Below are 72,089 nucleotides of genomic sequence, written 5' to 3'. Positions count from 1 at the left end.
GTTAGCACTTGTTTCTAATTTAGTTTTGACCAAAACAGGCGAAGATAAACGCAGCGATTATTGGAATATGGGCCATCAGTATCTTTCTGTCTAGGGAAACCTGGAGACCCTTGTACTCCGGAACAATCGTTAAAGACGCTTCTTCAATGAACTGGGCTCCATGTTCATGGACACTGCAAGAGACCAAGGTGCTGCCACATTCTTGTTGCAGCCTCTCAGCTTGGACATCTTGTGGAAGAATACACTTTACATTCTTGATTCCTTTCTGGCCTCTGTGGTGCAAGAGAAGATTCATAAATTGATAAAAATGTCAGGATCTAATTCAGCAAGCGAATAGAATACCATCCTGTTGCAAGCTATTCCTTATCCTGACACAACAGTGCTCTTACCATTGTACCACTCTGGTGTCTAAGATATTTTCAAACGAGTATGTATCTAGATTGGCATATTTACCACGGGTCATTGTAAAGAAGTATACCTGGGTTCAATTCCCGGTTGGTCACTGAGAATCGGTGGGTATCCTACCTACACATACAATTGTCCAAAATTTTTATATAAAATTCAGGGCAGATTGTGAAAAATATTTTTACCCTTATGATTAGGAAAAAATATTGTTCTATAAAATTGTCAAGTTTATAGATACAAGAACTAAAATTGGTAATATTTTTTTTGAGGTAGCATTTTGGAGTCTCATTTGTGGAGTGGGCCATTGAGCCTATTACTGTGCTACTATATTCTTAAGGTTTATTTTGAACTTAAAACCTGATATGTTTAATTTTAATTACCTTCAGACCTAATTCTTTCTTATTGATTTAATATATTTTTTTATCTCCTTAGTGGGTTGACTTATTTGTAATTTACTATCTTATTGGAAAAGTTTTACTATTATTTATTAAAATTGTGGAGCAATAGGCCTCCTATTTTTCTCTACATATATTCTTTGATAAATTTCCCCAGCCTCTCTGTTGTATTAATTATATTTCTTCTTTACTGAAATTACATAAAACTAAGTTACGATTATAGATTCTAAAAAACTAGAATGAGCAGGAACTTCCGAAGTTTATGTTACAAAGAGACTCATTGAAATAGCTAATGCCTCATTTGACGATTTCCAGCAGCTTATGATCACAAAAAAATTATAGATATCTGGAATGCTAAGAAAGGCTACATTTCCGGCGCATTAAAACCGCAAGTACAGTTTTAAAAAAACTGTTTCTGGAATTTGAATTAACCGTTTGATTTAATATATTCTAGGTATCCTTCACACTTTTTTGTGTAAGGTTTAGCAGTAATAACTAGCCTAAGTTATCCTCTTTAATTGCTAATAGTAAATGGACAAGTCATGCAAATATTTTTGTTGTTACCTGACTCACGAAATCGTAATGACACGATTGCAAACAATCCACACCACGGGTTCTATCCTCACCCGTGGGATGGCTTATTTTTGTTGTTAATTTGTTTACTGAACAATTGGATGAAAACACTAAATGTGCATTAGGATTTGAAATGAGTTGTGCATCTAATGATACTACTAACCATGTTGAGATAACCAGTGCATTTTGAAATTTAGAGAAAATGTTCAGTATCTCACAAGAAGAGATTAGCTTTTATTAATGTATGGCTCTGCCTAATTACCCTTTAAGATTCACTAAAACTTTCACGGAATTGAAGACAAAAATTTGCTAGTTTCGAAGACTGATAAATCTGATTTAATTATCATTTTAAACAAATCTTTACTAACAGATCTTTACTAAGCGACTCACATACTTATTTATTGTGGACTAAGTGTCTCTGAAAGGGAATTATATACATAATTTAATCAAGCATATTTTTATCCTGAAATGCATCTCTTCTTTATTTATATGGTTTAATTAAAACACACAAGTTGGTAATCCTGTAAGACCAGTCATAAGTTCTGCAGGTTCTAACACACAAGTTGGTAATCCTGTAAGTCCGATCATAAGTTCTGCAGGTTCTAACACACAAGTTGGTAATCCTGTAAGACCGATCATAAGTTCAGCAGGTTCTAACACACTAGTTGGTAATCCTGTAAGACCAGTCATAAGTTCAGCAGGTTCTAACACACAAGTTGGTAATCCTGTAAGACCAGTCATAAGTTCAGCAGGTTCTAACACACAAGTTGGTAATCCTGTAAGACAAGTCATAAGTTCAGCAGGTTCTAACACACAAGTTGGTAATCCTGTAAGACCAGTCATAAGTTCAGCAGGTTCTAACACACTAGTTGGTAATCCTGTAAGACCAGTCATAAGTTCAGCAGGTTCTAACACACAAGTTGGTAATCCTGTAAGACCAGTCATAAGTTCAGCAGGTTCTAACACACTAGTTGGTAATCCTGTAAGACCAGTCATAAGTTCAGTAGGTTCTAACACACAAGTTGGTAATCCTGTAATACCAGTCATAAGTTCAGTAGGTTCTAACACACAAGTTGGTAATCCTGTAAGACCGATCATAAGTTCAGCAGGTTCTAACACACAAGTTGGTAATCCTGTAAGACCAGTCATAAGTTCAGTAGGTTCTAACACACAAGTTGGTAATCCTGTAAGACCGATCATAAGTTCAGCAGGTTCTAACACACAAGTTGGTAATCCTGTAAGACCGATCATAAGTTCAGCAGGTTCTAACACACAAGTTGGTAATCCTGTAAGACCAGTCATAAGTTCTGCAGGTTCTAACACACAAGTTGGTAATCCTGTAAGTCCGATCATAAGTTCTGCAGGTTCTAACACACAAGTTGGTAATCCTGTAAGACCGATCATAAGTTCAGCAGGTTCTAACACACAAGTTGGTAATCCTGTAAGACCAATCATAAGTTCAGCAGGTTCTAACACACAAGTTGGTAATCCTGTAAGACCAATCATAAGTTCAGTAGGTTCTAACACACAAGTCGGTAATCCTGTAAGACCAATCATAAGTTCAGTAGGTTCTAACGCACAAGTTGGTAATCCTGTAAGACCAATCATAAGTTCAGTAGGTTCTAACACACAAGTCGGTAATCCTGTAAGACCAATCATAAGTTCAGCAGGTTCTAACACACAAGTTGGTAATCCTGTAAGACCAGTCATAAGTTCAGTAGGTTCTAACACACAGGTTGGTAATCCTGTAAGACCAGTCATAAGTTCTGCAGGTTCTACAACCTATACGTTATGTTAATGGTTAGTGAAAATATTAACCTGAGGGTACTATGTCTTCGTATGTTAAATTACTGATTTCTAACCTTCCAAAATATGATCATTCGTTAAGTAGTAATCAGATTACTGATTTGATTAAATCGTGCGTTTTGAATTGTAAATTTGTGCTAAAGGAAAAAATACTGAGCTCTTTCATGTGCTCACATATTTTGAGATGAACGGCAAGAAGACGTCAGAGAAGAACATTTTATATGTTAAACAAAGAGGTGATACTTGACTCAGAGAAGCTGAGAAGTCACCGAGTGAGGTACTACCTACCTCAGTGAGGCAACACTCCTCACAAAGTGAGGTGATACCTACCTCAGTGAGGCAACATCCGTCACAAAGTCAGGTGATACCTAACTCAGTGAGGCAACACCCCTCACAAAGTGAGGTGATACCTACCTCAGTGAGGCAACACCCCTCACAAAGTGAGGTGATACCTAACTCAGTGAGACAACACCCCTCACAAAGTGAGGTGATACCTAACTCAGTGAGGTAACACCCCTCACAAAGTGAGGTGATACCTAACTCAGTGGGACAACACCCCTCACAAATTGAGGTGATACCTACCTCAGTGAGGCAACACCCCTCACAAAGTGAGGTGATACCTAACTCAGTGAGACAACACCCCTCACAAAGTGAGGTGATACCTAACTCAGTGAGGTAACACCCCTCACAAAGTGAGGTGATACCTAGCTCAGTGAGGCAACACCCCTCACAAAGTGAGGTGATACCTAACTCAGTGAGACAACACCCCTCACAAAGTGAGGTGATACCTAACTCAGTGAGGTAACACCCCTCACAAAGTGAGGTGATACCTAACTCAGTGAGGCAACACCCCTCACAAAGTGAGGTGATACCTAACTCAGTGAGACAACACCCCTCACAAAGTGAGGTGATACCTAACTCAGTGAGGTAACACCCCTCACAAAGTGAGGTGATACCTAACTCAGTGAGGCAACACCCCTCACAAAGTGAGGTGATACCTAACTCAGTGAGGCAACACCCCTCACAAAGTCAGGTGATACCTACCTCAGTGAGGCAACGCCCCTCACAAAGTGAGGTGATACCTACCTCAGTGAGGCAACACCCCTCACAAAGTCAGGTGATACCTACCTCAGTGAGGCAACACCCCTCACAAAGTGAGGTGATACCTACCTCAGTGAGGCAACACCTCTCACAAAGTCAGGTGATACCTACCTCAGTGAGGCAACACCCCTCACAAAGTGAGGTGATACCTACCTCAGTGAGGCAACACCCCTTACAAAGTCAGGTGATACCTACCTCAGTGAGGCAACACCCCTCACAAAGTGAGGTGATACCTACCTCAGTGAGGCAACACCCCTCACAAAGTGAGGTGATACCTACCTCAGTGAGGCAACACCCCTCACAAAGTGAGGTGATACCTACCTCAGTGAGGCAACACCCCTCACAAAGTGAGGTGATACCTACCTCAGTGAGGCAACACCTCTCACAAAGTGAGGTGATACCTACCTCAGTGAGGCAACACCTCTCACAAAGTGAGGTGATACCTCAAAATACAATGTAAAAGGTCTACTGTTAAATAATTTTAATAATAAATATTAGTAAAACTTTATGCTTTAGGAGATCGACTGTTGCACAATTTCAGTTATAAGTAACGGTAAAGCTTTTTTGATAAAACGGTAAAATGCAAATAAATAAAACACCTGAAGATATTTAAATTATATCCTACCAATACGAGGGAAAAATGCGCAGATAATTCAAATTAAACGTTGGAGGCCATTAGCTAAAAAAAAAATGACAGTCCACTGTAAAACGTTTATTGACTCACTTCCTCAATGTGACTCCATAATCTTACCACCAACACATACATTTACCCAGCATTTGTATAAAATTCACAACTTGTTCGTTTGACAAAGAACACACACTATGTTTGTGAAAAATGTTTTTACCTTTAAGATTATGATCAATATTTTGGGCAATAAAATTTTCAACATTATAGATATCAGGACTCAATTTGAAAAATGTTGTCTATTATGAGTATTCTCGTTTCTTATTCAGCATGATGCACAACATATTGATTGAGAAGTTTTGCAAATCCTGAGTGTGAATAAAATGGATTTGATTCGATGAATATCAAAAAAGGCACAATACTGTGACAGGAACAATATAGAGTGTGACTTTATAAATGGTCTAAGTCGGATCGAAACGTCGTCGGAAGCTCCTCTCTCCTGTGTGCGGGTTATTTGTGTATTGATTCGATGAGCTGCCCCACTGATTAAAGGAGACGCTGACTTAATCCTTTTACGAAAAGTGCTTTATGTTCATTCTCCAAAACTGATTAATCCTCATCTACAATTTTTAAATCCGCTGTTAAACTCGATACATCAGAGCTTGCTCGTGTGCCTGGCAGCGTTACTCCATTCTATGATGATAAAGCCACTTTTATTTTTAACAATCAGTGTAAATGTAAGTGTAAGTGAAAATAAGAGTGTTGAGTCCTCTTTGTAAAACGTAGAATATACCTGCAGACACATAAGTGGAATGAACGTTTACTTCAGACTAAAGAAATTTACAAGACCCTTTCTTTTTTTTATGAAGAGGTAGACGCCATTTCAGACCGATTTTGTCTCTTTCACTTCCAGCGAATAATTTTTTGGAGATACTTTTCTAAACTTTTACACCTCGCGAGTTTTTGCCAAATCCTTTTTTTCCATTTCCCTGTTAACATCACTTAGCTTATTTTGACCATACTGCAATGCACTCCTGGCAGAAGTAATCAACAGAAAGGGATGGTCTTCCAGGGCGATTCCATTAACAAATGAGAATATTCCTCCATCTCTCCCACTCGCTTTATATAATGTAATATCTTCCTTTCACTCTCGAATGATTAAAAAGCCATAAAAACAACGCGACATAGAATGGGTGAACACTGTTCTCATGTTGACAACTTTAAACTGCTAACAAATTCAAGTCTTCCTGATCCTTTATATATTGATTTAGGTTTCAAATACAGTACGCATACTGTCGAGCTCTTGTTATAAAGAATCAATCTTACTTTCTGATTGGCTAGTCTGATTACTACTTTTCTTTATTAATCTCTGTTTTAATTGGTGTATACAATGTTGGATCAGATTTTACTTCTTAATGTATTTATTTATTTCTGCTGAACGCAAGCGAATGACTGACTGATCACAAAATTAACAGCTTCTAGGAGGTTACTGCATATGTGAATGTAATTTATCCAGGATTTTGTTTTTTGGAGGATTTTCGGCACTGATCACATCTGTTTTAATAACCTTTCCATAGTTTTTTTTTTCTTAAAAATGTACAAATTGTAATATTTGCTGTGCTCAAACCTCAACATGTCAGCTCATTATGGATCAAAAGACATGAGCCGGCGCTGATAACACTTCTGCTTTGCTTTACAGAGAATTTACCCTATTTGTTGCTAGTCATGCAAAATTGCAAATCTCCTGACAATGCATGGGTCTGCAAAAAATCTTCATCAAAAAATTTCCATTTCCATATGACTTATTCTACACACACACACACATACACACACACACACACACACACACACACACACACACACACACACACACACACACACACACACACACACACACACACACTCACACGCAGGAGCTAAGATTCGACCCCTGCAACCACAAATAGGTGAGTACAAATAGGTGAGTACACACACACACACACACATACACACACACACACACACACACACACACACACACACACACACACACACACACACACACACACGCACGCACGCACACACACAGGAGCTAAGACTCGACCCCTGCAACCACAAATAGGTGAGTACACACACACACACACACGCACAAACAGGTTTAGTGTCCAATCGACATATATATATATACATATATAAATATATATATACACATAAATATATATATATATATATATATATATATATATATATATATATATATATATATATATATATATATATATATATATATATATATATATATATGCAATAAGATCACAGTAAACAGGTGATTTTAAAATATGCAATACAACCACTGTGAAAGAGTAGTGAAATTCCAAGAGCTTTCGTGACTACTCACATTGTCAATGAACTATGAAAGTAATACGTCAAAGGAAGGCAATTAAAGGGCTTAGACTACACCTCACAGTCAACCCCCACAACAAAGAAACGCCTGACGCACGACAACACTGGTATATATATATATATATATATATATATATATATATATATATATATATATATATATATATATATATATATATATATATATATATACATATATGGATCAAATTGACACATCATTAAGAGCTTGCAAAGTTGCAGAAAAAGGAGGATGTCCGAGCTAATACAATCTCAGATGGCGTATTCACTGGAGTGAGGGAGGGAGAGAGAGAAGGGTAGGAAGTGCCCATATGCATACCAAATCAAATCAAATCAAATCAAATCAAGTTTATTCTCTATAAGGGTTACAATGTGGGGTTTACAGGATTTGGATATTGTGTGGTTTACATGTTATAAAATATTAATTACAGATGGGGTCACTAGGACACCTAGCATGGCTAGGCATTTCGGGCAGACTTAGATTAATTCTTAGCATTAAATCCTTACAGATTATGGTATTAAGGCTAGGTGACTACATTATAATTTGTGAGTTTAGCAATGTGAATGCTTTTGTTTTAGCACAATACAACGTGTCTATATTGGAGTATCACAGGGAAACTTATGATTAGTTAGGATTCAATATTTTAAGATTAAGATTAGTATTTCTGTGTTTATAGTCAGTGGGTGAGTGAGTGTAATTGTGAACCACCAGGTGGTTATCATGTAGTTAGTTGTCGGGGTGTATCAGGAAGATAAGATGTTTTCTAACTGTAGTTTTGAAAGTGATGAATGTGTCTGCAGTTCTAGAGTTTTCAGGTAGGGTGTTCCAGATTTTAGGTCCTTTGAAATACATTGAATTTTTGTATAGGTTTAGTCGAACACGGGGAATGTCATAGAGATGTTTGTGTCTGGTGTTATGCCTGTGTATCCTGTCACAACTATCAAGAAGGCGTTTTAGGTCAAGGTTAATATTGGAATTTAAGGTCCTGTAGATATAGACTGCACAGTAGTAAGTGTGGATGTTCTGAACAGGGAGTAAGTTTAAATCTATGAAGAGTGAGGGGGTGTTGCCAGGAATGGGATTTAGTGATTATTCTTACTGCGGCTTTTTGTTGGGTTATTATTGGTTTTAGGTGTGTTGTTGCAGTTGAACCCCAAGCACAGATAGCATAGGGGAAGTATGGATATATAAGTGAATGGTATAGTGTGAGAAGGGCAGTTTGCGGCACGTAGTATCGTATCTTGGAGAGGATCCCCATAGCCAGAAGGATGAATATTATAGCATTAGAAAAATCCCACAAGCATTGATATTGTAACAGTAGCCTAAGTGAAAGTTATGTGGTAGTATTAAAAATTCGGTTATATTCCGCTATGACATAAGTAATTTTACATACATAATTATATTGTCAGTGATATATAAGTCACTGGCAAATATGGAGTAACCTTCCTTCGGCGCGTCTATTTAATTGGACGAGAAAATGCGAACATTTAACGGGGAGACTTCTAAAAGTTATACAGAGGAAAATGGAGCTCATAATAAACTCAATTAAAGAGGGAGACATCTGTAATTACAAGGATAACTTTTAGAAGTCTCTCCTTTAAATGTTTCCATTTTCTCGTCCTTTTAAATGGACCCACCGAAGGAAGGTTACTCCATAATTGCCAGTGACTTATATATCACTGACAATATAATTATGTATGTAAAATTACTTATATCATATCATAACGGAATATGACGGGTAACACGGTAACGCTTCCTGGGTGTCTGAGCAACCATAACTTCCCCTTTTAAGGTATTTTCCCTCACAATACCCTTTTTCCAAAACTTTGGGTGGAAGGACAGAAGTTAAATTACAGAGTGAAAAGTATTATGTACATCCTCGGCTCAACCAATCTTAGAAGTGTTTTCCGAACGATATATATAGTATATATATACACAACTTTAAACTTACAGGACTGAGTATGCTATTTGAACCTTTGAGTTTCCAGGTACATCAGTGGCTTGTGATCTGTTTCAAGCACAAAGCGTTTTCCGTATAAGTAGTATTTGAACCTATTTATGCCCCATACTAATGTATAACATTCCTTCTCCACAGTGGAGTATCTTCCCTCGGCAGAAGCTTTTTACTGGCGAAAGATATAGGGAGGGGAATCTCATCATAATACAGCCCTGAACAGAACAGCCCTGAGTCCTGAATGGAAGGCATCTGTTCGGAGACAAAATATTTTATTAATATCAGGTAATTTTAGGACATGGAGGTTGGAAAATATTCTTTTAATTTGTTCGAATCTTTCTACAGACTCTTCAGAACAAACAAGAGGTTCCTTTACATTCTTTTCTAAATAGTTTTTGAGAATGGAAGTCAGACCACTGAGATTACACACAAAAATTGTATAGAAATTTACTGACCCTAGGAAATTTCTTAGCATTTTTTTGTAGTTGGAAAGGTACTTTCTGGAACTGCTTTCGTCTTGTTAGGAAGAGGTGATAAATTATTGTCAGAAATAAACCCGAGGTATTGTACCTTGATAGCCAATAAAACACTTCTTTGGTTTGATTGTGTCCTGGGATCTCAGTAAATACTTTTTCAGACGTATTCACAAAGTCACTTAATTGAGACTTTTGTTTACTACATAGTTCCCTGTTGATAATGATGTTTGAGTTATTCGTTGGAGAATCAACCGTTAAGATATCAAGTAGTTCCTTCGATTCTGTGCGAGACTCGTCATCTATAATACAAACTTTACATTCACAAGAATCATGACTGTTAACTAAGCTGTAAGAGAGTATCTTCTTTAAAGGAGTTTAAACGAAGATTAACTTCTCTACGGTGGTACAGTTTCAAAATATTAACATGTTACATTCTTTTTTTTAATCTTGACATCCAAGAGATAATCTACCTTATTACAGACCTTTACTACTTTATAAGGTCCGCACCACGAAATTAACAATTTGTTGGATTTGTCTCGTAAAGGAACTAAAACTTCATCACCAATATTAAATTTCTTCTTAGAGCTCTTTTGGTCAATATAGGTCTGGTATGTTTCCATGGACATATTCAGGTTTTTGACAACCAAATTAGAGGTTTCTTCTAATCTTTCTCTCAAATCCAAAAGAAGCTGATAGGTGCTTTGAACTTCAGGTTTAATATCTTTGGACCACAGTTCAGTCAAGATAGAGGTCCACGAGCTTGTCTCCTATAGAGTATCACTTTGAATTTCACGCATTGTAAAGAGAGTACATAGCAGATGTCTATGCCAGTCAGTTGATTTAAGAAAACAAAGTTTCTTTAATATCGACTTTAGGATGGCATGTTGTCATTCCACTCTTCAGTTACAATTTGGATGGTAAGGTGTAGTGAAAAGATGCTGAACACCGACAAGTTCATAAATTTGGTTCATTAATTTTGATGTAATTTGTGTTCCTTGATCTGAAAGAATTTCTCTGGGTATATTTACCCGTGAAAAAAATAGATAATAACGCTTATGCAACTTCTATTGGGGTAATGGATTTCAAGAGTACAGCCTCTGGGAAACTAGACGCATAGTCAATCATAGTTAAGATAAATTTATGGCCTCCTGATGAGCGAGGATCAACTATATCCACTGCAACTCTAGCAAATGGAATTGAAAAAAAAATCGGCATTTTTACCATAGGAAATCTCTTAGTTCTCCCCTTTTATTAGGAAAGTTAACATACGTGATACGATCTACAATACTTATAGATGTCCGAAGACATCCCAGACCAGAAGTACAAGTCCCTAACCTTCTCATAGGTCTTCGTATGTGAAAAATGGCCAGAGACTCGCATGTCTTGAAAAATCTTCAAAATAGTCTCTCGGCAATTCCTCGGAATTACTAACAGACTTCTACCCACGTCATTTGCATTGTCTGATGACACTATATTCTTGAAAAGAAGATTATCGTTATATACAAATTTATAAGATAATTTCTTTCTTTGGATCACGTTATCTGTTAACGATAACTTCCGGGTTTCCTCTAAGGAAGATCAATAGGCTTTCCTTTGGAAAGAACCAACGAATGGATAGGTAAGAACGTTAACCGTGCCCTGTTGTTGAACAGATTTAGTCACTCGTGGTTCTTCGTTAATTTCTGTGCCCTCTGGTTTTGATTATTGACTTTTCAAGGGTATTCCAGGAGCTTCGTGACTATCAGCATTCTGATTTAAGTTATCCAACTGAATCATTTCTGGAGCTATATGGGAAGAAACAGAATTATTAGGAAGGTTAGGTTCCTGGTCACAGATCGGGCCGCGGGGGCGTTGACCCCCGGAACTCTCTCCAGGTAAACTCCAGGAAGGAGCTAATGAGAATCCAAAACAGTCTCTTTCAGATGGGAAAGTAGCGCCTTCTATGTTCCCTACCAAAACAGAAAATGAAGTTATTGGGGCAACTATTGCATATACCCATCCTGAGAACCACTTGTACCTCATGAAACGTCTGATTGGTGGAAAAGAATCACTTCTTCCTAATTAGTCAGTTAATTTAGTAGTTTTATACAGTGATGCATCTAAGTTAGGGAAAAGCTTACTAGAGGTAACAATACAGGAACATCCAGAATTGTAGAAACATTCATTCCGTTAACCGTACCTTCACTAAAAGCTGCGTTAATATTTGCTTTGGTAAAATATTTTCCGATATTCTCACCCTTCCTTTTGGGACATTCTCGTCGTCTATGTCCAAATTCATAACAGTTGAAACATTTTATCGTGAAGGCCGTGGAATTCTTAAGGACAGAAGTTTTGGGCCCCTCAGTTGCTTAGGCACAACAGATTTATATCTACTAAGCTCCTTGGGATAGTTATTTTCCGCATATACGTATATATCTGCTATGTGGACATTTTGTTCTTTTATAAACATTCGTACATCAGTGGTTACAGACGAAGGGAATTGACAATCAGGTCTCGTAATGAGCCGAAGTCGTGGTTGACTTCAGCGCTATCAATCCAAGAATCAAACAATCTGAAAAGAGTTGTTAAGTACTGCATGAAATTTTGATTTGGAATTATTCTAGCATAATGAAACTCCGACCTGTAATGATGAGTGGTTTTCATGAAAGCGTAAAGTATGGCTTTCTTCAGTAGACTATAATTAGTTGTTACCTCAGAAGATAAAGTAGAATAGACATTTAAGAACCAGACAGAAGTAAGCCAAGCCTAGTAGCCCAAGAATCTGATGGCCAATCACAGAGTGGCAATGTTCTCGAATCTGGTAATACATGCAGAGATGTCATCCTGTTCTGTGAAAGATGATAGTTGAAGCATTCTAATATTTGATTCGTGGGAAGGGTACTCTCGAACCCCTTCTTCTGTTTTATGTTTAGAAAATTCTATTTTCTTGGCTTCTGACTCCCATCTTAACTGTTCTAATTCCCTCTGCTTAGCTTGTTCTTTAGTTTCCTTCATTTTGAATGCTACCTCTCTTGCCTGAACTCTGTCTTCTCTAGCTATCCTTTCCTGTTCTCTTTTCTCCTCACCAGCAATCCTTTCCTGTTCTTTTTTCTCTTCGCGAGCTAGTCCTTCCAATTCTTCCCTCTTCACTACAGCTATCTTAGAAGAAATATAGCTATCAAAGTCTTGTACAGTTAATCCCATTTCCTTTCCAACTCTCAACCAGACATCCAAACAATTCATGTTGAAAAAATAAATATTACACCCAAAACTTGACCAGTTTATACTAACACAAATTTATAGTTGAACTGACAGTTTCAAAAGATGGACAACGTCCGCACACTTTATAAACCTTCCCACAGAAGATGAACTGAATTTTCCTTCTTGGAACATAATTGTGGCCTCAACGGCCTTCACAAAGTTAAATTCACCCGGTCCACACAGGAAGGGTTATTATCGGATTTCCCCAGGTCCAAGAACGGGCAAACGCCTAAACCGAGCCTTTGAACCGTAGAACCAACAACAAGACTACCTTGATAAATTAGACACATGTGCAACTCTTGGGTATCTTTATTGAGGAAACGTTTCGCCACACAGTGGCTTCATCAGCCCATACAAAGGAGAATCTTGAAGAACAGGAGGAGAATGAGGTAATCAGTCCCTCAACCTTGAGTCGATGTGGTCAGTCCATCAATCTTGAACAGAATACGGCATACGTGCGGAGAAGGAGCTTATAAACCGTTGGTAGGAGAGGTGCAGCAGTCATAGGTGGTGTCACATTTGTTCGATGTGGAAGTAGGTCGTGCCCAAGAATTAGGCAAGCGAAGAATTCCCAAGTATTAAGATCCCAAGAAGTTGCATTATCAACATGTCGGTTCTCTGAACCATTCATCTACAAACCTGTCAGACACTGCAACTTCTTAGGATCTTAATGCTTGGGAATTCTTCGCTTGCCTAATTCTTGGGCACGACCTACTTCCACATTGAACAAATGTGACACCACCTATGACTGCTGCACCTCTCCTACCAACGGTTTATAAGCTCCTTCTCCGCACGTATGCCGTATTCTATTCAATATTGATGGACTGACCACATCGACTCAAGGTTGAGGGACTGATTACCTCATTCTAGATACCCAAGAGTTGCACATGTATCTAATTTATCAACATGTCGGTTCTCTGAACCATTCATCTACAAACAAGACTACCAGTAGTGATTTGACACCACTTCCGTAGGAAATGACTATACTCACTCACCCTTTGCTTTATTAAATGTTATACAACCAGTTGAACCTTCAGGAAGATGTTGCCTCAGGAGTCGTATCCGGCAAGGTCGCCATTGTCAGGGGAGCGCCTTCTGCCAGAACAAAAAAATGGTTAAAAAAATGAGTAACCTGAGGAATAATAACTATGATAATTTTCTAAGGATTTTAATTAAAATTAAGTAAAATGAAATTGGCTGCTGTGGTTCCAGTATGATGTTCAGATAGGAGTATCTTATATATATATATATATATATATATATATATATATATATATATATATATATATATATATATATATATATATATATATATATATTATATATATATATATATATATATATATATATATATATATATATATACTATATATATATATATATATATATATAAGGGGTCCACCTCTGGTGTAAATTGTGGGACTCATAGCCTCAGAGAAGTGGATAAAAAGGCTTCAAGGAAGAATATTTGGATTTCTTCCTGAAGCCATTTGAATATTCCACTTCCCCTACCACCCCATCTTTTCATTCTTTTTTACCAATAGGTATATATATATATATATATATATATATATATATATATATATATATATATATATATATATATATATATATATATATATATAAAATGTGTGTGTGTGTGTGTGTGTGTGTGTGTGTGTGTGTATGTGTGTGTGTGTGCGCGCTATTTTTCATTTATGATTCGCTTTTATGTAATCTTGCGCTGTTAGAGGTAACAGTATAGTTGCCAGGTCTACTCACTGTTCAGCGTTCCCAGATGCGTTTGATGGATCCTCTTCATCCTCTGGGATTCTGCTTTCTTTTCTCTCGTAGTCTAAATATTATCTGTTGAGTGCTTCTGTGTCGATGCTCTTGAGTTTCTCTGGATCTCCAGTGTGTGCTGCTTGAACTACATATATAGTGTTGAGTGCAGGTCACGCCTAGCTACCAGCTTATGCTACAATCCCTGTGTCGAGGAAGGCGAGATTCCCATGCATGTCGAAGAATACACAAATAACCCGCACATAGGAGAAAGAAGCTTCTGACGAAGTTTCAGTTTCACGTGGACCGAAACGTCGTCATAAGCTTCCTCCTATTGGCAGGTTATTTGTGTATTGTTCCAATCACGGTATTGTACCTTTTTTTTCATGTCGAAGATCGGCATTTGTTCCCTGAATATATCTATAACAAGAGAAGTCGTCGTCTCCCACAGTACTTGTGGACAGGTTCTTGGAGAATGTAGAAGCTAGACAGGTACACCTGAGTGCCTTGTTCTGGTAATTGTTCTGATCATACTTCCTGCATAAAGGTCTTGTTTTGATTGTTCGCTGAGTGATAGTGGGGAACAGTGGCGCAGGAAATCAGAGTAAGAGAGTCTGGCATGTGTGGAAACTTTATTTAATAACGAAAAAGAATTTTCGACTTTAGGTGAATGTTTTCAATTATCTTAAAGGTTAACGACCTAAAGACCACAGCAGCTACACTCTACAGTCTTTACTTGTCAGCGGTCCGTCTTATGTCCCACGTAACTGAAACAGGGCAGGAATGACAGGGGTTAACACATGCCCTAACACAATGTAATCCACTATATCAGGTGTATGACACCTTTTGAAATCACGAGCGTACCTGGTGTGGGCGTTTAACCCGCCAATCACGGCAACAATGAAGGGTTATATCTCCAACACACATAACCCAATCCAGTGCAGTGACTTCAATGGACTGACGTGTATAAGAAAATAAAAACCTTCCAGGACTCGTATAGCTGGAGCCATGACACTACCATGTTGTCTGGATGCCGATATGCCATGGATTGATTGACGATATGCCTGTTGTACCCCAATTAATCAAGAGTACGTTTTAGTAATTTTGAACGGCGTTTCAGAATTCTGTGGGCAATTCGTCGTACATGCTAGCATTCTAGTTCACTGCACACTTAGACTGTTCAATACGCAATGAACTCGTCGACTTGTTTCAACGTTACTTGACTTCGCCATCACTTGTTCACAAGTTCTACACGTGAACGTTTAATGTCTGCAGTTACTCTACCATAGTAGGAAGAACTATTGGCGATGCTGTATTTGGCAGAGTTACGTAATTTGCATTTCTACGCAGTATATCTGGCTCAGTTCTCCCTTTATATTATGAAAGAGTACAAATGAGAGTTAATACGAAGGGGATTTTTAATAGAGTTACTGCCTCGGATTTCATCACGGGGTGGACTCCTCCGGTACCCTTCTCTCTGCAACTCTTTCTACTGCTGACAAGCAACTATCGCGCAACAACGCGCAACTATCCTATTGTCGACAGTTTTGCGTTTCATAAGGTGGATATGAAAAATATTTGCTGACCTAGCATCTAGAAAATTAGCTGCCAGCTTTACCTACGATGTTAAGTCAAAGAACAAAGACGCCCTCTACTCAGAAGTGTTCTTAACTTAATTTATCCTGCTAGTTATATCATAAAGCTAAAGGATTATTGATACGTTATTTAGAATGTCTTAGAATAGAAGTTTCAATGAGGAAACACTTAAGCGAGTTGCTTCGTGAATCTTAGAAGGCAGATGGGTTATCTCCTTGTGACTACATGAACTGTGGAAGGCGACTTCTCCCCTCCATTGCACTGTGGGAAACGTGGAGAAGCCACGATCTCCTTGCTTCCTCTTGTTGGAGTTAATTTCTCCACAGCATGGATACAAGATATAAAAAAAAAATCAGCAGCCTTTCAGCATTCATAAGAGACCCCTAACTGTCTTCAAGAGGGAGCTGGACATGCACCTAAAGTCAGTACTTGACCAGCCAGGCTGTCAGGTAATGATTCACCGCGATATCTGGACATGGACCGGGCCACGAGGGCGTTGACCCCCGAAATCCGCTATTGATATACTCCAGGAAGGCAGGTAACAAAGGAATATAGTAGAGAAGCTGTGTAAACAGAGGAGGAAACAATCTGACAAAGAAATAATGTAATGGTGAAGCAGTCTGACAGAGACAATGTAATGAAGAAATATTCTAAGAACATAAGAACATAAGAAAGAATGAACACTGCAGCAGGCCTGTTGGCCCATACTAGGCAAGTCCTTCACAATCCATCCCACTAACAAAATATTTGCCCAACCCAATTTTCAATTCTACCCAAGCAATAAGCTTTGATAATTCTATTAACGCACGTGCAAGCCCCACTTAAATCCAACCCCTCTCATTCATGTATTTATCCAACCTAAATTTGAAACTAACCAAGGTTTTAGCCTCTAACCCTACTAGGTAGACTGTTCCACTCATCAACTATCCTATTTCCAAACCAATACTCCCCTATATACTTTCTAAATATAAACTTGTCTAATTTGAATCCGTTACTGCGGGTTCTCTCTTGGAGAGATATCCTCAAGACGTTATTTATATCCCCTTTATTAATACCCATCTTCCACTTATACACTTCGATCATGTCTCCCCTCATTCTTCGTCTAACACGTGAATGTAATTTAAGGGTCTTCGATCTTTCTTCATAAGGAAGATTTCTAATGCTATGTATTAATTTAGTCATTCTACGCTGAATTTTCTAACGAATTTATGTCCATTCTGTAATATGGAGACCAGAATTGAGCTGCATAATCTAGGTGAGGCCTTACTAATGATGTATAAAACTGTAATATAACCGCTGAACTTCTGTTTCTTACACTTCTTGATATAAATCCCAGTAATCTGTTTGCCTTATTACGTACGCTTAGGCATTGCTGTCTTGGTTTAAGGTTGCTGCTTACCATAACCCCCAAGTCCTTTTCGCATTCTGTATGGCTAAGTTCTACATTATTAGCTTATAAGTGCTAGGGTTATGGACACTCCCGAGCTTCAGAACCTTGCATTTATCTACATTGAACTGCATCTGCCACTTTTCTAACCAGGCACTGAGTTTGTTTAAATCCTCCTGAAGTTCCCTAACATCTACGTTTGAATCAATTATCCTACCTAACTTTGTGTCATCGGCGAATTTGCTCATTTCACTAGTAATTCCCTCATCAAGATCATTGATATACATTATAAACAACAACTGGCCTAAGACTGATCCCTGTGGAACGCCACTTGTTACAGATCCCCACTTGGATTTAACCCAGTTTGTGCACACTCTCTGCTTCCTGTCTCTGAGCCATGACTCGACTCACGAGAGCACTTTTTCCCCAATGCCATGAGCTGCCACTTTCTTTAACAGTCTTTGGTGCGGTACTCTATCAAAAGGCTTACTAAAATCTAAATAAACAATATCAATTTCTTTATCGTGATCAACAGCCTCAAAAGCTTTACTGAAGAAAGTTAATAAATTAGTTAGACAGGAATGGCCTCTTGTGAATCCATGCTGAGTATCATTAATCAAGCTATGCTTATCGAGATGGCTTCTTATAATCTGAGCTATAATTGACTCTAGTAATTTGCCTCCAATTGAGGTCAGGCTTATTGGGCGGTAATTTGACGGTAACGACTTGTCCCCTGCTTTAAAAATAGGAATTACATTAGCCATCTTCCACATATCAGACACTACACCTGTTTGAAGAGATAAATTAAAAATATTAGTTAATGGTTCACACAGTTCCAATTTGCATTCCTCAAGAACCCTTGAAAAAAGCTCATCAGGACCCGGTGATTTATTTTGCTTCAGTCGGTCTATTTGTTTCATAACCATTTCACTAGTGACTGTGATGTTACATAATTTATCTTCTTCTGGCCCACTGTAAAAATTAATTACTGGGATATTGTTTGTATCTTCCTGTGTAAAAACCGAGAGAAAATAATTATTTAAAATCGAGCACATTTTATTCTCTTTGTCAGTAAGATGCCCCAAGTTATTTTTAAGGGGACCTATCTTATCCCTAACCTTTGTTCTATATACCTGGAAAAAAAACCTTTTGGGTTAATTTTTGAATCCCTGGCAACTTAAATTTCATAGTCCCGTTTAGCTTTTCTTGTCCCCTTTTTAACGTCCCTCTTAATGTCAATATACTTGTTCATAAGATGACCCTCACCTCTTTGGATGCGCCTATAAATTCCTTTCCTCTGTCCTAAAAGATATCTGAGCTTATTATTCATCCATTTTGGGACATTTCTATTCGATCTAATTTCTTTGTATGGGATAAATGTCCTTTGGGCAGCATGTATTGTGTTAAGAATGCTGTCATACTGATAGCTTTCTTCGTTACCCCAGTCCACAGATGATAAGTGTTCTCTAAGCCCATCGTAATCTGTTAAGCGAAAATCTGGGACCAGTACTGAATTATCCCTACTATCATACTTCTATTCAGTGTTAAAGGTAATTGATTTGTGATCGCTTGTGCCGAGTTCCTCTGTAATTTCTAAATTATTAACAAAGCAATGTAATGAAGAATGTTACGAAGTTAACGTGGAGAACAGGTGGGTTAAGTACCTGTCTAGGGGTAAATATTTGTAAATAAACAACCCTAAGTCCACTCATACTTCTTAAATTCCTATACAAAATGTTAAACAGGTGGTGAATACTTTAGGTTTTATCATCAGGAAGGACAGATAACTCACCTTAAGAAAAATATACATATATTCAACATAACAATATATACAATACAAAACCTGCCTTCACCACATATCACATATTACAAAATAACACACTAGTACACCGCTACTAGTTAATTAAAATTAGCCCATATGAAAATTACACATACAACAGCAAGTCTCTATACCCCCCTTCCTCTGCCGGCTTCCAGCCTGCAGGTAAAATCTTTTACTTCAGTACTAGCCACGACTCACATCAGCCCTACAGAAATACCAAGGTCATGCTCATACCAGGGCCCGCTTAAGAGTACAACAAAATCAGAAAAGCTACCCACGGCCTAAGTATTACAAGACACATCTCACTCAGTTGTTCATCTAATACGTGTCAAACTGGTCGTGTCGAATACGTGTCCATTGAAAACACTCCTTATTTTATATACAATTTATAAAACACTGCAGTAGCCTGCATAACACACCCACCACCAGACCTCAGGTCTCACTCAGGTAGCTCTATCCAATTGCATGCAGTTAGTCCAAGAAAAAAAGGAATATTTCTCTAAGCTCTGGGTAACCAGGGACAAACATCACCAAAAACAAGAAAACTGTATCAATACATCCACTCATCCTTACCTTAATTTCCTTGGGGCACTCTTCTTTTATATACATAAGCACAACTCAAATTTATAAACACAAATCATTCAATATCACCACAATCAGCACTGCTAATACACAGATGTATGAAACTCGTTTAACGTAAAAGTGATCAAGATTTATGTCAAATGAGTCCACGGTAATACTTTATAGCTTTACTCTAACTGAAACCCAAAACTAGGAAAATGCACCGTCACAAAACCCAAAACTAGGAAAATGCACCGTCACAAAACCCAAAACTAGGAAAATGCACCGTCACAACACAATTCTAGCCAAACACCAGCCTTGATGCATTTTTCCTACACATATTATGAAGTTGAGGAGGACACAGGTGGTTAAAATACCCATCTAGGGAAAAATATAAAGTTGAATAAAAAACACCCAAGGGCCTCTCATACAACACGATACGTCTCACTTCTCACTCAGTTGTAGATAAAAATGTGTCCAGCTGGTCGTGTCTAATACGTTTCCACTGGTGTTATATATGCATTTATGCAGCATTTTTCCTCACAATGTATATACTCCTTATTTTATATACAATTTACACAACTATGCAGGATCCTGCACAACACAGAAGCAGTCTGACAAAAATAAATGTAATGGTGAAACTTTCTGACAAAGTAGGAATGTAATGGTGAAAGTCTGACAAAGAAGCATTGTAGAAGAGAGATACTCTGGCATGGAAACAGCTTAACAAAAAGTTTAACAGGGGTAGATTGGCAGAAGAGCTATGTTCATCGAGGAAGTCTGGCAGTGAAGCAGTATAGCAGGTGTTAGTTGACAGGAAAACAACGCGTGTGATAGATAAGTAGTAGTGTGAAAGTAAAGAGCCGTGTGGCAGTGTAAAAAGTTTGGTAGAAGATCAGTTTGTCCCTCCTGTTACCCCTAAGTCACTCTCCTATACTAGTATTCACTTCTACAATCTTGTTAATAAACAAGATTGTTGAAGTGAATACTGGTGTAGGGGTGCCCTGACTCTTCACTAAACGCAATTTGGTTCACTCTACTGGCTTTGAGAGCCTTATCATAGCTCTTCGTAAAGCTATTTATGGATCTTGCCTCTACCACTTCACTGTCCAGATCGTTCCATTTCGTGACTACTCTAAGATAGAAGAAATATTTCCTAACAGCTTATAGCTGTACTCTCGTGCTCCTGATTCCCGTCTCACGAACAATCGGTCCCCATCCACCCTCTCAATTCCTGTCTGTACTCTGTATGTTGTTATCATGTCACCCCTACTAATAGTCCTTTCATGTGTGTGTGTGTGTGTGTGTGTGTGTGTGTGTACTCAATTGTGCTCACCTAATTGTGGTTGCAGATGTCGAGTAATAGCTCGTGGTCCCGCATCTTCGCTGGTCGCTACTAGGAGTGAGAAAGAGCCAGATGTGAGTATGGGGGATATGCATGAGGTAGTGGGTAGAATGAAAAGGGTAAAAGCAGCTGGGATTGATGGGATCAAGACAGAAATTTTAAAAGCAGATGGCGATATAATTTTGAAGTGTTTGGTACGTTTGATCAGTAAAAGTTAGAAAGAGGAAAGGTACCTAGGGATTGGCAAAGAGTGTGCATAGTTCCTTTATATAAACGCAAAGGAGCTAAAGGGAATATAAGAATTATTGAGGAATAAGACTAAGAATTATGTGTAAGACAGAGAGCAAGATGGCAGATGTGCAAGACAGATTTAGGAAGGGAACAATATTTGGATAACAGTAAGGAAGTTTTCATTGCATTTGTGAATTTTGAAAAGGTATATTCTTGTTAGGATAGCAGAGCAAAATGGCAGATATTGCAAGTGTATCGAGTAAGTGGGAGGTTACTGAAAGCAGTATAGAGTTTTTAATAGGATAACGAAATTAGGTTGGGGTAAGTAGGAGAGAGGAAGATTTTTTGCCATAAAAAAAAGTAGGCCTTAAACGGGGATGCATAGTTGTTTAACACATTTATAGATGGGAGCGTAAAAGAAGTGAATCCTCGGGTGTTGAGAAAGGCGTGAGATTAAAAATATTAAAGAATCTAATCCAAGTTGCATTTTGCTAATAACATGATCTTGGGAGATCGTGAAGAGAAGTTGCAAAGGATGGTAGACGAATTAAAGAGTGTATGTATAAGGAGATTTAAAGTGAACATAGGAAATAGCAAGGTGATTAGAGTAACAAAATAATTTAGGCTGTTACAAACGGGATATCAGATTAAAAGGATGGAGTATGGAGGATGTGGATGTGTTTAGATATTTGATAGCGGAATTGTTTGTGGCCAGGTCTATGAAAGGTGAGGTGCACCCTAGAATTGGCGTGGGATAAAACGGGTGTGGTGTATTGAAGCAGTTGAGGAGACGAAGAATATTATTCATGGATGCAAAAAGAAGAATGTAACGGAGTATATTGGTGCCAACACTTTTATGTGGGCACCAACATACTCTGCAGGAAGAAGGAAACTGGAGACAAGGGAGATGTCGTGTCCGAGGGCAGTGTGTAGAGTAAATATTATGCAAAGAATTCGTAGTTTAGAGATTAGAAAGAAGTGCGGGGGTTACTAAAAGTATTATCCAGAGGACTGAGGTGGGGTTATGGATGTGGTTTGTATATTTAATGAGGATGGAGCAAAACAGAACGATTTGGAGGGTGTATAAATTTGTATTGGAAGGAAGGAGAGTTACCTGGAGTATACCTGGAGAGGGCTACGGGGGTCATCTCCCCCGTAGCCTCGTAACAGGCTGGTTGATCAGGGACTGATCAACCAGCCTGTTACTATTGGCCGCACGGAACCCGAAGTACGAACCACAGCCCTGCTGATCAGGTAAAGACTTTAGGTGCCTGTCCAGCGCCTTCCTGAAGACAGCCAGGGGTTAGAGGTCGTTCTAGGAAAAGTTGGAGAGAGGGGGGATAAGGACGCTTTGTATGAATGGGGACATTAGCATCCAACAAGTGTGAGCATGTTATATAGTAGTGAGCGGAGGTAAATGGTTCTTATGACTGTACATGGTGTTGGAGTGTGAGCAAGGTAACATTTATGAAGGTATTCAGGGAAACCAGTTAGCCGGACTTGAGTCCTGGAGGTGGCATTACAGTACCTGCATTCTTAATGAGGGGTGCGAATACTGCAGTTAAGAGGGGAATCTGAGCTTTAATGTCGGCGTGCCTCAAGATAGTGATGGTCAAATATTTTTTTAGGGGTCACCCTACCTCGGTGGGTTAAAAAAATTAATGCAAGTGACATAGAGATTTTTAATGATGCTCATAGGTACTTGCGAGGCAAGTGCTAGTATACTGCGTTCTCTCACATGAGTGAGAGAACATAGGAGAGAACACAAGAGTGAGAGAACACAGGAGTGGCCAAGTTCCAGGGACCGAAACGTTTCTAATAAAATGATTGCATTTGCTTCCTTTCATCCACATTGCAAATACGTTTTTTTAGACATAAATCTATAATAGTATTTATCAATATATGTGCAAATTTAGATATACTGCATAATATCAGATTTCACTCTCTCCCTGTCTCCACTCCTTCCCTCTGCTTCTAATTTAAACTTTTATTGTCCCGCTATGTGATGATAGATACCCTCATTCAATTTCCATTTCTTCTGTGTTCGGGAAAGTCTATCTTGAAAAACGGTAATTACTTAATAACAGAAACTCCAGCTATGCCATAACGAAACCCCTGAACCTCCCCTAACTGATAAACCTTTAGTAGAATACTTGACGTCCATGTCGTTGCACTACTGAAGTTTCTCAGTTTAGGCTCACAGATTTTAACACATTGTACATAATAGCCCATGATGTGTGATACAAATATGACAGGGAAGCATAGCTAGCTTTTGTTCCTATTATGTTACTATCATACAAAAAAGACTGCAGCATATCGCTGATGTATTCAAACCATGGTACGAGAGGGGATTGTACTCGCGGCTAGTAAGTCATAAAACTCCAGAACGGCGCGTTAGCCACTGGTCCAGCTGGCTACAATAAGATTTATCCAACTAGGTGTTTAGTATAGGCACCACTGTGACCACAAATGCAAGTTTTCACAGTGTGGCCGTGACGAACTATGGTATATAAATATACCTAGTTGGATGAATCTTATTGTAACCAACTGGCCCAGTGGCTAACGCGCGTCAGTCTCGGTCTAGAGTTTTACGACTCATTAGCCGCGAGTTCAGTCCCTACCCATACTGTTCTTTGTTTGCAATCGTGTCATTAAGATTTCGTGAGTCATGAGGTATCCAAATTTCTTAAAAAAATATTAAATAGATTTACTACATTTTGAGGGTATTACAATTTCGACTAAAAGAAGTTTACCTTCGTCTTTTTCTAAGTTCAAGGGTCATCATTGCTCGCCTATGATCAGGTGTACATTTTCAGAAATTTGTAATCAAACAGACTCGGAGTTAGTTCCTTAAGAATGTATATCATATTTGATGCACAGTCTTCTGTGACATATTGAGCTACGCCACCCCATTCTTGCTGTTTCTATCAGTGTTGAATAATTTAAATCTTTAAATTGCATTCGGCAGGCATATCCAAATTTTGTGTAAGTTAAAACATATTCTGGTATATGTAACTATATCAACGTTTCATGTAAATGCAATATATTCGAACATTATCAAGCATCTTTCCTCTCTTCATCTTTTTCTTCTCTTTAATTTTCGCACTTTTACTTTATCTCTCAAACTGCTTTGTTAATATGTGTTTCTCTTCCCATACTGATCTAGTGTTTACACCAGATTCTTTTTAAAATATCACTGTATTTGCCCAAATCCCATCCATATTTCCCAAATCATTAGATCAAAAGTATAATAAAGACCAGATGATGAATAAGACACATATATAACACCTGGTTATCTTTTCGTGAGAGAAGTTTTGCCGGCGTAACAGGCTTTAGCAATTTAATACAGAATGCCTCAGTATTAAACTGATAAAGCCGGCTGCGCAAGTGAAACATCTCTCAGTAAATATGCCCAACTGTAACACATGTATTCTATTCTTCGGTTTCCAAATCGCTATATTTTAGCAGACTACTGCTCTGCAGACAGACCACTCTCAGTTATATACTGAAATGTAATTAAAGCTTTGACTCCTGCTCTTGGGAAATGAATTCCATTCCTTAAAAACATTTAATTTTATCAAAAAATTGTGTCCCAGTTGTCAATAAATGTTACGTTGGTATGTCCCTTATTACTTTGATAGTAAGGTTCTCACTACATGTTCTAGTGTGGGGTAGCTTTTTACTTAATGGCCTTATCTGTCTAGGGGTAATACTTACATCATGACTGATCATCCTCAGTGTCTCTGATATCCTTTCACCAGCCTTCTTCACAGGTTATGTAAACTGCTACTATAAAAATATAACTGTATTCTAAATAGATATGTACAGAAGATACAATTACAGCCTCACATTTTCAAAACAAAAATCTACACACTCCTTAGCTGCTTTCCCACATGGTGCATCTCAGCAACTTTGCCCTTCTCTCTTCTTGACCAACTCTGGGCTAACCAGTGTTTTGACACACTTTATTCACCCTGGGTATGGTGGCCACAACTTAAGTTATAAAAACTCACCCCTGGTGCACACATAATGCCCCAAAAAGATAGAAAGAAGGACCCAGAGGTCCTGCCACCTTCAAGTCAACAGAGAGAGAGAGAGAGAGAGAGAGAGAGAGAGAGAGGGGGGGAGGAGCCTAGCTAAGCTCCTCCCACACCCACCAAAAACAAAAGACTGTTGTCAAGCACAATTCTCCAGTTACCACAATTCTACCACACCTTAATTATACTTTTACAAAAAGAAATACAACTTTATAAACTACTTATTTAAATTGTGTGTTTGTGTGTCTATAGTATAACCTATTATATTGAGAAAAATAGGCTTGACCCAGCTGCCTCTCAGTCACAAGGGTGATCTGCCCTTATGACATTTAGAGCTGAGTCTCCATCAATTCAATATAATTAGGTATTCCAGAGTAACTGTTACTTATAAATACATGTTGGGTCCTATAGCCCCATAACACCCCCACCTCCAGATGAAGTCTCACAAAAGCTAGCCGTGTCCCTCAAGATACGGCTAATAAAATTGCTTAAGTCTGAAGGCGGCAGGCAAGACTACTAGAAATGCTGCATATTTCCCAGCACCATAACTACTCTTCACTTTACTGTTATTTACAACAGATTGCAGAATTTTTTAGAAAAGCATTTTAACCATACCCATATACTCAAGGGTGTAACTATTTACAATTTTAGTGGCTTTTAAAAACAATACACATTACAATGCAAGAATTGCACACAATGTCCACTGTGAAAGCCTGCACCAACAGGCCTGTGCCTCTGCTGCGGTAATCCAGCAAGCAACTGGTACTCCAGGGTGGCATCTTCCTGATCAGGAGACGAGAGTAGAGCCAAACCCAGAGCAGTCACGTGTACACCAGGCAGGAAACTTCACAAAACATGTCAAGGTGTCTCTCACTTGGTGGCCGAACCAAACAGTGCGACTTTCAGTCAACACTCACGATCCTTAACATGGTCAGGCACTCAAGCCCATCTTCCGAGGTCCCACTTCACACAGATCCTCCAAACTTATGAAGAGGAGGCTGACATAGAACATGGAGGGGTCCAAGGGACCACAAAGGCAAATCGTCGGGCTGTTTTGTATATAGAGCACACCAAGACACAACATATCACATACCTTCCTGACGTCTCATGTTACCGAAGGTTGTCAACCACTGCCTCAACTCACATTTACATATACACTGACCCTCATCACACTTTTGGCTCCGACTCGACTCCTTCACAGTCAGATGGCTGGTAGAGAGTACTCAGGCTCGCCGAGAGTTCACCACTGCAAAAACAACAAGGTCAGCACATGACAAACACTATGTACAAAGTACGCACCATGCATCTACATGAAACATCTAGAGAGAGCATCAGCAACCACATTCTCTGAGCCTTTTATATATTTGACTTCCAAATTAAAAGGCTGTAGGAACAAAGCCCATTTTAAGAGTCTGATTTTAGTCACTATACACAGGAACAGAATGAAGAGATCTTGAGGGATATACAAATGCTGAATAGCCAGCCCAAAAATGAAAATTTTCTTTCCTGTGGTAAAATGTTGACATTTAAACTTAGAAGGTTGTTCATAGATAGTAACAGTTCTGCAACCTCTCGCAGTGCAACAACAAACACCAAAGACATCTCTTTGCACCCAGGTTGGATACATCAAGTTTACACAAATACCATCACGTTCCATCTCACACACAAATTTTAAGCACACAATGAACACAATTTGCATTACACACATGAAATGGTACTGGAACACAGGCCATGGAAATCACATTTTCCTGCCCCATGTTTTAGTTTATTTAAAATGTTTGCATCTCTTAGTGCATCAGTATCAATCTTTCTAATCCTGTAAACCTTAGTTGTTAAACGTACTTTGTGGTAGTCAGTGTTTATGCCCAGGGTGCCATCTAATTTGGGAACCATGAAGCATGGGAATGCCCACTGACTCTCACTAAGCACTACAAACTGGTGGTGGAAGAATTTCACTTCTTCCTCTATATCCAATTTTTCATACAGATTTTTCCCATACAAAAATTGTTGAATTGGCTCAGCTTCCTTAACAATTTCTTCATGGAGTTTCAACTTTTCCCCATTACTGACATCCCAAACTTTTATAAAGTTCCAAGGTGGCTTGGCCAACTCTCCAACATTTTTCTCATTAAAACCAAGCATGCATTTCCCAAAATCTTTTACACACATGTTATTTCTTAAATACACTTTTGGTATTTCATACAGATTACTGTTTTGCAGCCCTTTACATTCCATTAAAACATTGGTCTCTCTGAATTTTTGACATAACTTCAAACCCTTTGACCGGTTACTGTGTACATTATACTCATTCTTTTCTTGCTTGCGGGTGTGGGTTTTATATCTAACCCCTGGGAACTTCCCCCACAACATGTTCAGCTCACAGCAACTTGCCATACAGATTTTCACATGAATTGGCTCCAGTATCAGCACTTCCTCTACAGACTCCAGAGCATTATGGTCCCACATCATCATCCTGGTCTGGTTGATGGGCACGTTCACTGGTACCATCCACCTCATACGAGCCAAACAGTGTCTGAAACTGAGAAAAAGCTCCGACGGGGGAGCATCACCATCCTCCCCAAGCCAATAGCTCAGAGATTCCAGAATGCTTCCCCACTCAGCAAATACAAAGAAAGGGATCCTCTCATCCCTGTTGTTTGTATTGTCTATACCATAGGCTTGCATCATTGTCTTGAGGGCTTGATGTAATTTCTCTATTTCCCCTTGAGATGGAGGGTGATAGGCCATTGCAAAGTTAGGCTCTACTTTTAATTCCTTCAAAACATTTCTAAAAGACTTTGAGGTAAAGTTAGGCCATTGGTCTTTTTGCACCTCTTGAGGAAAACCAACATGAAAAAAGACTACACGAGCTGTTATCTTATGTAGAGGGACTGCTTCCAGGTACCTGGTAATGGAACAAATAATTGTGAGTAAATAATCATTTCCCAGTTTGGTCCTTGGGAATGGACCAAGTACATCTACTACCAGCTTGCTGAAGGGTTCACCTGGTGCTGAAATAGACTGAAGAGGAACAGGTTTAATACTTCGGCTAGGTTTCCCTGTAAATTGAAAGACATGATAGGTCTCAATATACTCTCTGACAGTCTCCCACAGCTGAGACCAGAAGAAATGCCTGGAAACCTTGGACATCACCACCTGGGGACAAAACCCTTGTTCTCCTTCCATCGATACTGCAAACAGAGGTGAATTCTTTGCAAGAGTTTCCTCCCTGAAATGAAAACACTTATTTAACTGTAAAATCTCTTCCTCAGCAACAGCGACATTTTCCTGCACAGAATTTAATTGCACCCTAGCAGGTGCAGCCTCTCTCACACTATTTAACTGATCCATTCTCCAATCATGCTCAGCTCTGGCTGGAACATCCTTTTCTTCAGTTGACTGCAGTTCAACATCAGAAAGCAGAGTTTAAAACTTAAGCCCTCACCATCCTCATGAGAAATATCATGAAGACTGTTGGTAGCATGATCATGAGCCATACTTCTCATGGTGGAACCATCAGGGAGAAGGTATGGCAGGGTTTTCCTAGCCATTTCCTCCCAACATTTGGGACTTGGTTTCCCCCAAACTAGTTGTTCCTCACTGTCTAACAGGCCCATAACATTATTCCCTAATAAGAGGTCGACCCCTTCGAAGGGAATTTCATCTGAGATACCTACAGGGAGATAACCAACTTGGTATGCAGATTCTACCCATAATTTGTGTACAGGTGTCCTTATGGTTGAACCCGTAATACCCTTCAACAATATATCTACCCCAGTATAGGTATCCTTAGACACTGGCAGCACTCCAGCACGTAGCAAGGAGTAGGTGCTACATCCATCTCTCAAGGACAATATGTTCTCAACTCTGCCTACATCCTTTTGCAAACCAAGTGTGGACCTACTAGAAAATATACACATCCTGGGGTCTAGATCCAAAGGTTCCTCCTCACCTTGCCTTGAAGACCTAATGCAGGCAACTGGATGTATCTCTGCAGTTAGGATCCCCTGGGATGGTTCCTCCCTTTCCTGATCTCGCCGTCTTGACCAGCAAAACTTTTGTGTGTGTCCAGTTTTGTTACAGTAGTAACAGATAAAACTCTTAAAGGTATTTTTACCATTTGGTGTAGGACTGGTACTGTTTACTCGAGGACCTGAAACATTATCTGATTGTCTAGGTAAACTTTGAGCTCCAGCTGACTTACCTTTTCCTTCTATTTTAGAGGGCACCTCAGCCTTCATTTGTCCCTGAAAATTCTTGTCCCACTTACCTTTATAACCATAGGACTTGGAATAAGGTTTAGAACGAGTGGGGAAATTTTCAGAAGCAGCATGATTGTTTTTACTTACCAATTCCCCGCGAGCCAAGAATCTGTCACCTAGATCCAGTGCTTCTGAAAGATTATCTGGGCTTTTGTCCTCCAGATACTCTCTGAGGTCAACAGGGATTGTATTGTACAATTCCTCATGAACCATCAGATCTACTAATTTGTTATAGTCTTTATTAACTCCTTTGGAACAAACCCATTTCTTAAATAGGAACAGTTTCTCATTCCCAAACTCAGTTAAGGTCTGCCCATCCTGAAATTTTTGATTCCTGAACTTTTGTCTATATTTCTCAGGTATCATTTGGTATGCAAGTAATACTTCCTCTTTAATCTTATCATAATCAGAAAAATTTTGCCCCTCCAGAGTCTCTACTCCCTGGAATCCTTTACACACAAGTTGTGTGCGAACTAGGGTAGCCCACTTCTGTTTGGGCCATCCTTGCTCCAGAGCAGTCTTCTCAAAAAAAGAAAAATATCTATCTGGGTCACTCTCTGTAAACTTAGGGACAAAATTTGCAGCTTTAATTATGTTAAAGTACTGCTCAGGCTCTTGTTCTGAACCTCCTAACCTTTGACGTTCTTCCTCCTTAGCTTTCATTAATTTCATTTCAGCCTCTAGTACTGCTAATTTAAGTCTCATTCTCTCCATTTCCATATCACCTGGAGGAGGTGATCCCTCATGTTCCCTGTTAACAGGCATGTTTACTGATGAATTATTACCTTCCTCCCTGAAGCCTGAAAAGTTGAAAGACACAACTTCTGACATAGTTTTATCCTTATACACTTGCTTCCCTCTTATCGTATCAGTGGACAAAGTTTTCCCACAGGCACATAAAATAACACAAGTTGAATGTAAACTATGCACATAGCACTTACCATAATAAACAACAAAAATGTGTTATTTAACCTTTCTCTCACCTTAGGAGAAAAATAACCTGTAAACTAATATATGAAAACAACACTTCCACTGACACCACCTTGGTAAACTTCTCCTACCAGGAACATGCAACTGTTATTACCCCATACCAGCACATATTTCAAAGAATGTTTTGAGTTATTTTAGCAGTCAAATAACTCTCCCGGTCAAGCTCCCATGTTACGTTGGTATGTCCCTTATTACTTTGATAGTAAGGTTCTCACTACATGTTCTAGTGTGGGGTAGCTTTTGGGTTATTGGCCTTATCTGTCTAGGGGTAATACATCATGGCTGATCATCCTCAGTGTCTCTGATATCCTTTCACCAGCCCTCTTCACAGGTTATGTAAACTTCTATTATAAAAATATAAATGTATTCTAAATAGATATGTACAGAAGATACAATTACAGCAGTCACATTTTCAAAACAAAAATCTACACACTCCTTAGCTGCTTTCCCACATGGTGCATCTCAGCAACTTTGCCCTTCTCTCTTCTTGACCAACTCTGGGCTAACCAGTGTTTTGACACACTTTATTCACCCTGGGTATGGTGGCCACAATTTAAGTTATAAAAACTCACCCCTGGCGCACACATAATGCCCCAAAAAGATAGAAAGAAGGACAGAGGTCCTGCCACCTTCAAGTCAACAGAGACAGAGAGGGGGGGAGGAGCCTAGCTAAGCTCCTACCACACCCACCAAAAACAAAAGACTGTTGCCAAGCACAATTCTCCAGTTACCACAATTCTACCACACCTTAATTATACTTTTACAAAAGAAATACAACTTTATAAACTATTTATTTAAAATGTGTGTTTGTGTGTCTATAGTATAACCTATTATATTGAGAAAAATAGGCTTGACCCAGCTGCCTCTCAGTCACAAGGGTGATCTGCCCTTATGACATTTAGAGCTGAGTCTCCATCAATTCAATATAATTAGGTATTCCAGAGTAACTGTTACTTATAAATACATGTTGGGTCCTATAGCCCCATAACAATAAACTTTTCTTTGTAATCCTTACAGTACTTTTAACAAGCCGGTTATTCACTCCAATGGGCCTGGACACCATTTCTTTCCACCTCTCGTCCAAGATAATATGTCACACATAACCGGTGTACCACAGCTTTCCCTAAAAACACTAATATCCTTTTCGAATCTCTGCAGAAGCAAATAACTGCTTGCCCTCTCTGCATCGTTACCTCCAGTACTCAGGTAAATGATGGGTTGGTACCCACTTTCAGTCAAGATACAACTTATCCCGTCCACAAAATCCTCAATTCCAGTGCCAGGAAGGCACTCGCATCCAAGTCTTCCATTTTTCCTAATAGCAAGACCGATCCCTCTATCTCCCATCAGTTTCCAACAACAAGCATTGGTTTATCTTGATCATTTACTTTACATTCCTTAAAATCGTCCTTCTTCGTTCCTACATTATCTTTCATTCGTCTTCGAGCAGAGTAAAGGTGTTATTAATGTGAGGGAAAAGTTCATTAAATAGGAGTGGAAGTATGAATGATTGGTGATGGTAATTTGTTGGGCAGTATGATTGTTATGTTAGGTGTGGACAGTTTCCGCTACCCGCCCCCCACCCTCCTTCAACCGGTGGGACGTTTCATGGTGGGAGTCTACTGGCCTCTCAACAGCTTCACAAGTGTTGTGGTGGTCACAGGATCCCAGTACCTCTGTTCGTCAGAATCCCTACTCGTGTTGTGGTCACTGTCTATCTACTCAGTGTGTCAACAGTCACGTCTACCCGTTGACCCCCCCCTCCCCCTAATCGACCAACAACGGCTCGGCGTTCCAAACCACGATTCAGAACTACGTGCCCAGGACATCGGCACGGCACCATTCTCCACTACGTATTGTGTACATATATATATATATATATATATATATATATATATATATATATATATATATATATATATATATATATATATATATATATATATATATATATATGGGGAAATTGCAGAGACACTGCTTTCAGAGATCACAATGTTCGTCAACAATTCCTTGGCCGGTCTGATTCCTGATAAAATTAGACCTTTCTTTTTTGGTGCAACACTTTGTGCACTTATAAAAAAAGGATGGAGGAATTCGGCCAATTGCAGTAGGCAGCACGTTACGCCGCCTCGTATCCAAAGCTACTGTCCAAAGTATTAGTGCACAGGCAACCATAATGCTTCAACCAAACCAGCTTGGCTTTGGGGTCTCTCAAGGAAGTGAAGCAGCGGTTCATGCAACAAGGGCGTATATCAACAACCTGCCTGAGGACAATGCAGTGGTAAAATTAGATTTCAAGAATGCATTCAATCTCCTGAAAAGAGACGTGGTATTACCAGCAGTACAAGAACATTCCCCTGGTCTTTTCCCTTTTGTTGCAACTGGGTATAGCAAGGAATCACCGCTTCTCTTTGGAGAGCATGAAATCACATCATCGGAGGGTGTCCAACAAGGAGATCCTGATGATGATTAAGACACTTATGCAGCATATGGGAATCTTTATTCAGGAAACGTTTCGCCACACAGTGGCTTCATCAGTCCAATACAAAGAGGAAGGCGTAAGGAGAGGAGGAGGAGTATGAGGTAATCAGTCCCTCAGCCTGGAGTCGATGTGTTCAGTCCATCAATCTTGTAGAATGTACAGCATAGGGCCGTAGACGTGGCTTATATACAGCATCATGGGATCTTGTTACAAAGAATTCTTCAACACTTGTTCAACCTTTGGACGAAGACCTACTTCGACTAGTGGATGGTACCACTATGACCCCGCCTCCGCCTGCTTCACCTCACCTCACTACAGTATATAAGCCACGTCTACGGCCCTATTCTGTACATTCTACAAGATTGATGGACTGAACACATCGGCTCCAGGCTGAGGGACTGATTACCTCATACTCCTCCTCTCCTTACGCCTTCCTCTTTGTATTGGACTGATGAAGCCACTGTGTGGCGAAACGTTTCCTGAATAAAGATTCCCATATGCTGCATAAGTGTCTTAATCTTCAACTTGTCGGTTTTTCAAACCATTCATCACAACTGTCAGACACTGCAGCATCATGGGATCTTGTTACAAAGAATTCTTCAACACTTGTTCAACCTTTGGACGAAGACCTACTTCGACTAGTGGATGGTACCACTATGACCCTGCCTCCGCCTGCTTCACCTCACCTCACTACAGTATATAAGCCACGTCTACGGCCCTATGCTGTACATTCTACAAGATTGATGGATTGAACACATCGACTCCAGGCTGAGGGACTGATTACCTCATACTCCTCCTCTCCTTACGCCTTCCTCTTTGTATTGGACTGGTGAAGCCACTGTGTGGCGAAACGTTTCCTGAATAAAGATTCCCATATGCTGCATAAGTGTCTTAATCTTCAACTTGTCGGTTTTTCAAACCATTCATCACAAGGAGATCCTCTTGCACCATTTCTCTTCTGTATAGTAGTTAGGGAAATCACAGTCAGACTGACCAGCGAGCTAAACATCTGGTTCCTAGATGATGGCACACTAGCAGGTACAAAGGAGTCCCTCCTAAATGATCTTACACAGGTGGAAACATAAACACATATGCAGTTTAATGTGATCCTTTATTGACAACGTTTCGCCCACACAGTGGGCTTTTTCAAGTCACACACAAATCTACCTGGGGTGGAAGGTACGGGAGTATTTAACGTCAGGTTCAGAATGTTGAGGTCAGGTGGAGAATGCTGCATCTGATGATCTACCGGGCGGGGTTATAGAGGTAGATCTGTGTGTGACTTGAAAAAGCCCACTGTGTGGGCGATACGTTGTCAATAAAGGATCACATTAAACTGTATATGTGTTTATGTTTCCATTGTGTCGGTATTTTAAACCATTTATTTTCATCTTACACAGGTAAAGACACGGGGACAGGAAATGGGTCTCATCCTGAATCCATCCAAATGTGAAATCATCTCAGTCAATCAACAAGTGATAAATGCAGTGAGATCAAAACTACCAGGAACAGCAGTCATTGCCGCCCCTATTCTCGCCGAACACAGGTGTATTTGTGGCAGTGAAGCAGCAAACCGATTCGGGTACCACGGTCTTGTGTGCCGTAAATCCGAGGGAAAGATTGCAAGACATGAGGAGGATAATAACATCAAGAGGAGCCTCACAACAACCGGATGCCCAGCAGTAAGGGAGCCACCCCAGCTATGCAGATCTGATGCCAGCCAGAAGCGTCCAGATGGTATCACCCTTCAAGCCTGGACAGATGGGAAGCAGGTGGTGGGGGACTATACATGTGCATCTACCTTGGCTGATACCTATCTCCAATACACCAGGGAGGAAGGAGGGGCAGCTGCCAGCTTCAGGGAGTCCCAAAAGTCTAGAAAATATGGAGAACTTGCCCATCATTATATGTTTGTTCCCATAGGCTCAGAGACCCTTGGCTCATGGGGAAAGAATGCATCTAAATTCCTTAAGGAGCTGGGAAAAAGACTATCAAGGTAACTAGGGATCCCAGGGCAGCTAGTTTTCTGTTCCAGCGGCTCAGTGCTGCTGTTCAAAGGGGTAATGCCTGCTGTATTTTGGGCACACGCCCCAGCTCTGAGGAGCTGGATGAGATTTTCGCCCTATAATCGGTGATACACACGTAACAACATGTACCATATATGCCACCTTTATATCAACAATGTATCTCTTAAATCTTTTGTACCATATTATGTAATAAAATATTCCTACTAGTAGAAAAAAAGAAAAATATGAAAAGATGGGGTGGTAGGGAAAGTGGAATATTCAAACGGCTTCAGGAAGAAATCCAGATATTCATCCTTGAAGCCTTTTTATCCACTTTTCCGAGGCTATGGGTCCCACAATTTATATATATATATATATATATATATATATATATATATATATATATATATATATATATATATATATATATATATATATATATATATGAGGGTGAAAGTTTTTCTTTTTCGGGCCACCCTGACTTGGTGGGAATCGGCCAGTGTGACAATAATATATATATATATATATATATATATATATATATATATATATATATATATATATATATATATATATATATATATATATTTATATATATATATATATATATATATATATATATATGTATATATATATATATATATATATATATATATATATATATATATATATATATATATATATATATATATATATATATATATATTTCATTTCTCATTTCTTTGTTTCAAGTAGGCTTATTTTCATGTTTAAGTGTTTTATCTCCCCAAAAAAGAAAGGCTCCTTGACGCTGGTGAAGGGTTCTAGATCTAGGGGATTGGATCTGTGCTCTAGTTCCCTGAATTTAGCCTGAATACCTACCACGTCCCCTTACAGACGCTATATAGTCCAACGGGTTTAGCGCTTCCCCTTGATTTTAATAATAATAACAATAATAGTAATTAAGTGATTTATATTCATATCAAGTTTTACATGTTAATAAAATTGTTTATCTTATGTTTTCGTTGTTTTTTTCTATCTTTTCATTTCCATAAGGTGGAAGCGACCTTATCAAATACTCTTTGAGGGTCTGATAGAACTGTTGAAGTTTCACAATAAAATCCAACTCGAATCCATGATTTTTTTTTATTTTGAGCTTTGTTCTTTTCCGATTCATCACTGACAAGTTTTTTTCGTTATCTTCAGCCTAGCTCGATTGACTACTCCCACGAATCCTTGTTTCTCCTCAAAAACAACATTTCTCCTGGCTTCCTTCAATTTCATTTTCATTTGTTGGCTAAGCTATTCCAAAGACATATTTGTGATAATGAATACTCACTAGCAGGTAGACACGCATATTAAGACTGTTATTTGAGGGTTTGCTGTGGAGTGGAACTAATTTGTCTGGAATTCAGTTTGTCAAGAACTGCTTTTGTCAGGGAATGGCTTTATCGTAGACTGAATTTGTTGAACTACCGTGAGCAAGTGATTTAAAGCGTTTACCTCAGAATGGGTCATAGCATAAGAAATTTGAAGTAACCAATAATGTATGATCAATGGGGCCGGGAAATGGTCTTGACGCAACCCCTGGAGCAACAACTAGGTGAGTACTAGGCGAGAACTTTCACGCTTTGTGCTTTCTCTGCCTTGTACTTCAAGTATTTGTGAGAAATATTGAAGGTTAAGTATTACAATAAGGCAAAATTATACAATAACAAGAAGTGGTATAGTAATACAGTTGTTTAATAAGCTGAGATGACCAAGCCAATGAAACAGCTTACTTAAACCACCTATAAATGACAGACATTAAAGCAGTAATGTATAATCCAGCAAAGGCAACACAATAGACAATGCTACTGTAATAACGCTAAGTGACAGGGCCAATAATCCGGCATACGTGGCTAAGACAAAAAACGATAACATAACTTCCAGGAGTTAGAATGGAGTAAGGCCATAGAGGAGTAGTTCACATTACACAAGACAAAATTCGTACAGACAGAACTGACAAATCGATCAAAAAACATACTTCAGAGAAAAGGAGAATGCCGATAAAGAACAAGAAACATTACGATGTGCAAAAGTTCGGTCCATCGTGAATCCAACATTATTAATATTAATCACTAATAGGGTACCTTTAAATGGTTATGAGATATTTTTCATTATTTTTTTCTCCCTTCAAAATTGCGTTTTTATATCACTAACATGAAAAGCTGCATCCAACTGACTTCATATTTTCAGAGCTGGTATACACTCCCTGGCCTTAATTAGCTTGTTAATACAAATATCTAATTAGAGAATCACGTGGCAGCACCTCAATGCCTAAGAGCATGCAGACATGGTCAAGAGGTTCAGTTGCTGCTCAGACTAGAATTCAGAATGGTGAAGAAATATGATCTATGTGACTGGTATTTTCGCTCACTGCAGTCTCTAGACTCTATAGAGGCAATTCTGTGGGGTGACACCGCCTTGTTAATGAAAGGTTAGAGAAGACTGGCCTGGCTGGTTCAAGGTAACAAAGGTGGCAGCAATTCAACTATGTATTACAACAGAGGTATGTAAAAGAGCATGGCTGAATGCATAACATGTCAGACTTTGAAAAGGATGGATTACAGCAGTGGAAGACCTCACCGCTTTCCCCTCCTCTCTGCTGAGATCAGGAAATTGAGGCTACATTGGACACAGGCTCAACAAAACTGGACAGCTGAGAATTGAAAGAAAAGTTGCCTGGCGAATCAGTTTCTGCTGAGACATGCAGATGTTAGGTCAGAATTTGGCATAAACAACAGGATCCTTTATCCATCTTGCATCGCATCAGTGGTTCAGGTTGTTGGTGGTGGCTTTGCAATAGTGTGAAGAATGTTTCCCTGGTTCAAATTAGGCCAAAATACAAAATGGCCATCGTGCATCTCGTCTAGGCCACAGGAAGGGGAAGCGCTAAACCCGTAGGATTATACAGCGCCTGTGGGGATGGGATGTGGAAGGTATTCAGGCTCAATTCAGGGAACCGGAGCACAGATCCAATTCCCTAGATCAAGAACCCCTCACCAGCATCAAGGAAACTCCCTTGAGGGGTTGATGCTTATGGAAATTTCTGTGCAAACTGCCCCTAGGTGAGCGGCAAACTTAGCCAGTGCTACTGACGCTGCCGCTCTAGGTTGATTCTCCCAGCCTCACATATGGGTTATGCAACTGATTTCCAATTACAGGTGCTGACGTGAGAATGTGCAAAACGTAAAGTTAACGCACTTGGTGGTAAGGAGCTCGATGTTCCCCGACTCCTTGGACCACGGAGATGGACTGGACTTCAAATCTCCGAGCGTTCATTACACTTCCCCACAGATTAGCTACCTACTTTCCTCAATGACGGCACGAGATGGCCTGGTAGGGACGAGTATCCTATACTTTGGGAAATCAGAGTTATCTTGTTCCCCAGCCAAGTATTACACAGCATCACAAGCCAGCACTATCCTGAACACTGTTCAAAGTCTATCAGTTCTTAACTACAACATCAGGTCCTTAAGCAAACACTATGATGACCTCCTGGCACTCCTTAAGTCCCTAAAGACACCCTTCTGCATTATTCTTACTGAGATCTGGCTTAAGCAGGACACAGTAGATATCTACCCACTACCAGGATACACAGCAATCCACAACTGCAGACCATACCAAGTTGGGGGTGGTACTGCAATCTATTACTCTAACCAACTATCTTGTATTAGCACTAATTGCTTTCGTGATGAATATGGACAATACATTTTTGCTAATTTTACTGTAAAAAACCTCAAGACGCCTATAACAATTGGTGCCATATACCGGATACCCCACATAAACATCCCAAACTTCAGTGAGAATCTAAAGTCACTAATAACAAACAGACAAATGAACAAGCACCACCTTCTCTTAGCTGGAGACTTCAATATCAACCTTGGCCTACCAGATGATCAGACTGTAACTGATTTCATCAACAATATGAACAACACACTTGTCATACCAACAATAACTAAACCAACCAGGCTGACTGAGACAAGTGCAACCATAATACACCACATATGGACCAATATACTAGCCCCCCTCAAATCAGGGATAATCACAGACAGCACTACTGACCACTACCCATCTTTCCTCTTAACAAACATTAGTAAGCCACCACTCGAATACAACAAAGTTTCATTTAAACTCCATGACGAGGCTAACAGAATTCTTGGCTTCATGTCTAGAAGTATAAATAGTAGAAGTCCTCAGGTTGTTCTTCAACTCTATATATCCTTGGTTAGGCCTCATTTAGACTATGCTGCTCAGTTCTGGTCACCGTATTACAGGATGGATATAAATGCTCTGGGAAACGTACAAAGGAGGATGACAAAGATGATCCCATGTATCAGAAATCTTCCCTATGAGGATAGACTGAAGGCCCTGAATCTGCACTCTCTCGAAAGGCGTAGAATTAGGGGGGATATGATCGAGGTGTATAAATGGAAAACAGGAATAAATAAAGGGGATGTAAATAGTGTGCTGAAAATTTCCAGCCAAGACAGGACTCGCAGCAATGGTTTCAAGTTGGAAAAATTCAGATTCAGGAAGGATATATGAAAGCACTGGTTTGGTAATAGAGTTGTGGATGAGTGGAACAAGCTCCCGAGTACAGTTATTGAGGCTAAAACGTTGTGTAGTTTTAAAAATAGGTTAGATAAATGCATGAGTGGGTGTGAGTTGGACCTGACTAGCTTTGCTGCTGGGTCTAGTACAGTGCTCCATCCTTGAGTGGGGATGACCAGACTGGGTGGGTCATTGGGATAATCCGGGGGTTGGGTCATTGGTCTAATCCGGGGGGGAAGGGAATGGACCTGCTCCGCGTGGGTCAGAAGGCCGGTTGCAGTGTTCATTCTTTCTTACGTTCTTATGTTCTTATGTTGACTGGCCTACAGAATTATCCAATGCCAATGGTATTGACGATTGGACAGACATTTTTCTTAACAAAATATTTAGACTATACAACAAACATTGTCCTATAAAAACGAAACGGATCACGAATAAACGGCTTGGTTGCCCATGGCTAACCAGCAGCATTCTGAAATCCATTGATAAGAAACACCAATATGAAAAGCAATATAGACAGGGCTTAATACACAAAGATATTCTTAAACAATATTCAACAGTTCTCACCAAATTAATAAAGAAAGCCAAAGAACAGTACTACTCCAGCAGATTCACTGACACAAGAGGAGATATAAAAAAGACCTGGAAAACACTTTCCCAGATTCTGGGGACCCACAAACTGAAAAAACCAAGAATATTGTTCTAACTAAACCTCATGAAACACCACTGCATCCCACTGATACAGCTAACAAGATAAACGACTTCTTCTCAAACATAGGATCTAATCTCGCCAGTAAAATCCCACGTACCAATGCCCATGCCGGTGACTACCTAGATGGGAATTTCCCAAATTCCTTCTATCTTGTACCAACTGAGCCCACGGAAGTCACCGCGATCATAAAGTCACTTAAAAATAACTCGGGGAATCTGTCTCACGTCCCACCATTATTGTATAAGTGAGCATGTCCTTTCGCATGCTATTACATTACTTTTTAACGTCACTTTCCCGACACTACTCAAGACAGCAAGGGTTACACCAATACATAAAGGTGGTGACCCTACAGATGTAAACAACTATAGGCCAATATCAAACTTACCATTGCTATCCAAAATCTTCGAGAAACTCGTGCACAGGAGACTATATTCGTTTATAACGTCACAAAAAAACTCAACCCCTGCCAATTTGGATTCAGGAAAAATAAAAGCACTAATGATGCAATTATAAAAATGCTTGACCTGCTTTACACAGCATTGGAAAATAAGGAATATCCATTAGGAATTTTTATTGACCTAAGAAAAGCGTTTGACACAGTAGACCACGGCATCCTACTCCACAAACTTGACCACTGTGGTATAAGAGGCCATGCGCTTGCATATTTTAAATCCTACCTTTCTAATAGGTGTTAGTATGTCACCATTAAAGACACAGCCTCATCAATACGGCCACTTGATACTGGAGTTCCGCAGGGAAGTGTCCTTGGGCCCCTGCTCTTCCTCATTGACATCAATGATCTTCCAAACATATACCAACACCTGAAACCCATTCTCTTTGCTGACGTCACGACTTTTGTCATCTCCCACCCTAATCTTGCCACCCTCAACACCATTGTTAACGAGGAGCTGCTCAAAATATCGACTTGGTTGACAGCCAATAAACTTACACTTAACAGTGGCAAAACCTACTATATTATGTTCGGTAGCAGAGCAGGTGTTGCGCAACTTAACATTAAGATCGACAACACTCTAATTGCCAGACATAATGAGGGCAAATTCCTAGGCCTATACCTCGACAACAACCTAAATTTCAGCACCCACATCCAACACATAACAAAAAAAAGTATCCAAAACGGTGGGGATCCTCTCCAAGATACGATACTACGTGCTGCAAACTGCCCTTCTCACACTATACCATTCACTTATATATCCATACCTCACCTATGCTATCTGTGCTGCACACCATACTCAGCAACCCCAGACCTGCCAGAATGTACGGCCTGCCAAAAACTCCAACTCTCAGGAATTCTCGCAAAACACTTTTCTAAACTCTTGGGCACTATCAGTCCAGCACATCTCAAACACTCGGGTGATCTTCTCAATCGCATTCGCAACATCAACATCAGGAACAAGAAACTTTCCAGCCTTGACGTAACTTCCCTATTCACCAAAGTACTTACTACACAAGCCATCGATCTCCTGCGCAGAAAAATTGACGATTCACTTGATCTTCCTATTCCAGCCAGCGATTTCATCGACCTCGTTGAACTATGTGTCGGTTTTACGTGTTTCTCTTTCGAAAATCACCTCTTTCAACAGACTTTTGGACTACCCATGGGCTCCCCACTCAGTGCCGTCCTGGCGAACTTATACATGGAACATCTGGAAGCCGAGCGCTTCTCCACCATTATTCCTTCGACTGTCACCTGGCTCCGTTATGTTGACGACATTCTCCTCATAGCTCCCAGGCGCTTCAACGTTCAAGCTCTCCAAGACAAGCTCAACCAGGTCGAGCCCTCAATCCAGTTCACACTTGAAGAAGAAGTCGACAACACTCTTCCTTTCCTTGATGTTCTTCTCTGCAAAACTGACCATGAACTTCGTTTTAAAGTCTATCGAAAACCAACCAACAAAACCGATCTTCTCCACTTCTACTCTCACAACGACACCAAAACTAAACGTGGTGTAATTATAGGCTTCTTCCTGCGCGCACTCAGAATCTGCAGCAATGAGTTTGTTGAGGAAGAATACACTATAATTGAACAAGTATTTTCTAAACTCCACTATCCTCGTCACTTCATCAGAGACTGCAGACGACGGGCATTAAACATCTTCAACACACTCAGAGAAGACACTGCCGAGAAGAGATACATAGTCCTACCCACCAACTCCATTGCCAAACACGTTTCCAACATCTTTTCCAATACTTCATTCCAAGTATCTACCTCCACAACCACGACCATCAAGGACATTACCAGTAACAGACAGGACAAGCTTCCATCCTCTGCAGGGGTATACATAATCCCTTGTAATGACTGCAGCAAATTATACGTGGGCGAAACATCAAGGGACCTCCAAACACGTATTTCAGAACACCAATATGCAAGCAGGTCTGACGATACAAGGAATGCCTGTGTACAACACCGTAATTCACACAACCATTTAATTAACTACAGAAACTCAAGACTTATCGCAAGAGAAGACAACACTAAATACCGAAGAATTCTGGAATCATCGCTTATCTCTATATGCGATAACTTCAACCAGAACAATGGCTTCTATAATATAGCTTTACCACTTGCCAAGAAACTTCTTCATCGCTATCCCACATAAGAACATAGGAATGGATGAACACTGCAGAAGGTCTGCTCACAAACTTATCCAATCCCCCTTCCAAGCTACCCAAGATTTTAGACTCTATAACCCCACTCGGTACCTCATCAGATGCAGCATTCTCCACCTGACCACAGCATTTTGAACCTGACTATAAATACTCGCGTACCTTCCACATCAACCCAGCCTTCATCGAAGCAGAGAAATTCCAACATATCTCACAGTGCTATAATTGTTACTCATACTTACACACCACAAATGATTGTCCTACCAAGGACAGGAAGTTCTGCTCCACCTGTGACTGTGAGGGTCATGACTTCAAGAATTGCACTACTGCTTCACCACCTAAATGCTTGAACTGCAAGAATGACCACCATACTCTTGCTGCCAGGTGCCCTACCAGAAGAGACATACTCAAGAAACAACAACAACAACAAAAGAAACCCAACCTGTGGCATGCAAAGAGTACGTAACCTTTATTCGGCGCATGGACACACCCTCATTTACAGGCTATCTCCCCCAACCAGCGAACCAGGTTGCTAAGAGTTGATGATGGGGCCCCGTCGTTCAACTAGTGACCAGGTTCTAGCCAATAAGAAGGTGGGATTGACAATCGCAGAGGTTATGTGGATACCGCTCTCCTGTCTGCCCTTGTCATTCCCACTCTAGAGCTGGTTGAAGCACGGTCTGCTATCTTGTGGCTTCTATTTCTGCCTTGCTTACCGTGGAGTGCACTATATTTATCACTGTACATAGTGTACATATTGCTGTTATAATTGGTGAAGGATAATATAAGTCTAAACTTTTTCTACTGTGTTTATTTGCTCCCATTACACCTGGGATAACAGGCCATTTGAAATCCTAGGTTGTAATATGGGTAGCCTGTCCGAGAGCTGGACTTAGAGAAACGGTTGAGCTTAGGGTGAAGCTTGTAGCAGGAACATTGTGTAGCTTGCTGTTTCGCTTCGCTTTACAAATTTTGCGTGTCAGTTGCTTATGATCAGCCTTGCTATTGTGTGATCGTTCAGCAGCTCGCTACTAGCTTGTTCAGTGTGCTCGCTTCGCTACGGTCAGTCTTGTGTGCAGTCGGCTTTGCTTGTATGCGTATTCTGCAATCGTACTGTGCATAGCTAAGCGTGTTCTGCAAATTAACGTGTTACGTTGGGGTATTCGTACTGTGCATAGCGAATAACTTATGCCACCTAGACGAGTCAGACGCCTGGTGTCGGCATATACTTTGCATAACCTACCTAAATTGTCCCTACAGCGTTGTTGGCAAATTGCTCGTTCCATTGGCATTCCCTATAAACGCACTCTTACAGCTGCGCAACTGCGTTCACTTATTGCTGACATACTTATTGAAGAAGAGATGGCACATCAGACTCCTCCCTCTACGGGAGCTAGGGCAAAAACTACTATGTTCTCGCAGGAGGAAGATGATACACCTACGGAGCAAAATGGTCAGTATAGTGCAGCTGGGTTGTCTCAGGGTGAATCAGCGTCGTTGGCACTTCAGCTGGCAAAAATCAATCTTGAGCAAACTAGGGAACAGAGAGCATTCGCAAGGGAAGAATTTGATAGGGAAAGAGAAAGGAGGCAGTTTTCGCATTCTGTAAACGATTTCAGTTTACAAAAAGCAGTACAGCTTGTTCCCCGCTTCAATGAGGCCGAACCAGAGCAATTTTTCGAAAGCTTCGAAAATCAGGCTCGAGCCTTGAGGTGGCCGGAACAGCACTGGGCAGCGTTGGTTCATACAGCATTATTGGGTAAGGCACAGGAATTTACGTCGGTATTAACTGACGCTGAATTCTCTGATTATCAAGTAGTGAAGACCACAGTGTTGGGAGCATATACATGTATCCCAGCTAAATATCGTAAGACCTTCAAATTGAACAGGCGGCAGCTTGGTCAATCCCTGGTGGACTTTGTGAGACAGCAAACCAAAGCTTTTACCAGCTGGTATAAAGCGAGTGGTGTCTCTAACTTTGAGGAGCTGGTGCAGCTTATTCTGATTGATAACCTGCTGGAGTCTGTGGGACCAGAGGTTCGTGTCTTTCTGCAGGATCGTGACTTAACCACTGCATTGGAGGCGGCCAGGTTGGCTGATACCTTCGAAACGAACCGCTCCTTGTCCGAGCGGTCCCGTCTCTCTTTTCAACAGTCTGGCGTGAGCAGAGATCGACAACATTGGAGAATGAAGTGCCAGCCGGAGGGAGAGCGTCTACGACATCCAACCAAGTCACCTGGTGAGCCACGCTTCTCAACATATGGTCCCTCTGCGGAGAGGCAAACTACTTATGGAGCATCTCGACAACAATATCCAGAGAGGCACCAGCCAGAACGACACCACTTGCAACGTCATCAGGGAGTAAAGGGCAAGCCTGTCGTCTGCTTCAGGTGTAATAAAGTAGGTCATATCAGTTCCAACTGCCCCCAAAAACCTCAACCCATCGGGAAAATCTCTAATATCCCTAGTAACATGTCCCCTAGAGAAGTAGAAAAAGGTATGGCCCCTTATTATTGCGAAAGTCTTATTTCCCTTCAGGAAAACTCAGAACCAACTAAAGTAAATACCTTTAGAGATACTGGAGCATATTGCTCACTTGTCAGAGAAGGAATATTACCCCTTTCAGAGAATACTTCCTTGAATTCATCAGTTTTATTGGAAGCCTATGGAGGAACTATATATTCTGTTCCTTTGCATAAAATTTATGTACAGTGCAAATATTACACTGGGTACTTGACTGTAGGTATCTCAAAAGGATTTCCCATGAAAAATGCCATGTTATTACTGGGTAATAACATTACTACTGTTAGTTCGTGTCCTGAACCTATAATGATTAATGCTTCTCCAGTGTTGGCCATAACTCGGGCAACATCCCAAGGGCTGTCTGGGGAGAATGTTGACCTATCCTTGGACGACTCCGATCTCGGAATAGCCACGTTGTTTTATGAGACACACCGGCCGGAGTCTCGTAAATCAAGTGAACAGACCCCGATCAAGCCTTCCTATTCCCAGGTTGCAGGATTGCCAGATGTCTCTGTTTCCATGCCCGAGGGACTGTCCTTCCGGGAGGAACAACGTAAGGACCCTTCGTTAAAATTCGCTTTTGAGGCAGCCATGGGTAAATCCTCTTTGGGTCATCCAGTCAAGTATGAAGTTAAAAATGATTATTTGGTATGCACTGAGACTGGTAAGGAGACAGAGGGCCGGCAATTATACGACAGGTTAGTGGTTCCAACCAAGTATAGACCTCAGATATTAAATATAGCTCATAATACGTCATCAGGAGGTCACTTAGGAATTACAAAAACCTTGTATAGAATCACAAAAGAATTTTATTGGCCAACATTAAAGAAAGATGTGAAGAATCATATTAGGTGTTGCCGAGAATGTCAGCAAGTTGGAAAACCTGGACATTCTATTAAACCTGCACCTCTCCAACCCATACCTGCTGATGGAGAACCTTTTGCAGATTTAATTATAGATTGTGTAGGTCCACTACCTAAGTCAAAGTCTGGAAATCAGTATTTATTTACAATTATGGATAAAGTAACCAGATATCCTGAAGCGATCCCAATGCGTAGTATCAATACTAAAGCTATTCTCAAAGCTTTAACAAAATTCATTTCTTGTTTTGGCATTCCTAAAACTATACAAAGTGATCAAGGTACTAACTTCACTGCCAAAGCATTTAGGGAAGTATTAACTAGGTTAGGGATAATTCACAACTTATCCACTGCCTATCACCCTCAGTCCCAAGGCGCCTTGGAAAGATTCCACCAAACATTAAAAACAATGATGAGAAGTTTTTGCATGCACTTTCCGACAGATTGGGATGAATCTCTACCATTGTTGCTGTTCTCAGTACGAGAGACGGTGCAAGAGTCTACAGGGTATAGTCCGTTTGAGCTGATCTTTGGGCACAATGTACGAGGTCCTCTTCGGGTGCTCAAAGAAGGATGGATGGGAGAAGACGTAAGCTCAGCACTCTACAACCCGTCTTCAAGGTTGCAGGTGGCACGTGAGTTAGCCACGGCTAAGCTAAAGACAGCTCAAAGTAAGATGAAACAGAGGTATGACAGAAGTGCACAATTCCGCTCCTTCCATCCAGGAGACAAGGTGTTGGTGCAGGAACCTATACCTGGCCACACCTTGAAAGCTAGATTTACGGGACCTATGCAGATAGTAAGTAGATTATCTGATTTAAATTATGTGGTAGCTCCCATTGATAAGACCTCAAAAACAAAAACTTGCCACATAAATCAAATCAAGGCCTTTCATACACCAGATAAAGTCCCAGTAATGACTCTGTCCTCTACCTCTGAGGACGACTCTGACTCTTTGCACTCTATCTCTGAAATTAATACTAAACTTTCAAATTCTGTCCTCCTCAAGGATCCTAGCCCGTTAATGGATGGATTATCTGAAATACAAGCAACCAATTTAACTGAGCTTCTACAGTCATATCCTAATATTTTTTCGGATGTGCCGAAAAAATGTACGTTAGGTTACCATGATGTAGATGTGGGAAAATCTAAACCAATTAAACTCTCCCCCTACAGAGCTAATCCTGAAAAGCAAAGGTTACTTCAGCAGGAAGTAGACTTCTTGTTAGAACATGGTTTAGTGGAGGAGTCGTCTAGTCCATGGGCTTCACCGTGCATCCTAGTAAAAAAGGCTGATGGAGGGTTTCGTATGTGCACAGACTACCGTAAAGTGAACGAGGTCACAATTACAGATGCTTACCCTCTTCCTCGTCTGGATGACGTAATTGACTTTGTGGGTAAGGCTACTTTTGTGTCCAAATTAGATCTCCTTAAAGGTTACTATCAGGTACCTTTGACAGATAAGGCGAAGGAAATCTCTGCCTTCGTGATTCCAGGAGGTCATTATCAGTATACAGTTACCCCCTTCGGAATGAAAAATTCCCCCTCTTCATTCCAGAAACTCGTCCATCAGGCTATTAAAGGACTTGAAGGCACGGCAGCATACCTAGATGATATTGTTGTGGTGTCTGATACTTGGGATCAACACCTACTTAGACTTAAAGCTCTGTTTGAGACCTTTAAGAATTCCCAATTAACAGTTAATTTGTCTAAATCTTCCTTTGGCCAGGCCACTGTCACTTTTCTAGGCCATGAAGTAGGTAGTGGTAAAGTTGCACCTAAACTTGCTAAAGTTCTTTCGATTAAAGAATATCCAGTTCCTCATGATAGGAAATCTCTTCAACGTTTCCTAGGCATGATAGGATTTTACAGAAGATTCTGTAAGAATTTCTCAGATATTGTAGCCCCTCTTACCTCTCTTACCAGTCATAAAGTTCCCTTTAATTGGACGTCAGATTGTAACACTGCTTTTAATAAAGCAAAAAGATTATTGTGCTCTGCACCCATTCTCTTGTCTCCAGACTTCTCCAAACCTTTTTCATTACAGGTTGATGCTTGTGAGTCTGGGGTTGGGGCGGTACTATTACAAATCGGGAACAAGGAGCTGCAGCCAATCGCATACTTTTCAGCCAAGTTCCAGCCACATCAGAGAGCTTACTCTACCATTGAAAAAGAAGCCCTCGCGCTGGTAATGGCTTTGGAGCATTTCGATGTTTATGTGGGCCAAACATCGCAGGTGGTCACAGTCTACAGTGATCACAACCCGTTAGTCTATCTCCAAGCCATGAAGAATCACAACACAAGGCTTATGCGTTGGACTCTCAGGCTGCAGCCCTACAATATTTTTATTAAATATATTGCCGGCAAAGAAAATGTGTTGGCAGACTCTTTGTCAAGAGTCTAGTTTAATATTTTATTTAGGTTAGGATGTATTTGTGGTAACCCCCCTTTCAAGCTCTTTTTTTTATCCCCTGATGTGGGGTTTTTTTTTAGTGAGGGGATACGGGCTACCGTCCGCTTGTATCTTGGACCTATGTTGGCTTATCTGACTGCTGTCTCACTCTGAGTTTAGGGTTTGGCTTTCAGGCACTAGGAAAGCTGAGCTCTATCTAAGAGTTGGATGGTGGAGAGGATAGGCGGTCCCATTATTTTGTGCCATGGCGGCACGGTTACCACTGGGAGGTGGCAGCCTAATCCTGAGCCTTCTCGGGGGTGGGGGTGTGGCATGCAAAGAGTACGTAACCTTTATTCGGCGCATGGACACACCCTCATTTACAGGCTATCTCCCCCAACCAGCGAACCAGGTTGCTAAGAGTTGATGATGGGGCCCCATCGTTCAACTAGTGACCAGGTTCTAGCCAATAAGAAGGTGGGATTGACAATCGCAGAGGTTATGTGGATACCGCTCTCCTGTCTGCCCTTGTCATTCCCACTCTAGAGCTGGTTGAAGCACGGTCTGCTATCTTGTGGCTTCTATTTCTGCCTTGCTTACCGTGGAGTGCACTATATTTATCACTGTACATAGTGTACATATTGCTGTTATAATTGGTGAAGGATAATATAAGTCTAAACTTTTTCTACTGTGTTTATTTGCTCCCATTACACCTGGGATAACAGGCCATTTGAAATCCTAGGTTGTAATACAACCCACAAGCAACCACATATTTTGCTATCGCCAAACTTCAAGCAGACACTACCAAGATACTTCAAGCCACGCAAGCTGCTCCCACCACTTCCCTGCCAGCACTTACTGCCGACTCCACCAAGATTCTTTATTGCATTATGCATGCTCATGTACATAATGCAGCTGAGCCTGGTTCCTTCAACACTACCATCAATGAACTTTTCAAACTAAATAATATGCCTGGCCTCACATTCCCTGCATCACCACCTCCCACTGAGATCCTAAAATCTACTGCAAATATTACCAGCATCACCGCTGCTCCACCGCTGTCACAACCTCCACTAGACATAGAGATGGACCAATCAAAGACCACTGAGAAGTCGGCAAACCCCACCAATGAGAGTCCACTACCGCTTGCATCCACTGCTAGAGCAACTGACCAGTCGGAAATTTCGCCTTCACCATTTCAGCCACCAGCCAAGAAAGCAAAAACACAAGAAACTGCGGATGCACCTCACGGTGCGACTGCCACTGCCACTGACACTGCTGCACCACAACAAGTCCGATACCTGAAGGGTGTATACTTCTACACAACCAAGCAGTATAAGAACAGAATGCTGTCTTCAGAAATCCATCAGCACCTCCAGGACGGAACAGTCAAGTATACCTACGACCAAACTGTTACACCACTGCAGACATGACCAGACTACTCAATGCCAACACCCAACACCTTGTGGAAGTCGAGTACACCTCAAAGAGGAAATTCTGGATGCTTCAGAATTGGGACCTTGAAGACGGTACCCTCCTCTAGCACGACTATCCATGACCATTCACCATGAAGATAAGTTTCCCCAGCACTTTGCTGTCCACTAAAGCTGGGGCGTGGCTCCAATCAACCCTGTAACTGCTGCCTCTGCCCGACTGCGCTTCTCTTCGGGGAAAGTCAGTGCAAGATAGAAGACGTCGACACCCTCCAACCGGAGGGCCAAGAAAGAAGAAAGATGATGATCGTCACCCCCCACCCGGGGGGCCACTGCCGGGTCACCATCTGGAGAAGACCCGGGCCGGAAGTACCAGTGAATCAACATGAATGAATGAATGAAAATGAACACCAACACATGACACTCCACACAGGAGAGCACAGCGCTAGCACGATCAACACCATGCCCTGCCCTTCTAGGGCAAGGCATGGTGGCCGAGTTTGTAGCTCACAAGATGAGAGGGATACTTGTGCCTCCTCCCATGGGAGACTTAGGTCTCAGACACTCCCTAGACAGGGAGCCAGTGCCGGGCCACCACTTGGAAGGGCCCGGGCCGGGAGAATACCGGCGAATCTTTAACAACAACACCCCAGGTAGATTTGTTTGTGACTTGAAAAAGCCCACTGTGTGGGCGAAACGTTGTCAATAAAGGATCACATTATACTGCATATGTGTTTATATTTCTATGGTAACTGGTACACAGCCAGAAACAATATCATTACTTCCCAAAAACAAAACTGTTAAGTGGCGTGGCTGTTCTAAAGCAACATTCAGTCTTGAATCTTCGTTAAAATTCAACACTAGCTCCCGGTGCTCTAAATACCTTTACTGTACATCCTAGGATCTCTGGGAAATTTCTGGGGCGCTGACTATGCCCCACAACAGTAACCGTACACATATGTCGTAGTTATGCAAGCTGAACCTAGTAATATCTGTTCAATGCTCGTAAATAATTAAAGGATTTAGGTTAGCCTCTGCTGTAAATCGTAATCTCACATAACATACATCAATGTCAATGAAATTTAGTAATTCAGTGTATGAAATAATAATAATAATGTGTAAATAGTTTGGCCAAACTGTGCCTATCTAAATTCATTGTGGTAAGTTAGATAAGTAATCCTAACCTAACTTATAACTGTTGCCTAAATCTGGCCTATAACTCACTGTAAATAGTTGAATTTACAGGCTACCTAGCCTACCTGGCCTGCCTGTAAATCACTGTAAATAATTAAATTTACAGGCTAATCCCATACTGGCCTGCCTGTAAATCACTGTAAATAATTAAATTCTGTGGGCTTAGCCTAGCTTGTTAACCTGGTACGTAACTGTGATCTAAGACCTGTCTACGGCAGTCACTGTACCACATCTGGTTCGAAGGACCAATATGGAAATTTCTGTGCAAACTGCCCCTAGGTGAGTGGCAAACTTAGCCAGTGCTGCTGACGCTGACGCTTTAGGTTGATTCTCCCAGACTCACATATGGCTCATGCGACTGATTTCCAATTACAGCTGCTGACGTGAGAATGTACAAAACATAAAGTTAACTTGCTAGGTGGTAAGGAGCTCGATGTTCCCTGACCCCCTGGACCATGGAGATGGACCTCAAATCAAGTGTCCGTTACACTCCCCCATAGATTAGCTACCTACTTTTCTTCAATGACGGATGCCTATGTTGCTACGAATTGTAGATTTCGCCACCCTGTGAGAGGGCCTGATAAGGACGAGTATCCTATACTTTGGGAAACCGCTCAAGGTTATCTTGTTCCCAGGCAAGTGTATTTCCTACTGCTGTTTTGGCTGTACACTCGTCACGTTTTTACTCTGTGATGTTTGAGTAGCAAGTGACTAACCAGCGTCTCTCCCGATCTCAGACTGAATTTTAAAACACTGGCTACTATCTATACTACTGTATTTGACCAATTTCTAACTATTCTAGGTTCCATAACGATGTTATTTTCTCCTAAGATTGTTGTATACTTTGTGTAACTACTTAAATCTGTCTAAAATGTCAGATATTATATACAAATGTTTATGAAAGCGGTGATATTACGGGCTGCTTATGCCTACACTATAAAATGTTTTGTGGAATATGTTTCCACAATACTGATGAGGGGCTCTTGATCCAAGGAACTGAATTTATCCTCTTCCTGTAATCGAATCTGAATGAGTCCCATTCTACTGCCACTATATAACCCCTACTGGTTTAGCGCTTTCCCCTGATTAAAATATACCATGTAAGAGTAGCATCAATCGTTAATGGCTGGATCTTCTTATAAACTGCATCAAACATTTCTTGGCTTTAGGCTGTGTAGGTGTACATTACTTCGGACTTCGTGCGATAACTGGAGAATGTCTTTTCTGCTCTACTTTAAACATTTAATTCTGAAACGTTTTGTCAAAGAAGTTTTGCTCTGTTATTAGATTGTGTAAGTTTATTCCACCAAATTTATTAATCAAATTGTTTTCTGAAATTACTAGAAAAATGTCTCTTTTGATCAGAAATAAATCTCAGTGTTAGGCTGTATTAGATTATCCCAGCTTATATCTACATAAACTTCATTAATAAAACTTATTTATTTACTTACATGCACACTGGGAAATACTGATTTTATGTGGTAATTGCTGAATACTTCATCCAGTTACTTTTATCTTACAACGCTGAGTTATAACTTGATACTGTATATTCTGACCGTCTTCAAAGTTAATGTACCGGAGTATTTGAGGAAACTGATTCCTTTGAGATAACAAGTGAATTCAGAGTTAGTGTTTCTTAGAGGAAGACTTTAATTAGTGCTGTATATATGCTAATTTGCTGTTTTTGAGAAAAATTGGGATGTGGTGTCTATAAGATAACTTGTGAATACCAAATCTGATACTCTTAATCCCATACGAAACCTATGCCACACTCTGCACTAATCTTTTCATATGCAATGACATAGTGAGGCCTTAGGTTATGCATTACGAAGATACTTTTCTTAGATCTAGCGGCTTCCGAAGTTCAACTGTTCCTATTCAAAGTTGATTATGCAGACCATGTTAATTCCCGAACTTTCCCAACTACGTTCAGCAAGTTTAATGACTTTCACCTCCATGGTTTACACCACTGTTGAGGAGTTTTTTTTGGTCGAGACCTTATTTGCAGAAGCGAAAATTCCGTTTGCGGAATCTCCGCGATGCCTATTACCTCCTATATTTTTTCTCCCAATACAATTCTCATACAAATAGCCTACTGGTGGACGTGAGTCGTATGCAGTTGCTGCAGCCCATTAACCTTAGAGTTTAAAATTTAGCTGTGCCTCTTAAATTATCCTCACTTCTTGTTCACTCTTTATTGTGTCCTTCCTTACCCCTTTGGGAAGTATCGGTGAATTCCACCTGCTTCCCAACGCTTGCATCAAGCTTTTTCTTACTCTTCCTTGAATACAATCGTTTTCATTTTCATATTAAACCGATGTATAGAGGTTAAAAGTCTTGCGACGGAGTCTGTTAGATGTTCTTGGATTACCCGATAGAGTAATCCAAGAACCTCTAATAGACTCGACCAGCTATATGCTGCATTCATCTCTATGATTCATATCTCAATTATTTCCACCTCTGCTTTCAGAAATCATTTCTGATTCTAATACTGAGTTACAAGCTATCCAGAAACATGACTGCTGTTTAACCACGCAGCATTGGTTAACTCTAATTTCTAGCAACAAAAAGTAGATTTTTGTTGGGTCCCCTGGACACATATTCAAAGCAATTTACCCTTAGACTCGTCTGCTCAGTTTGTTATCCACGATCTACCGATTTTCCATAGGGGGACTCTCTCTCTCGGACTATTTTCCAGGCCGAGTCTGGGGACAACAAATTGTTTTCCATTAAACTGCGATTTAGTTTCTGAGTGTCTTGCCATCGCTGTCGGAAGTGGGAAACCAAACTTGCATGTTTGCTGACTGGATCCCCTCAAGAGCGGTTCCTTGACGCTGGTGAGGGGCTCGTCAACTTGGGAATTGGATCTGTGCTCCGGTTCCCTGAATCGAGCCTGAATACTTTCCAACCCTTTCCCCCACATGCGCCGTATAATCCTACTGGTTTAGCGCTCCCCCATGATTACAATAATAATCCAGACTGGATAATTGCGATTCACACGGAGATGCACATGCCACCCTCTGTGAGCACTGCCCTTCTGTGAGCACTGCCCCTCTGTGAGCACTGCCCCTCTGTGAGCACTGCCCCTCTGTGAGCACTGCCCTTCTGTGAGCACTGCCCCTCTGTGAGCACTGCCCCTCTCTGAGCACTGCCCCTCTCTGAGAACTGCCCGTTTGCCTTGGTAGTTAACAATATATTAATGGACCTTCCTGTTTATCAGAGAGAAGGCAGAATTCACTTATGACATATACAACACCCGAACGTCCTCACTGACTTCGCTGAAAGTCTCATCTTAACATGGATTCACTCTCTGTCTTTTTATTTGAAGCTGACATACTGCACCAGCTTTGATTTCGACTTCGCACTCTCACTAACTCCAGCCCCACTAACCTCTACTTTGGATACTCCTCCATATAATGCTGTATGACCCCTACGGTGTTAGCACATTATTATTATTGTTATTATTATTATTATTATTATTATTATTATTATTATTATTATTATTATTATTATTATTATTGAGAAATCAGGGCGTGAAGACTTGTATATTGGAACTAAACACTCAAATATAATCTGTTGGGATGCAAAAATAATCATTATGTGAGGGCAGAGAGTGATTGAGAAAATGATTAATTAGTGGTTGAACTGTCCATACAAGGAGATTAAATTAAATCTAATGAGACAAATATTGCTTAATGATCAACAGGCATATAGAAGAAATGTTACAATGAGCTCTAGACCATGAACTCACATCCGCAGACTGAGCACAAGAACCGGAACTCACATCCACAGACTGAGCACAAGAACCGGAACTCACATCCACAGACTGAGCACAAGAACCGGAACTCACATCCACAGACTGAGCACAAGAACCGGAACTCACATCCACAGACTGAGCACAAGAACCGGAACTCACATCCACAGACTGAGCACAAGAACCGGAACTCACATCCACAGACTGAGCACAAGAACCGGAACTCACATCCACAGACTGAGCACAAGAACCGGAACTCACATCCACAGACTGAGCACAAGAACCGGAACTCACATCCACAGACTGAGCACAAGAACCGGAACTCACATCTACAAGAGCTGGTCCTCACTTTCACAGACAGAGCGAAAAAACTGAAGCTCACAGCGAAAGAAAACAATAACTATATCCACAGAGTACGAAAGCTTGAATTCACATTCACAGATCGAACACCGGAGCTGGAGCTCACTTTCAGAGAGCAGAACAAGAACTCACATCCACAGGCGGAGAACTCGAGCAAATTTCTACAGACAGAGCACAAGACCCTAAATCCACAGATGGAGCACAATAACTGGAGCTCACTCACACGCACATCTGAGTATAGGAAAGCAGAAATATTGCCGTAGCAAATGGATGCAACAATTAACCCGGATGATAACATTACGCTGAAGAGTAATTTATGATGCGTCTGTATCTTATGGAAGGAATTTTTTTAACAGCGTTAAATTTACAGGCTAATTATTGTTGTTATAATTATATTCATGTGATCGGAATGGGAGAGGAGCGCTTAACCTGTATGGGTCATACAGCACTTGAGGAGAAGCGGAGGCGATCAGCCATGACTCATGAGCCTCTCACCGGCATCAAGAAACCACTCACGAGATGTTTACGGGTTAAGAGACACAAATAACGCGCACCTGGAATAGAGAAAATTATGATGACGTTTCGGTTTGACTTGGACCATTTACAAGTCACACTGGTGAGTCTTGTAAATGGTAAATGGTAAATCCTGGTGCCATGGTGCGAAAAAAACACCGCCGTAAGCTTCTCTCTCCTATGTGCGGGTTATTTGTGAATTGTTTTGGTCACGGTATTGTGAATTTTTGTTGTGTATGGCGAAGAGATGTTACAGGACGCGGCCCACAACAGTCCGCCTTCACCAAGGTATACATTTCTTGTATAATTAGTATAATAAGATGTACCCATAGTGTTTACCTCCTAGGAATGAAATCGAGTCTTTTAACTTTGAGCCGAAAGCGCTACTTATGAGCTACGAGCTTATTGTTATTATTACATGTATATTCTACTTCTAATAATGTACGCTCTATAGCCAATGAAAAAAAATATTTTGTAGAGTTTTCCATTTAAGGCTACGATAGTATGTTACGAACCTCTTTGCCGGTAATCAGAGCCAATACTTACTTTCACACAACTTTTCGAAGAGGTAAGATTCCCAACTGCTGAAAGGGCAGATCCTGGTGCCAGGGTGCGAAGAAAAAATTACCTCTCACTTCTACTTTTCTCTCCAGGATTTCTTTTGGTTCCAGAGGGACCACCTGACTGGGCTTTTAATGGCTTCGTACCCATAACTTCCCCCGGCTTTATTGACGCTCATTTTACTTATCACTGCGAACTGTCCGACAAATAGCAGTCTTCAAGACTCCTTCACGACGGACCTTGTATCTTCTTATCCGGCAGAACACGCCATTGGAGCTGATTTGTCGCGAGGTACATACTCCGGTAATATCGGCTCGTGTTGTTACGGCTGCTGACACGGAATTAATGGAGCACAGTATTGCCCTCATTCTCACTCCCGGTGTCAAGGAGAGACACTTTGTATGATGCTTCAAGAAGAGCAAGGGAAACTTATTATTACATTATCAAGTAAACTAAAATATATTTACACTTTATAAAAATTACAAAAAAAAAAAATATATTAAAAACAATAATAACAGCAACAACAACAGTAATAATAATAATAGTAACTATTATTATTATTATTATTATTATTATTATTATTATTATTATAATACATCAAGTAAACTAAACAATATTAATAATATTAATATTAAAAACAACAGTAATAATAACAGTAATAAAAATGATAAGAAAATTAACAATAATAATATAATAATAATTAATATTACTATTATTATTATTATTATTATTCTTGACAGTTCCTTGATAATTTGAGAAATCAATAAAGCACTTGGAATTTCACAATTTATACACAATGATTATTTTACATATTGTGATATCACCTGTTTACTGCGATCTTATTTACATCAGTGGAGACCACGCGACTCTTCAGAATGTTCATTTGTTTCCCAGTTTTCTTCTGCACTGTTGAAGTCACACAAGCTTAAAATTCGACTTAAAAAAGTGTTTAAAAGAACAAATTCTGCCCAAATCTCTTTTGCCAAACAAACTTGACATGACAGATCGCCCTTTTGATGATTTCGTGAGAATTATTCTTCAGAATAATTCAAAACATTGAGAAACCAAAAATATTCCTTTACTCAGGCTATTCCATCAGACTGGAAAGATAGTATGTTGGATCATTGCTATAATAAACTCAGAGGAGTTTGTAATGAACTCAAAATAAGCTAAAAAGAAAATTAGATAGCATAAGAAAAAGGGAACACTACAGCAGGTCTACTGGCCCATGCGAGGCAGGTCCAAGTCTCCTACCGGCTTAAGCCAATGACCCAACCTAGTCAGGTCAGGTCACATTCACTTAAGGAAGGAACACGGCATCAGACCTATTAGCACAAGCTAGTCAGGTCCAACTCACACCCGCCCACACCTACTCATGTATTTACCTAACCTATTTTTAAAACTACACAATGTCTTAGCCTCTATGACGGTACTCGGAAGTTTGTTCCACTCATCCACAATTCTATTACCAGTGCTTTCCTATATCCTTCCTGAATCTTAATTTTTCCAACTTAAAACCACTGCTGCGAGTTCTGTCTATGCTAGATATTTTTAGCACGCTATTTACATCCCTTTATTTATTCCTGTTTTCCATTTATACACCTCAATCATATCCCTATTAATTTTATTCCTTTCGAGAGAGTGCAGATTCAGGGCTCTCAGTCTATCCTCATAGGGAAGATTTCTGATACATGGGATCAACTTTGTCATCCTCCTCTGTACGTTTTCCAGAGCATTTATATCCATTCTGTAATATGGTGATCAAAACTGCGCAGCATAATCTAAATGAGGGTTAATCAAGGATATATAGAGCTGAAGAACAACATGAGGACTTCTATTATTTATACTTCTTGATATGAAGCCAAGGATTCTGTTCGCTTTATTGCGAACACTTATGCACCGTTGTCTTGGTTTCAGATTACTGCTAACCAAAACTCCCAAATCCTTCTCGCAATCTGTAATATTAATATCTACATTATTTAGTTTATATGTGGCACGGTTATTTTCCTGTCCAGTGTTTAGGACTTTACATTTGTCTATATTAAAGTGCATCTGCCACTTCTCTGACCACTACATCGGTCTATTAAAATCTTCCTGGAGTTCTCTAATGTCCTCATTAGAATGAACTAGGCCAATACGCAAACTAGGCAACCGTGATTACACTGCTATTTATTCCTTCATCTATGTCGTTTATGTAGACTGTGAACAACAAGGGGCCCAACACTGACACCTGTGGAACACCGCTCGTGACGCTTCCCAACTCAGATTTCTCCCTATTTATGCAAATTCTCTGCTGCCTATCTGTCAACCACGCCTCTATCCAGGAAAACAATTATCCTATTCCTTGTGCCTTACTTTTCCTTAACAGTCTCTGATGTGGGACTCCATCAAAAGCCTTACTGAAGTCCATATACACAATATCATAATCATTGCCATGATCTACCTCCTCAAATACCTTAGTGAAAAAAGTTATCAAATTTGTAAGGCAGGAACGCCCTTTTGCAAAACCGTGCTGAGATTCGTTGATCAATTTATGGTTTTCAAGATGGCTACAAATTGCCTCCTGCAATTATTGTTTTTATAAATTTTCCCACTATGGAGGTTAAGCTTATTGACTTATAGTTCGAAGCTTAGAACCTGACACCTTCTTTGAAAATAGGTATCACATTTGCCATTTTCCACTTATCTGGCACTATGCCAGTTTCTAGTGATATGTTGAAAAGATTAGCCAAAGGTTGGCTAAGCTCCTCTTCACATTCCTTTAGAATCCTTGAATACAGCTCATCAGGGCCTGGGGATTTGTCAGGTTTTAATTTTTCTATTTGTCTAAGGACCATGTCACTTGTGACCCTAATTTATTATTTTTGAAATATTGCTAGTGTAAAAATGAGAGGAAGTGTTAAAAATTCTACATATTTTCTTATCACTGTCGGTGAGCTGACCCGAGTAACTTCTGAGCGGACCTATGTTGTCCCTGATCTTACTTCTGTATACCTGAAAGAATCCTTTTGGGTTAGTCTTCGTTTCCCCTGTAACTTTAACCTCATAATCTCTCTTCGCTTTTCTTATTTCCTTTTTCATTTCTCTCATTAACTGAATATATTTATTTCTTAACTGTTCCTCTCCTCTTTTCATTCGCCTATATATGCCTTTCTTCTGGCCAGTGAGATGTTTAAATCTATTGTTTATCCATTTAAGATCATTTTTATTTGATCTAATTTCCCTATTCGGAACATAAGTTGTCTGAGCGGCTAGAACTATGCTTTCGAAATTGTCATTTCGGCAACCAACACCACCTACCTGACCCATACTCAGGTCATTCCAGTTCAGCCCACCCTGGTAATTTCTCAGTCCTATGAAATCAGCCAAGCAGAAGTCAGGGACAGAGACTTGATTGCCATTATTAGGGTAATTCCATGATATATTAAAACTGAGTGATTTGTCAACACTTTCTCCAAACTCATCATTAACCTCAAGATTATTAATTAGTGATTGGACATGCTAATAATAGTTCTGTAATTTACTTATCAGATGAAACATTAAATAAAAATACAATTATTGCTCCAGGTTTCTGACTAAATTTTGCAAACTCAAGGGAAAAAAAAACTCAGTAGTGTGGAAATTGCAAAAGCCTTTTGTAATTTAGAAAAATGCTCTGATTTATCCAGTGCTGAAATTAATATAAGTAAGAGGATGGTTTATAGTGTTATGATGCAACTAAATATTCAGTCCTCAAAGATTTTTTAAATCTTATGAAAATCATATTAATAATAAAAAATTGCATATTACTAAAGCAGACAAAATAAATGCAGCTGTAATTTTGAAAGAAACTGATTACCAAGATAAAATGAATAATCTTTTAAATTATACAGATACTTACTCTAAACTTAGAAAGAATCCTTTAGATTCAGTTACCAGTAATTTTAATAAAACAATAAAATGAGTACTGAAAAGCAAAGATGAACTAATTAAAAAATAATGATCTGCAATCTATCTTTACTGAATATGTATGGATTAAAACACACAAACCAGGTAATCCAGCCAGGCCTATTATTAGAGCCCAAGCATGCAAATAGTCATATCAATCTTCACCTAGACACGAACTCTAGCTTTAAAAATTTGAAGATGATTGATGAAGGCATTTTCGAGTTATAAATAAAATTTTTGCAAAATGTAAAGAAAAATATTACTGAGAATATTCGGAAAATAAGAAAATCTGTCCTATTTAAACTTGAAAATTCTCTTAAAACAATTTTTTTATTCAGCTTTCTTTTCAAAATTAGATCTCAAGTTCGCTTTAGTTCTAGGAGAAAAAATACTTGATTTGGATTAAAAAAAAATGTAATTAGTTAAAGTTACTTTAGAAAATTAACAACTGCCACCAGCACAGCCCAAATCAATGCAAAAACACTTTCAATTAAGATAAATAAGCACTCCGGGTTTGAAGCAGATCAGAAGCAGCATTCTCTAGATATGAAAAGGAAAGCAATTCATTTAATAAATTTAGTTAATTGAAATTTATTCAGCTCGAAATAAATGACTCATTGTTATTTCTTTTAGTAAAGCTCATCAAAGGTGAAAATTTAAAGCCGATCAGAAAAGGCATTCTCCAGTAATTGATCTGATTACAACGATTCCGGAAGATTTCAGGAAGATTTGGAATTTTCACCTATTCCATCTAAACTTTCATTTCATCATCTATCTTATAGAGTGCATCTTCAATAATATTTTGGAGTCCAATAAGAAGAAGCAGACTTTAGTAATTGAAGATACTTGACTATCACTATTCAACAAAATTGGCAAACTGGAACTTATTCCAACCAATAACAGAAGGAACCATGTGTTCAGAAAATCACATCAGTGGTGACATCTAGAGTTGATAAAATGAATCATTCTCCAGTTATGGCACAAATTCCAACGATTCCGAGAATTTGTAACTATTTTTCTGTACTGACAAATATGCCAGCCCACGGAAAAAAAATTATGGATACTATCCTGACGGTGAGAATAAATAAATATTGAAACCGTCCAGAAGACATAAACTGAAATTTATTTAAAGTAATTAAATGAAAATAAATATTTCGCAATATTTTGCAAAAAAAAAAAAAAATGGGCAAATCTGCATCTATATATACACTTGAATTTCACTCTGCCGTTGTCGAATTAGAAGGAACCTTTTTGAATGTTTGCAACTACGCTTCTGAGAGTTATGGAAGCTCGCGAAGCCATCCTATGTTGATGACTTCAACAAATTTGATCATACGGAACGTGCAAATACCAGTTGTTCCATAAGCCTGGAATGTGTTACTGAGCGTGAGTATCCAAAATCTGAAGCCGATCGTATGTGGCCCTGACAAGTTATGTGCGAAATAAAAGCGAAAAGTTGGATAAAGGAAAAAAAAAAGGAAAAACAATTCAGGAAGGCATTTAGGTCCTCCTTCAGGAACACTAATTAAGGTGGGGTTCAACTTCTTGCTTCCCAAGTCAGGTGAGCTAATGTTTTAAGGAGCTTCAACTGAGTAAGAGAGATGGATCATAAGGAATATGAAACTTCCATTTGACGATCAAAGAGAAGACCTTGAAATTTAATCGTAATAAAAACTCGGACTGGGGAGCCATGTAAGTACAGAGTTGGCCGTGGGATAACTAGGCTCCTGGGAAAGAATATCGAGTTTCTTTTAGCAATGCAAAACTTGAAACCATCGGAGAATTTTACATATCGGCTGCGCAATTGATAGCGTGTTTTAGATTGGTCGAAAAAGGTGACAGTCTGGGCCAGCGCATCTTCTATTAGTGGGTGTGAATTCATAAACCTAAGTTGCGATTCAGATGGCATGTTAAAGTTTGCCTATTGTGTTCTATAGAATACTTGGGTCATGAATAATCGATCCAGATTGGAGGCAAAGAAATTCCCTCTGGGTCTCCACGGGAGGCCTCCCCCGTGAAACCCATAGGCCTTTGAAAATAACATGCTTTCGCTGTCATATTATCATACCAACAACACACCAGATGAAATAAAGACATAAATGATTCATCATTCATATACATCAGGAGACAGACTTAACCACTATTTTTATTGTTAAATTTGCTTAAAGTACAAAACACCATTTTTAACAACCAAAATTGTCGAAATAAGTATGATAATCACTATATCCATCCCGGCCATGGGCTGGAAATGTTAATTATCATACTGACCATCTGGCGTAAATATTAAAAAATAACTTTCAAATAAGACCTAAATGATCATCGTAATTTGATATGTTGAGGAGTAAGATTAACTAATATGCTCATATTTTACCACCCTTGACATAGTAAACTCAGGTTTACTGTATGCATCATTACATTAACAATGTTAGCAGTTTGGTTTGATTTTGTTATTGTTTTATTTTGTTAGGTTAACTTTGGTAAGGTATCATTTGGTTTCATTTAGCTTGTATACGCTAGGACGTGTCAGCGGATGGATTTATGAAGGATGAGGTTAATCATAGAATTGATCAAGGAAAAAAGGCGAGTGGTGCATTGAGGTATATGTGGAGGTAAAAAACGTTATGTATGGAGGCAAAGAAGGGAATGTATGAAAGTATAGTAGTACCAACACTCTTATATGGGTGTGAAGCTTGGGTTGTAAATGCTGCAGCGAGGAGGCGGTTGGAGGCAGTGGAAATGTCCTGTTTAAGGGCAATGTGTGGTGTGAATATTATGCAGAAAATTCGGAGTGTGGAAATTAGGAGAAAGTGTGGAGTTAATAAAAGTATTAGTCAGAGCGCTGAAGAGGTGTTGTTGAGGTGGTTTGGCCATTTAGAGAGAATGGATCAAAGTAGAATGACATGGAGAGCGTATAAATCTGTAGGAGAAGGAAGATGGGGTAGGGGTCGTCCCCGAAAAGGTTGAAGGGAGGGGATAAAGGAGGTTTTGTGGGCGAGGGGCTTGGACTTCCAGCAAGCGTGCGTGAGCGTGTTAGATAGGAATGAATGGAGACGAATGGTAATTGGAACCTGACGAGCTGTTGGAGTGTGAGCAGGGTAATATTTAGTGAAGGAATTCAGTTAAACCGGTTATTCTTGTACAGCCGGACTTGAGTCCTGGAAATGGGAAGTACAATGCCTGTACTTTAAAGGAGGGATTTGGGATATTGGCAGTTTGGAGGGATATATTGTGTATCTTTATACATATATGCTTCTAAACTGTTGTATTCTGAGCACCTCTGCAAAAACAGTGATTATGTGTTAGTGAGGTGAAAGTGTTGAATGATGATGAAAGTATTTTCTTTTTGGGGATTTTCTTTCTTTTTTGGGTCACCCTGCCTCGGTGGGAGACGGCCGACTTGTTGAAAAAAAAAATGCTAAGATGGGAATAGTTAAGAGTAGGTAGGTTATGTAGGTTATGTCATTTAAGTGCATACTGTGCGAGTACCATTTATTGTACTATTATACTCCTTCACGTATTTCTTAGTATCAGGATCATCTAAAGGTGACCTTAAATATTCAGCTCTCAGTAAAAATAAAGAGAGCACCAAAACTTATGAAACTTTTCTCACGTTCAGTTATGCCAATCTGATGCGGAAGTTTTTGTAGAAAGATTAATATCTGGTTTAGGCTCTGCTGTCCTCACCAAGCAGATAGCCAGATGGCACAAGAAATGACGGCGGAATTTTCGAAAGGACAGGTTGTAGTATCTTAAGTTTTCGACATCAATCCAAGCAGCAACATCCACAATAAGGCGAAGATCAGCTGTAATGCCAGGAGCTGTAGTTCCAAAGTTATACTTGCTCTTTGTTACGAAAATGTCTTGGAAACTAGAGGGTAAAAGCCTTTTCTAGGGGCATATGCAAAATACTAAAAAATATATTATGCTAAGATTACACTTGTAACTTCACAAAAGCGCTAAACAAAGTGGTGAATGTTATCGAATTGATTACCAGGAAAAGGAGATAAACTCACCTTGATAAAAATATATACTACATTTTCAGTAACAATATATACAACTCAAAACCTGCCTTCACCACATTTCACTAAAAATGCACTAGTGCATCGCTACCAGTTAATTACGGCTATGACACAGAAGAAAAATTACACCCTAGGTACCAGCGGAGCCGCCATGACCCCACTCTCCTTGTCGGCTCCTAGTCTCTTGTTAAATGCTCTTTTAATTCAAAATCTTACATTGAACACGCCGGTCCCACTCAAACAGCAGTGCCGGGCCCAAGTGAGCGCAATTATAACACAAAACCAGCCTATGGCCTGAAAATTACAACGAAATAAGCCCAATGTATTTAACTCCATGCAAGTTCCATCACACCACACCAGCAATTCCTTCTTGTGATGCCACACAGCTCTCTCCACTCACTCGAATCACACGCGTCTGTGAGAAATTATTTGCATGAGGTTCACAGGCATTAATCTGAATTCTTACAGGCATATAATTCGGGCCAGGTTAAACTAAAATGGCACTCAATGATGCTAGTTGCACCTAAGAGCTAGGTGGGATTTCAGGTACAGAAGGACACAATACTGCGTCCCCTTCGATGCCCACTCATTCCAAACCACACTCTCACAAAGTTGAACCTATAATAATTATTGCTTATTCAAATTTAACCAGTAACACTGGTAATATAGGGTTATGGATTGTATGAATAGCCTTTATGACTTAACCTCCTGAAATTGTTAACTTGAACACAATGTTAATAATTATAGACTAGTATATATGGAAACTCTGATAATATTATCGCCCTAATTATAAATACCAAATTTTTAGATATTAACTTGCCACAATTATTGTGAAAATTTTTGAATCTTCCTAAATTCAACATGTTTAAATTTGAAAACATATAATAATTGTTTATTAAAATGTGATGGTGATTTGACCATTCAAGAAATTTTGTGTGAAGGAGACTTCATTTGTAATTTGCGAGCACTGATTGCCGTGGAAAATTCAGCTAATAATCCGGCATCATCAAGGCCAAATTGGGAAGTTTTGGCTTGAATTTGTAATAGGTACCCGTGTTAATGTCCCCTGCTGAAGAACTGGGACAGGAAATTTGCAGGACCTCAAGAATTAGGTGTGGGTGGCAGAAGATGAGGAGTACGCCATCACTCACACAGGGAAGTGCGCCATTAATCCTTTCATTTAGGTTTCTCGCAGGCCATTATAGGATTCTATTTATTAGGCAGGCATTGTGATGTGATCCATCTACAGTAATTAAGTGGTAAGTGGTAATACGAATTACTTTTCTAATAAGTATTGTATGTATTGTACTAATAGTTATATTTTGTGTGCCAAGCAAGTAAACCAAAATATACAGTCCACATAATTTTAATTTACCAGAGTAGCTGATTTTAATATTGTGATTATTAATATAATGTAAGGTCTAGCTTTATGTGAGAGTGGTGATGGAGTGGGCATCGAGGGAGTAACAATTCTGCAACCTACTGTTACTAAGTCCTACTTACCCCGCCCAAATTGCTTGCCTGTAATAATTCAGGTAATACCATGTAAACCTCATGTAGGTAATTTCCCACAATTATTGTCGACAGATCACATCCTAACACCTACCCGGTAACAGCTAACAGAAAGTTGGCCAAACCTTGAATACTATTATAAGAGGTGTTGATGTGCTGCCCAGAAGATGTGGCATCCTCTTATTTTTCCATTCATACAAGCATACTATAGTTGTTTCACACGGAATTTGTACATTTACCATATCGAAGTATGTTAGAGAAAATTCTAATCCTTGATTCCAGCCGAGAAACCTATTTTCGGTCTCGATGACGCCCGATTAATCCACTAATTATACAACCAGTACTATATCGCCAGTTTGTGAGCATCTCTCTCCTCTGTATTACTCTGCGACGTTGGTTTCCCCTCTTCCTCGAAATGATCAAATCAGCGTCACAATTTCACACACACATTATTCATTTATATTTATATGCTCCACGTTTAGGAAAATTATAAAAAAAATTCCACAGCGTCCATCTACTACCGTTCGATGCGCGTCCACTTCAGCACTAACACTATTTTCATGGAGGTTTTTCCATATACAACAAACACTGCTTCATATTACATAATCAATATTACAACCATGCAGTATCCTGCATAATATTCTGCAACAAAAAAGGCGCCTGAAATCGACCCTTCCAGGAATTCCAGAACGTCAGTCTCGTTGATGAAGTGAAGTAAAAGGCATTTGCAATGAATGAAGTTCAACTGATTATCTTGGCAAAATATGAAGACGAATACCACACAATCTGCTTTTGGATGATACGGTGATGTAATATTGAATAATTTAAGACACTTCACATCACCGTGGTTTTGAAGAAGTACTAGACACGACTGATGATGAAATTTAAGGTGGAGCTCACTTCTCTTTCAAACACCACATTGAGGAAGTGATGTATCACTCAAATAAGTTAATAATTCACTGGGTTTATCCTTCGGAAGACCGCTCCCTGTCGAATGACTGCCATGATGTAGATGGAGCACTCATCCACAAAGTGGTTCCCCCGAGGTGGAATTTCAGCTTTCGAAATTTACAAAGATACGTGTTTCAAGAAGCACATTCAAAGGGCACTTAGGAAGGTCTCCACTCTACATGGTGTTTGACACACCTTTTGACAAAAATCCATAAAGATGGCACTAGATCATTAAGAGGACCAGTAGTGCGTTTAAAAGTTGGGCCGATGGTGAAAATACCTGGAAGATGGTCAGTGTTCCTCTTCAGGTGATCTATGCTCTTCAGTGCTGATGGGAAGACAATCAAGCACTTTGGACCAAGAAAAGACATACATGGAGAATTCTACCAAGAGGAAGTTACCACAAGACACATGCTGCATATTCTTCATGCCCTGAGGACAGGTCATTCAAACATCTTGGTGAGGATTTACGATCCTGAAGTTGTGATTATTCTTACCTATCACTTTCCTCTCTTTGAACCCACATTTGTTGCCATCAGAGAAGTTTCTGTCAGCTATGGCACTCGGAGACATCAACGTTTTATAAACAACTGGGACATTACTGTAACTTGAGGTAGAAAGACCCTGCAGGCACTGGCTGTGACTCAATTTCTGGCTTGAGAGTCCATTCAAAACGCATTTGTTTCATAATCTTGTAGAAGTATTTTGATGATGTCATTGAGGCTAATGGCTCCTTCCAGCAATTTTAATAATACACTAGTTCGAGAGCCAGATCTCTGCCTGCATGGTTGGAAAAGAGTTGAAGTGAAGCTGTTCCATAATGGATTACTATCCCACAGGTTGCAGCAATGTAATCAGGAACTGGAAAAATGTGGTAACAAAAACCACGTAAACAATCTTGCAGCTGCAACAAAAAGGGGCTACCCTGCACAGCACTACAAATATCGGTGCAATGCTCTATTATGATTGTGTCTGTTGCAGTTATGATTGCTTCGGCTGCTACTGAAATCATGATTGCTTCTTTTTTGTCGTTGGACTATGGAATAACAATATGCCTTGCATAATTCACTCTTATTCTGATGAACGTCATTTTAGAATAGCAATTCTGACCTTATCTGAATGCAAATAAAGTGATGTAAAATGTTTGGCTTGAAGCATTAATATTGTAATATATACGCTAGTATGCCTGTGGCTGGCATGGAAACACTGATTATCGAAAACTTTTTTCAGAATGTTTACGGAAGATTAATTTAACAATAAAACTAATATTGAAGTCTCACTAGTCATGCCTTAAAACAAATAAAATGATGGAGCATTCATATCCGTATATTATTTCGCTACTAAAATATGTATGACAATGGAAGCAGGCGATTTTCAAAGAAATTCCATCGAAACCCTAAGGAGTTTTTTTTTCTTTTACCCGCCTTCGGGACTGGTTATTCATGAGCCAGTAATCAGGAAAGCACCTCGGTCAAACTTGAACGCGCCGCCAGAATCACGACGAGAGTCACGCCCGCTCTACTCATAGGCAGGCTATACACAAGTGCACACAGGCCCAAAAGACAGGCAGGCACTACACACAGGCAGGCCCTACACACAGGCTGGCCTTACACAGACGCAGACCCTACACACAGGCAGGAACGCCCTTCCCGAAGGAAGGCAGGCCCAACACAGAGGCAGGACCAACACACAGGCAGGCCCTATGCACATGCAGACCCTACACACAGGTTGGCACTACACACAGCCAGCTCTTACAGGCAGACCCTACACATAGACAGGTAGGCCCAAAATACAGGCCCTAAACACAGGAAAAGACTACATACATGCAGGCCCTGCACACAGGCTGGAACGCCCATCCCAAAGGAAGGCCCAACACACAGGCAGGCCCTACACACAGACAGACCCTACACACAATCGAACACTATGCATATGCAGACCCTACAAACAGGCTGGCACTACACACAGGCAGTCCCAACAAACAGACAGGCCCTACACACAGGCAGGCCAAACACACAGGTAGGCCCTACACACAGGCAGGCTGGACCAACACACATGCATGCTCTAAAAACAAGCAGGCTCTACACAGAGGTAGGCAGGCCCAAAACAAGGGCAGGCAGGCCCAACACACAGACAGGCCGTACACACAGACAGGATGTACACAGACGCAGGCCTTACACAGAGGCAGACCCTACACACAATTTGCCCTACACACAGGCAGGCCCAACACACAGGTAGGCTCTATATATGCAAGCAGACTCAACACAGAGGCAAACCCTACACACAAGCAAATCATACACACAGGCTGGCATTATACACAGGCTGGCCATACGCACATGAAAGCCTTGCACGCGGGCAGGCGCCACACACAGGCAGGCCCTACATACACGCAGGCCCTACACGGAGGCAGGTAGGCCGAACACACAACCGAGCCCTACACACAGGCATGCAGGCCCAAAACACAGGCAGGCCCTACATGCAGACAGGCAAACCGAACACACAGGCAAGGCCTATATACAGGCAGGCAGGCAGGCAGGCCCAACACATAGGCCCTACACACAGGCAGGCAGGCCCAGCACATAGGTAAGTACTACACATGGGCAGGCCATACACTAAAGCAGATCCTACACACAGGATACCCTACACACAGAATGCGCTACACACAGGATGCCCTACACAGAGGCAGGCAGGCCCATCTCAAAGGCAGGTACTGCACACGGCCAGGACTTACACAAAGGCCAGCCCTACACACAGGCAGGCAGGTCCAACACGCAGGCAGGTACTACACATCATCAGGCCCTATACACAGGCAACTCCTCATATGCAGGCCCTACACACAGGCAGGCTTTTTCAACTAACAGGCAGGCCCTACACACATTCAGACTCTATATACAGGCTGGCCCTACAGATAACAAGGCCCGACTCATACGCAGGTCATACACAAATGCAGACCGGCCTAAAACACAGGCAGGCCCAACACACAGGCAGGCTGTACACACTAGCATGACCTTCACCCAGGCAGGCCCTACACACAGGCTGGCTCTACACACAGGCATGAAGGTCCATCCAAAAGGTATGCAGGACCAACACAGAGGCAGGTCCTACACACAGACCCTTTGCACATGCAGGGCCCTACATACAGGCTGACATTACTCAAAGGCAGGCCTTACACACAGGCAGGCCCTGCACACAGATAGACAGGCCCAACATACAGGCCTTACACACAGGCAGACCCTACACACAGACAGGCCGGCCCAACATACAGGCAAATCCTACACACAGGCAGGCAGGCCCAACACACAAGCAAGCCCCACACACAGGCAGGCCCTATACAAAGGCTCGTAGACTCAACACACTGGCAGGTCCTACACACAGGCAGGGCATACACATATGCGGGCCCTTTACACAGGCTGGCCCTACGAATCTGCTGACAAATGTGACGTAACCCTGTTAAGAATTTGTATAAGAGGAATTGATGATAATTTTATCATCTTGGAAGAACTTATTGGTCTTGAATCACTCTATATGGAAAAACAAGAGGCTCAGACATATTTGACAAAGTAAAGTCATGCCTCGAAAATCTGCAACTAGATTCTAGTAAACTCATCAGTGTTAGTGTTGACGGGGCAATGTCCATGATAGGTACAGTAACTGGGACTGTAACTTTGAAATCTTTTTAGGTCGTCCTCTACTAAAATATCACTGCATTATACACCAAGTGTCACTAGGTGGATAAAATTGGAGCTAGAAGATTAAACACAAGAGAATTGAGTGAATATTGTGAATTGCTAGATTTGGAATATGGTGATGTCATCCTTCACCGTGAGGCGCGCTGGCTTACTAGAGGACAGGTTCTCAGATTTTGGAAACTGAAAAATAGTGTTCATAATTTTTAGAAGAGAAGAATGAGCTGCATGAAAAAACATCCCTTTTATGTGATGACAAATGGCTATTTGATTTGGCATTTCTAGTTGATGTTACCAGCAATCGTCTTCACATCTCTACTGTTCCTGCCTACTTTCTGTATTCGACTGAAGAAGCCTACTGTGTAGGCGAAACGTTTCGGAATAAAGTTGCCTAACTGTTGCTTATGTGCCTTACCTACCAACCTGTCGGTATTGTATACCATTTTGATATTCACTGTAATATCCCTCTGTGATACAAGTCACTCCCCAATGACGACTGACTCTAGTTAGTCCTGGTGTGAGATACACGAGTCGCCTGAACACCATGTATAGAGTAATTATACTCCAGGAAGGACATTTTAGGACAATATTTCGTGTACGGTTTTCAAGGCAGTTTTCTATCTGTTCCGTGAATTCTCCAGCTGTTGTTGACGGTGGCTGATATATAAACATAACTACCAAACTTCTTTCCTCCACTTTAATTCTTGATACTCCCACTGTTTACTTAATGAATTCAAAAGTTCTCTACAACAAAGTGAGTCTCTTACATAGAATACTACTCCTCTCTGTGACTTATCGAATCACATCTATATGTTAATACCTCTCTGCTCCGCAAAAGATCCTTTTACGTTTGTGTTTGAACGCTGAAGCACATAAATTTCTTTGTGAGAAGCCAACTTAAATAGCTAACTTTATTTTAAATTAATTTTAACCCTTGGATGTTAGCAGAAGGCAATACTGATTAACCATTTTTGAATTTTTTTACCTACTGCCCTTCTTCAGTACCTCAGGTAATGTATCAGATAATGATTTTCGTCTGTCA

The sequence above is a fragment of the Cherax quadricarinatus genome, chromosome 28, assembly GCF_038502225.1.
Source record: "Cherax quadricarinatus isolate ZL_2023a chromosome 28, ASM3850222v1, whole genome shotgun sequence".
In the NCBI taxonomy this organism is placed as follows: domain Eukaryota; kingdom Metazoa; phylum Arthropoda; class Malacostraca; order Decapoda; family Parastacidae; genus Cherax; species Cherax quadricarinatus.
This window is presented reverse-complemented; position numbering follows the sequence as displayed.